The sequence below is a fragment of the Petaurus breviceps genome, unplaced genomic scaffold (assembly GCF_028583685.1).
Source record: "Petaurus breviceps papuanus isolate PSGF00001 unplaced genomic scaffold, PetGlider_PUasm1.0 140, whole genome shotgun sequence".
NCBI lineage: Eukaryota > Metazoa > Chordata > Mammalia > Diprotodontia > Petauridae > Petaurus > Petaurus breviceps.
This window is the reverse complement of record NW_027185698.1, coordinates 15,423,659-15,495,648: the sequence shown is the minus strand read 5'-3', so window position 1 is coordinate 15,495,648 and position 71,990 is coordinate 15,423,659. Positions and strand designations below refer to the sequence as shown.

Here is a 71,990-nt window from a genome sequence, read left to right as displayed (position 1 = left end):
GAGAGAATCTACATTGGGCTACCATAGGTCTGTTTTATTTCTATGCAAGGCTTACCACAGGGCTCTTACTGATATAATGTCCATCTTCCCCAAGGTTTGGAGAGGTGTTGGACTGTGGTATTGCTCTATCCATAAAGGCAAAAAAAAAAGGGGGGGGAGAAATCTTCACAAAATCATTATCAAGAGCCATCCTTAGAATTCCTGGTATTTGGAAGGAAGATCCTATTAGAAAACTCTGGGGACTCTCCTTCCCACTTAGCTCCCTCTCACCCCATAGCGCTAAGAAGTTAGCTCTGTCTCTGTAGTGTAAGCAGCAGGCATAACACCAACAGAAACCTTGCTGCCTCTGGGAAGACTCTGACACCTGCCAGCCTTTAGCCAACCACATTAGGAAGGGTTTCTAACACTGAGGCAACAGTGGTACTCTGTTTCTACTGTGATGTGGCACCCCACCACACTGCTCCCGCTCTCCTCCAAGGGTCTCTACCAGAGCGGCAGAGTCTGGCCCAGATTCTATTCTCTACCTGCTCCCATCTCTGACTGCAGACTGTGACTCTTCTCCTTATGCTGCCTCCCCTGTGCAGCTTATATCTCTGGGCACTAATCCAGGGAGCCCATCATACATCCCCTGTGCTTGCAAGCTTGGCTCAACACCCTCCAATTTGACCACAGCTTCATCTTCAGGACTCATCTGGAGTCACAAAGACCCCATCAGGTGGTTAAAGGAGATTTATATTGCCTTGGGGAAGGAGCTGTCTTAGGAGGAGGCTTACTTACTAGGCTTGCTTGCAGAAAGGCTTTCACACCTTTTGGCACTAGGACAATTAGGCACTGAGTCACGTGGGTTGTGATGCCTTCTGACTTGGAGCCTATTAGTTGAAAACTATATATATTGGGAGGCTGGTATTTTACTTTGGGGCTCACTCATGGGAAGAATGTTTCTTTGTGATTTCACCAGACAAGACTCTGGGTAGCCATTGTTAAGGAACCCACCCCCCACCACTACCTTTTAGAACCCAGATGTTGGCTCTCTCTGGTCGGCTGATTAGGTATCTATTACTTTGTTTAGACTGTTGGAGCCCTGTCTGTTGGATTTCTGTACTGATTTCTCTATGTTTCTCTGCTTGTATTTTCTCCACATTCAGGGTGCCCACCTTTCCCCTGAACTAGTGAATGACTTCTATATGTTTAATTAAAGTAGATTGTTGACCCCTTTGAAGCTGTCTTTCCCTTAGAAAAGCAGATCAAAGAACCTGTGCTAGCAGCCATTCTGGGTGTGCTGGGGTGCTTGCTAATACAGGTTACTATGAGCAAACCAGCAGGGAAAAGGGTTAATGTATATTGTAAATAAGTATTTAAAAATTAATTTCATTCAAAGTAACTTGAACACCATTAGCTAACCTTCTACAAGTGTTGGGATTCTGTGTGCAATGGACACAAGGACTAGCAAAGAAAATAGGGGTCCTGCCAATCCCATTCAAGCATAGATCATTGAACTGGCTAGTGCTTGACTCAAGGTTTCCAGATTCAGTCTCAACCCCCATCCCCATCCCCACCCCACCCCCAAAAGTGTGGTAACATTGCTGTGAAGTTTTCATCTCCTTCCAGCACCTCCCCCCCCAAGTCAATGCCTAATTAAAAGAGAAATACCTGCTGCCCCATCCATTAATCCCAAATTTGTAGAGTACACAGCTGACATCCAGCTCTGACTGATTTCTCTGGGAAATACCAGATGTGAGAGAGAGAGAGAAGAGAGGAGAGAAAGAAAGAAAACATACTCCATATAGCACTGCCTCTAGATCTGGTTTATTTCTATGCCAGGTATACCACAATGCCCTCAATCATATAATGTCCAGACAACAGAAGTTTGGGAGCAAATGTCAATTTGAACCTAAACGTGGATTCCTTGTTTTAGCTGTACTATTGCTACAGCCAAAAGGTTTAAAATGTTCTCAAGAACCATTTTGGGAATTACTGACTAAGGAAGGACATCTGTCCTTGGGAAACTGAGAGGCAAGGAGATTTTTCAGATTTGTTTTAAGTTTACTATGTGTACCACTCCTATCTTAATTTTTGTTGTCCAAAAAAATTTATTAATCCCACTAACTGAACATAGGTGCAGCAGGCTAAATATTTATCTGGTTCAGAGAGTTGGGAGACCACAGAGTGACTTCATGCTTGAAACCAAAGAACAGGAGTTCTCTCTTGAGTGAGCAGAGAAATAATTAAGCAATTCTGCTTGGATTGTTTCCCCTGCCTCCAAATATAAATGAATCAGATCCTTAAGGTTTCTTCCAAACCTAAGTTTCTGATCAGTTATGATTATTATGTGCTTTTCAAATAAATAGCTTGAACTGGTAAAGGGAATAAATCTACAAAGAAGTGTTCCTTGACTCTGTGTCCTACCGCTGTGTCAGGTGCTGTGAGAGAACAAAACATAAGAAATGGCCCCACATACACTGGGACTGATGTCAGGAAGACCTGAGCTCAAATCTGGCCTCATATACTTACTACCTGGGTGACCCTGGACACGTAGCTTTACCTCTGTTTGTCTCAGTTTCCTTAACTTTAAAATGGGGACAATAATAATAGTACCTACTAGTCTTAGAGTTGTGAGGATTGAACAAGCTATTTATGAAACACTTATCACAGGGCCTGGCACACTCTTCTCTTTATACATGCCCCTACTCCCCACCTCAGCCCCAAAGAGCTTGTCATTCAGCAGAGGAAAGGAAACAGACAGGTATAGTGGGAAGGTCACTGGACCAGGAGTCCCAGCCCCGCTACTTACTAGGTCTGTCACCTGGGGCAAGTCATCATACTTCCCTGCATCTCAGTTTCCCCACCAGGACTGTGGCAATATGAGTCAATTTAGAGAACAGCTAAATCCCAGAAAAGGGGAAGCAGAGGGGCAGGGGATGGAGAGCTGGACTTGGAGTAGAAAGACTTAGGTTCAAATGTTGACTTTGCCATTTACTGGCCCGCCCAGTGACCACAGGTTCTCTGAGCATCAGACGCCTCCTTAAGAGGCCACTCAATTAGACAAGTGCTGCATTCAGTGCTGGCGGAGGGAGTTCCCCCACCAAGGTAACTGCGCAACCTGGAGGTATAATCCTAGGTGGCCTCTGAATCAGGATTCTAAAGCAAGGGAGACTAGGAAGGCCTCGAATAGTCTGAGGAAGCCTTTAGCGCTGCAGACAGAGGGCAGGCCTTTTTTCCCTTCTCACTGGGTTTCCCAAATGAGCCAGCCCTGTGGTAGTCAGGAGATGCTGGTGCTTTCTGTCTGTGCTTTTACCTATGGTTTCCATAGTTCATCCAGTGGAAGAAGAAAACTGCTTCACAAAATCTGGATAACTGATTCACAAAACCTGGCTGTGTGGATTAACTCTTTTCCATTTTGTAATCTTGTGGCTACAAGGTCATTGGGATTTTTCTTGCTAGCTAACATCCAGTATTTGTTGAGTCTTCATAATGTGACCAGCTGTTATCTGTGCTCAGTATCATAGCATCAGTGTGAACCAGAGTGAGTCTGGAAGACTCTAGGAGAGGGGTCTAGCCTGGGGGTCTACAAACTGGACTTTTAAAAATATATTTTGATAACTTCATTTCAATATAATTAATTTTCTTTGTAATTTCATAAATACACATACATATATACACAATATGTACAGCATATAGACTATATATACATATGCATTATACATACACATATGTTATATGTATACATGTGTATATTTACACATAGATACATATGTATAACACATGTACACACATACAGATATATATGTGTGTGTGTGTGTGTGTGTATACTTGAAAACATTTTTCTGAGAAGGGGTCCATAGGCTTTACCAAATTGCAAAAGAGGTTCACAACACAAAAAATATCAAGGATCCCTGTGCTAGGAGCCTATTTCATTATTCTAATGGAGCTAGAAAAATTACCTTAAACTAAAGAACATGAAAATTCATGATCTTGAAACCAAAGAACAGGATGAACACTGGTTTTTCAGCTTGAACTTTATCCTCAAAGATGAAATCTTCTGGTATCTAACCATCTTGCCATGGACCCAAGTTCACCCCAAGCCACCTGTGTCATGTTACCTAGGGAGGAAGTGGAAGGGGTGGGCAGGAGATAAATAACTAACAGCAGTTTTATGCCAAGGTGTGAGAGAAAGAGAAAGTATCACTTAAAGAGAAAAGAGCATCTGCCCTTCTGTGGCCTGGGATCAACACAGCATAGTTACAGTCCAGTAGCTAGAGACGGGAATTTACCTCTCAGTGAATTACCAAATCCATACATTATACAGGAAAATGGTTGAAAGGTCAAGGAGAGCCACAGCAAGGTGGGTCAGGAAAACAGCTCATAGGAAAAAACGATAATTTGCTTCAGGCAAAGGACCAGCTCCAAGACGGTATCATTTTATGTTAGATTTGCTTCAATGAAGGAAAATTTGTTGTGCATTAAAGAACCCCTAATCTTTTACCTGATCCCTCCTTTCCTCATGGGCCAGTGATTGGCCTGGGTAAAGCTTATATAAAATTATACTCTTCCTTTAGTTGTGAGCAAGTAATGAGCTGCTATAACTTAAGACAATAAGGTGAGAATTCTCTGACATTTCCAAAATATTTGGAATTCTCCTTAAGTGAATTTTCCCTAGAATTAAAGCATGCTCTTTTAATTTCCAAAAACTTTCTAGGAAGGATTGTGTCCCTCTCTTACACAAATTATGTTGACCATGTTTTGTTTTATTTTTTATTTTAACTTTTTTTATGATTTGGAGTCATCATTATGAACCTCCATTGTTATACTAGGTGGTATAGTGGATAGAGACCCTGGGCTGGAGTCAGGAAGATTTGAGTTCAAATCCAGCCTCAGATACTTACTAGTTGTGTGGGCAAGTTACTTAACCTCTCTCAGCCTCAGTTTCCTCATTTGTAAAATGTGGATCATGATAAGAGTATGCATACCCTCTCCCAGACTGGTTGGATCAAAGGATCAAATGAGATAATTGTAAAGCACTTAGCCCAATTCTAGGGGCTACACAATGTTATTATTATTTTTATTAATATTGCTGTTACATTTAACATAGCAATGGACTTGGAGTCTTTTGAGGTTTGTAATTCTGTTGCTTCCTACCTAAAATGATCCTAGACTACTGGGCTTTTTGAATTTTTATATATCTCTTAGAATGTTTCTGCCTCTGCCCTTGCTGTTCCTGTCAATGTGCCTGCCTGTGCAACCTCTCCCTTTTAATTCACTGCTGATAGTCTGTTGTGGGTAGGGAAGTCAGACAAGTGCGTTAGAATTGTGTCCAAAGCAAGAACTAATAGAAGCTGAGTGAAAACCTGCGATTTCTTGGGGATTTTGTGACCCCTATTTTGACTGTTCAGAGTTTCTTTATTCCCTCTTACTTCCAGGTATTTTAGACGCATATTGAAGTTGCTAGATAGGGGACTACTGGATAATGACCACATATTTTTATATTTTTCACATCTTCCTCTCACGTTTTATCTCATTGTGGCCTCATCTCAATTCTGGAAGGCAGGCTAAGACAGGTAATACTATTTCCGCTTATGCTGGTGACAAGATGGGCTCTGGAAGGTTGTAACCTGTGCTAGATTACATAATCACTTAATGGATGCTGAACAGAAATGATCATGGAAGCCTCTTCTCCTGCTCCTGTTAGGTAAAGGCAAGGCTGGGGGACTGGAGGCTTTTCCATGTTTCCTCATCCACTGACTACATCAATGGTAAGGGAACCCTTCTCTTGCCTCTTCAGATGTGAACCATTCATCCTGTGACATACATTTTCCTCTTAGCTATTTAGTCTTGGTTGATACTTAACTTCAATCCCTATGTCACAGGATGCTAGATTTGGAACTGGAAGGGACCTTAGAGTTCACTGTCTGACTCATTTTGAAGTAGAGAGAGAGGGTCAGTGACTTGCCTAGGGTTACGCTGCTTTTGTGTCTAAGGTCAAATTTGAACTCAAGTCTTCCTGACTCCCAGTCTAATGCTCCAACCACTTGGGATTGTTTGCTCTACCTAGGCAGATCTGACTGCTTCCAGCCTTAGGAAATCAGAGTCTTCATGAGTTGTTAGGCTGAAAAAAGAAATTCATCACCTACCTAGCAGCCTTCTGCTACTGAGTCAGCCTCTGAGTGTGATGGATCCAAATGCTGTAACTAGCCTTTCCAGCTTGTGTAGGACATGCCAGAGCCTGCATTTCACTGGCCTCTGAGTACCCAAGTCCACCTCCATGAAGCAATCAGACATCAGAAGAGGATTTCCAATATGTTAGGAAATAATTACAGGCAATATTACAAAACAGAAGGTAGGTTTGAGAGAGATGTGTTGTATTTTGTCCTTGGGAGGCAGCTGGATGGAGTAGGCGGATTGAGTTTTGGATTTAGAGTCAGGAAGTCATGGATTCAAATCCCATCTGAGATCCTCACTGGCCACATGACCTGGAACAAGCCACATAACCTCTCTCTGCCTCAGTTTCCTCATCTGTAAGACAGGAATAATAATAGCACCAACCTCACATGGTTGTTGGGAGGATCCAGTAATGTCATAGCAAACCTTGAAACCCTATATAGATATTAGCACTCTAAAAATGTTCTTTTAAAGGTCTCTAACATATATTCCTACTTTTAGTAAAGAGGGCTACAGGCATGGGAAGTTGTATATGTTGTCAGGGGCAGTCATGGCATTTCTTTCAATTTTTAAAAATTTTACTTAATTGTTTTCTTTTGTTATAACTTGTGGTTCATTTCTAGGGTTGGAGGCAAAGTGAATATCTCTGCAAACAAAAGGGAAACATTGATATAGAATTTTTTTGTGGAAAAGTTCTATTGACCTCTCCTATACTACCTGCTTCACAGGGCAGTAAGGGCAGTAAGTGTCTTGTCAACCTGGAAGTGCTATAGAAATATGAGTGGTTATTGTTATTATTACAATACATTAATAGACCTCTAGTTACACAGATTTGAAATGTACTGTTTTTTATATACAGCATGTCCCAAAATCTTAGTGCAGTTGCTTGCTATTAAAGCTCAAAACCTTATTAAGACCTTTGGCACGTGCTTTGATAGAGTGTGGTCAGTGTTTTAACTCACACAAATATCAGTTTCAGGTTTATAGGGTATACCCAAAACTGATAAACCATACTAGGGTTCCAGAAGTGACATCAAGGTGATTTTCAAAGACAAACAGGCAGTTGCCATACTAGGACCTGAGGAAAGATTGAGAAGCAGTAGAAATAACCCTGGCCTCGAAGCTATAAGGTCAGGATTTGACTGAATGCTTACTGTGTGACTCTAGATAAGTCATTTCACTAGTCTGCAGCTTACCGTGTTTCCCCGATAATAAGACCTATCCCGAAAATAAGCCCTCCCCTTACTGTGTAAGATTCCTCGAAAATAAGCCCTCCCCCGAAAATAAGCCCTATTGAGATTGCTACTGTAGTGAAGGTGATCCCCTGCGCTACACGCTACATTACGGAACCCTCTGTATGGACCGTCCCCCCCCCCCTGCCGGTGAAACGCACGCCATGCTCCAAGCTGCATCCAATCAGAGCTGCAGCAGTGAGCGTGTCATCCTGTTCTTCCCCAGTGATTTGTTTGCTGGCGCCATTGAGAGCAGTGCCGCGGAGGAGAGCTGAGGCAGGACAACATAAGCCCTCCCCTGAAAATAAGCCCTCTGGTGTTTTTCTTTCCAAAAAAAATAATAAGACAGTGTCTTATTATCGGGGAAACACGGTATTACTTGTAGGGCACTGTGCTGCTGGGGGCTGGGGACATAAAGGCACCATGCTGCTGAGGGATAGGAACATAAAGTCAAAAACCTAACACCTGCCCTAAAGTCTGTGCTTCCAGCCTAGTAGAAAAACCACAGAATCTCAGAATTGGAAGGGACAGGGCATGGTGAAAAGACACTGGATTTGGTGTCCAAAGACCTCGCCCAGCCCTGCTATTTATTATCTATGTGAACTTGGACAAGTTAGTAAAGATTCCTGGGACTCCATCGCCCAATTTGTTAAAATCATGGGGATTCACTAAATGGTCTTTGAGGTCTTTTCAGTCTTTAGTTGTATATTCCTATTATCTAGTCCAATATATATCTGAGGAAATCCTCTCTATGACATACTCCAAAAGTGGCCATACTGTTTTTGTCTAAAAACCTCCAGTTCAGGAGCCCCCTGCCTCCTGAGGCAGCCCACTCCATTTTTTGCTAACCCTAGCTAGTAGGAGGTGGTTCCTGACATCAAGTCTACATGTACTTCTTTACTCCTGCTACTCATTGCTTCCCGTTCTGCCCTCTGTGGCCAAGGAGAAGTTGCCCCCTCTTTAAAAGTAGTTACTGTGACCACCAGAAGTCTTCTCTTGGCTAAAATTCCCCAATTCCTTCAACTCCTAGGTTAGGGATTCTCTTCTCTTTTCAGCTGATCAATGTCCTTTTAAGTTTTGCTGCCCAGACTGAACACACAGCTCTTGATGTGTCAGATCAAGGCAAGGCCTGTTACCCCCATATTTCTGGACAGTATGCTTCTCAATGTGATCCAAGATTGATTCAATGAGCTTATCTGGCTGCCAAGTGAAGTCAGCTTCAAAGACTTTCGAGAAGACAGGTCATATATATAAAAAGATAAAAGTACGATGTCACTTAACAATAATCAGCACTTATGTAGCCCTTAAAAACTTACTAATTGCCAAATAGCAGTAGAATAGACCAAAGTATTGCAGAATTTACAAAAAGGACTAGCAGCTGATCTGAGGAATAGAAGCGACTCAAATATTTCACCCACTGGGAACCTTTGGTCCTGAGATTAGAGAAGTTTGCTTTTATCTCCCTTCTCCCCACCTCCTCCCCTACCCACCCCTACCACTCCCTGTTCTTCAGGTCAGGACAGTGATTGGGCAGAGCCCTGGAGTTTTCCTTTTTGGGGACCCTTTTCAAAAGGTCAGAACTACTTTATATCCAGTGTTTTAGGAGAAAGGAAGTAGATGATTTTGCTACCCTCCTACATCTCTTTCTCTACACCTGTGCAGGCAGCTAGGCAATATGGCAGGTAGATTGTTGGCCTTGAAATCGAAAGACCAGAACTTAAAATCCTCAGACACTTATTAACTGTGGTTCTGGGCAAGTCACTGAGTTCCCTCACCTGTAAAATGGGGATAATAATAGCATCTACTTTACAGTGTTGTTGTGATACTCTAAGGAAATCACATGTGTAAAGTTTTTTGGCCAAACCTTGAAGTATTATATAAATGTTAGCTATCACTGCTATTATCATTGTTGTTATTTCCACCTCCCCTGCCGTTCCCTAGGTGTACAGAGATACTCTTCAAAGGAGATATGGGGGAGGAGGCTGTCCGTTGAAGTGGGTCCATCCAGCTGCTTGAGTTCCCTTGGACTGTGGAGATATGGGAATATTGGGATTATAACTTTAGAAATGAAAGGGATGTTCTAGGTCACCTAGGCTAACCCTTTCCTTTTACAGTTAGAGAAACTGAGGTTCAAAGAAGTTAGGTGTCTTGCTCAGGGTCATGCAGCTAGTAAGTGGGAGTCAGGATCTGAATCCATCTGAACTTAGCACTTTACAACATATTCCCCAAAGGATTGCCTTTTTCAGGCATCAGTCGGCCTGCCCCTTCAGGGACTGTCTGAACAACACCTCTCAGTGACAACACTAAAATTTTTCTTTGGTATCTTTTGTTTTTATATTACCTTTTCCCAATTTATCCCTCTCCTTCCTACACTTACAGAACCATTGCTTAGAACAAAGAATAAAAAAGAATGAGAAAAAAATTAGCTCAGCAAAATGAGCCAACTCCTCAGCTATGTCTGACAGTTTATGCAGCTCATTCTCTAACTTCCTAAATGTGTAGTATTTACCAGCGTACTATAGATGTGTGTGTGTGTGTGTATGTGTCTTATCCCCCAGGTGACTGCATACTTCTCGAGGGCATGTGCCATATCTTTTCCAAACTTGCTGTCTCTCTAGCCTAGCACAGTACTTTCTTCTTGGTACTATTAGGTGCTTAATACATATTTGCTTTATTGTTAGTATTGTGAGGAGGAGCCATTTCAGCATCCACCAAGGAAAAAATTTCTTGAATAATGTGTAGGTATGGAGGGATTTAAATTTGAAATTTAATCAAACTGAAAGGTGTGAGTGAAGACTTTCATAAGGCCTATTATTAACACAGTTATGGTGGTTTTTGTTCAAATCTTTATTTTTTCCCAATGAAGAGAATTATTAAGACCTGCTTAAGGTCCCTTTCCACCTATTTTTAGGGACTTAATTTTTCACATTACGAGGCATGATTTGGATTTGAGTTAAACTCTGAATCCTTCCATGTAAGTGCACTTTTAAATGTTGACCATTAGGGGGAAGCAAGTCTGAAGTTACTCTTTAAAAGAAGAGTGTCTTCAGTTCTGCTCATGGTAAACATCACCCTGCAGATGACAAATGATCCCCAAAGAAATTGAGGTAAAAATGTAAATTTTTCCCCCGATTTGTGATTTCATCAAACCAAAGAATTCTCTCATGAGGAAACTCATAACAATGTAGATAAACACCTACTCCATAACTTTATCGTGTTAGAAAGCTACCTGGGCTGCTGTGGGCAGCTAAGAGCTACAGTGGTAAGAATTGTAAACAGGCAGTCAGGAAGATCTGAGTCCAAGTGTGCCATCAGATGCTTCCTGGCTGGGTGACCCTGAGGGCAGACCCTCTCAGTCTGCCTCAGATTCCTCAGCTGTAAAATGGGGATAATAATAACACCTACCTCTCTAGGTTGTAGTAAGGATAAAATCATAATTTTTTTTTAATGCTATCATAGTGCCTGGCAGGCATTTAATAAAATGCTTGCTTGTTTCCTTTCTGTGAGGAAGAGTGATAGCCTGGGTCCAACAGCTAGTATATGTCAGATTCAGGATTTGAATCCAGTTCTTGGTTGACTCCAAGGTTTGACTTTTTTTTTTTAATTTTAAAAGCAATCGGGGTTAAGTAACTTGCTCAAGGTTACACGGCCAGTTGTTTCTGTGTGTGGTGCTAAGTATATGAGCCCAGATTTGATCCCCAGGTTATCGCGACACTGGAGCTGGTGTTCTTACTCGCTGAGCCACCTGGCTACCCCTAAGCAATTGGGGTTAAGTAACTTGCTCAAGGTTACATGGACAGGTGTTTCTGGGTGGGTGCTAAATGTCTGAGCCCGGATTCGATCCCCAGGTCATCCCGACACTGGAGCCGGTGCTCTTACTTGCTGTGCTACCTCGCCACCCCTCAAGGTTTGACTTTCTATTCACTATTCCACACAAATGAAAAATAGGACCTTCAACCCTCCAGAAAATAGAGTTTTCATAAAGCCCTTTATTTTACAACTGTAGTAGTTTGAGCTATAATAGGATAGAAATAATGTGCAATATATTGGAACAAAATTTCTTAATTTTTTCCCTAATAACTGTATTTCACTATTGTGTACAAACTCTTATAGTTTCTTTGACAACAAACAAACAAAAGCTAACTTCTAGCCACAAATGACAGTTTTAATTATGGAGGCAGGCAGTACAAAACATGCTCTCAAATAGAATTTTCAAAACAAATTGAACTTGGGAGGAAGAAAGAATTGGGGAAGAAAAGGTGGAAACAGATAATGGGATACAAGGCCTCTAAGGAAGAGACCTCAGGACCTCCTTGCTTTTGGGGGGGTAGGGGACCTAAAGACAGATGTCAGGATACTGGTCCCTTGTCTGTTTCAACTCTGTTCCCTTCCCGCCTACTGGTAGCAGTCTCCCCAAGAGTATCTGAAGATGTGACCAGTGGGAGGAGAAACTCATTGGAGGTGTGGTACCTAAGGACAGGAAGCTGATCATACTGTAGCCCCTTTTTTTTAAGGCAGCTTTGGTATAGTGTACAGAAAGCCAGCACCATAGCCTGTCCTGAGTTTAAGTCCTATCTCTGACATATACTGACTGTATAAGACAGTAAATTACAGAGGAGGGAATCTGTATCTGTGGAGAGAATTTGCTCATTAGGGGTTCTTTACATGGATGGAATTCAGATTGCAAGGGGTTAAGGAATGAGTGTATGGTGAGGAAGTATAGTTATCCCTTCCATATTACAGATGCAGTGCCTCTGCAATCTGGAAAATCTGTATAAAGTTTTTTGACCCTCCTTTCGTACCACAGAAGAAGTCTGAATTTTTTCTTTTATGGAGTGTTTACAGTACCTTATTGTAAAATGTAGGTTGATATTACACAAGACTATACATATATTTTATGCATTTCTGAGTTTCTAAACTTTTTCTGTGTCATCTGCTGGCCTTTGACTGTCAACAGAAGCTTCCAAAAAACTCCCCCAGAATTTCCATTTCATTTCTTATGCCGACCCACAATATACAGAAACCGCAACTGGGAAAATCAAGATGCAGAAGGGAGAATTGTAGAGTCAGTGTGTATAAACTACTCTTTAAAGAATTCTATAAGTGAGAGAGGACAGATGAAGGATAAAACCTTGAAGGGGTGGCAGGATTAATGGGAGGGTTGGTTTGTTATTTAAAGAATAGGTTTGGCCTGAGTGTATTTGTAGATGGAAGGGAAGGAGGCATTAGAGAGGGAGAGACTAAAATGAGGGGAAGAATGAGAATGATCTGTGAAGTAAGGGTGCTGGAGATGAGAATTGAAATAGACTAATATAGAAAAAGCAGAAAAAAAGGGAGACTGATCCCTACACATTCTTCATTTCCTTTTGCCTTTTTGTTAGGTTTGCTAGTCTGGCAGATGAAGGAAATGATCTAGACATCATAAATGTATCTTAATTAAAGCAAAGCATCTGATGTAATCTTTCAAAATACTGACATAGATAAGTTGGTGAAATGTGGGCTAGATAATAGCATGATTAGAAGGCTCTGGAAGCCAGTGATCCAATATGGACAAATAAGGCTGATTAATGGAATACTGATGCTCTGTTGTGGGGGAGGGATCTCGAAGGCCTCCCAATAGCTTGCCTGCTTCTCTACTCTTGGCCCTATTTTCCTCACTGATATAAATGAAGATGTAAAAGACCTGTTTATAAAATTTGCAGATAAGACAAGGCTGAGAAGTGTAGCTCATGCCATATATGACAGAGTCAATAATCCAAAGTTTCTTGACAGTCTCAAAGGCTTGACCGATTTCACACACACACACACACACACACACACAAAACCATCAGAGATAAATGTAAAGTTCTACTTTTATGGTTATTTTTTAAAGTCTTTTTCAAAAGTAAATAATGAGAAAGACCTAACTGGGTAGTGGTGTGTGTATGCAAACATTCTTAGGGCTGTAGTTGACCACAAGCTTACTATGAGGAAAAAAAAAGGCATCAATAGACATATAATGCTAAAGCCATGGGAAGAAATAGACCCAGGGTACTTTGTGCTGCATGCACATTCCAAATCTGGAATGTTGTGCTCATTTCTGTGGCCCCCACAGACTGCCTTAAGAAGAATCCCTACTATAGCACAGTCAACAAGGGGCCACCTAGCCTCTGTTTGAAAACCTGCAGAGGAGGCGAAAAAAGTACCTCCCAAGGCAGTCCAACACCACTTCAAATAGCCGTGTTAGGAAGTTTTTCCAAGTCTAAATCTGTCCATTATCATATTCTAGTCATTTCTTCTGGTTCTACACTCTGGGACCAAATGTTGTTTCAGTTGTGTCTGACTCACCATGATCCCATTTGGTGTTTTCTTGGTAAAGATTCTGGACTAGGTTGCTATTTCCTTCTCTAGCTTATTTTACAGATAGAGAAGCTGAGGCAAATGGGCTTAAGTGGCTAGCCCAGGATCATACTAATAAGTATCTGAGGCTGGATTTGAACTCAAGTCTTCATGACTCCAGACTTGGTGCTATATCCACTGTGCCACCAAGCTGCCCTTGGGGCCAGATAGAACAAGCCTAATTCAGAGGAAGCCAACTATGGAAAGGAAAGGCATAGGAGAGAGAAGGGAGTAAGGGAACAGAGAAAGGAGGGAGGGTAAGAAATGAAAAGGGAGTGAATAGAGCACTGGCCCTGGAGTCAGGAGGACCTGAGTTCAAATCTGGCTTCAGACACTTAACACAAAACTAGCCATGTGACCTTGGGCAAGTCACTTAACCCCAACTGCCCTGCCTTCCCCCCTCCAAAAAGCCAAAAAAAAAAAAATTAAAAGGAGATGGATAGCTGGAAGTGATAATACTTCCTAGGAAAAAGGAGGGGCAGAAAGGGTGAGAGCTAAAGAAAGAAATAGGAGAGAAAGGAGGAAGGGGAGAAAGAAAGGAAAGAGGATGAGAAATGGAAAGCCAAGGTATAATCGAAGGTGATACAATATACATTAACACATCTTTTAGACAAAACTTTCTTTTTAAACAAAGTAATGTGGGTACCTTTTAATGGCCACTTGTCAGAGGTCAGGTTGCCTGACCCTGGTTTTACTGAAGAACCATCTCCGGTTAGGTCCCCAACCCAGCATCTAGAAGCCTGGATCTCTGCCATTAACAACATGCGTTCTAAACAGGTGTTCTGGAGAAGCAGAAAATATGAATTATTCTTTTAGGATCCATTCTATCCACAGAATACCCTGCCCCCAGAAAGTCTTCTTCGGAAGGCTTGGGGCCCTTAAGCCAAAGCTTGCCTAACATTTAGTTATTGAAGGTTAAGGCTGACATTTTGTCCTGGATCATGTTGGCCTATGTTGTACCTTTGACATTATTTAAACATAGATTTTTATATTTAATAAACACAAGAGGCCTAAGAGACTTCTCTGGAGCCTGCTGCTAACATTAATCATCTTCTTGAACATACACATTCATTCAGACTGGGGAATTGGCCAAGCTTTGAGGGGGGAGGAAAAAGGAATCCTGAAATGCCCAGCTAAGGGGATGAGCTCTCCCTTCTTTGAAGAAATGTTTCCTGACAGTCACTCACTAAGGTCACATTTAATATAGGCAAGAGGTTAGGCAGCTTGATTCTCTCCAGGGATTCAGGAGGGGAAAGAAAAGAGGGTCCAGGGAGGAGCCAACATATCTGAATTCTAAATTCCATCAGACAAAAAGTCCTTCATGGGAGAGAAGGGTTGAAATACAAATATACCTAGCAGAGGTAAAACTTCATCTCACACTAAGGTGTAAATGACTGATATCAGATCTTTTCTTGAGAGCGAGGGTTAATTAGGAAAGGAGGTAGAAAAGAAAGCTGGAGCAAATGGTTAAAGCAAAGGAAAGGAAACTCAGGGTTTTGACAACAAATTTAACCTACTTTGTTTGCCTATAGATTGCTCTCAACTTTGCCATTTTTAGCCTCTGTCTTCATTCTAAAGCAGGAATTCTTTTTTTTTTTTCTTTTTGGAGGGGGAAAGGCAAGGCAATTGGGGTTGTGACTTGCCTAAGGTCACACAGCTAGTAAGTGTTAAGTGTCTGAAGCCAGATTTAAACTGAGGTCCTTCTGACTACAGGGCCGGTGCTCTATTCAGTGCACCACCTAGCCGCTCCTAAAGCAGGAATTCTTAACCTGGGATCTGGGATCTTTAGAAAAATTGCTAATTATACTTCAACATAATTAGTTTCCTTTGTACTTCTATGTATTTTATTTTATGCACTTAAAAACATTCTGAAAAGGGGTCCATGGGTTTCACAAGAGTGCCCAAAGAGTCCTTTACATACACACACACACACACACACACGAATTAGCAGCTTTTTCCTCTGAAACATAAGACAAAGAAAGGATAAATGATTATGGAAATGAAATTTATTTTTGTTAATTGTTTTCAAACAAAGAAAATCTACCTTCTCTCCCTCCCATCCCTTCCACCCTTATTGGGAAATCAAGAAAACAAAATCCCAGTTACAAATATATATAGTCAAAATAAAATTTTGAATTAACAATGTTCCAAAAAATATATATTGCACAAAAATCTGTTCACTAACTTCATTACCTCTCTATCAGGAGGTGCACAGCATGTTTTATCATGAGTCTTCCGGAATCATGGCTGGTCATTGCAGTCATGGCTGGTCAAAGGCCCTAAGTCTTTCAAAGTTATTTGCTTTTATAATATTGTTGTTACATAGATTACTTTTCTGGTTCTGTTTATCTAATTCTTCATCAGTTTATAGAAGTGTCCCCAGGTTTCTTCAAAATCATCCCCATTATAATTTTTTACAGCATAATAGTATTCTATCATATTCCTGTATCATAACTTGTCTAAACACTCCCCAATACATAGGCATCCTCTCAATTTCCAATTCTTTGCTATTGCAAAAAAGTGCTGCTATAAATATTTTTGTGCATATGTGCGTATGGGTACTTTTCCTCTTTCCTTATTCTTTTGGGGTATAGACCTAGTATTTGTATCACTGGATCAAAGAGTTTGAATAGTTTAATAGCTTTGGGGGCATAGATCCAAATTGCTTTGCAGAATGACTGTACAACTTCACAGCTCCATCAATATGCTATTAAAAATACCTGTTTATATCAGGTACACCAAACCCTCCATTATTTGTTTTTTTTTCCTTTTTTAGGTCAACTTTGCCAAACTGATAGATGTGAGGTAGAACCTGAGAGTTGTCTTGATTTGAATTTTTCTAATTATTTGAGCTTTAGGGCACTTTTTATGTGACCATTGATAGCTTAGATTTCTTCCTTTACTCTCATTCTTATAAATTTGAATCTGTTCCCAATGTATCTTAGAAATGAAGCTTTAGGCGGAAGACCCTTTCCCCCAATGGCACCGAAGGCGAAGAAGGAAGCTGTTGTCCCCCCCAAGACAGAAGCCAAGTCCAAAGCCTCGAAGGCCAAGAAGGCAGTGCTGAAGGGTGTCCATAGCCACAAAAAGAAGAAGATCCGAACATCCCCCACCTTCCGGCGACCCAAGACACTGAGACTTCAAAGGCAGCCCAAATACCCTTGGAAGAGCACCCCTCGCAGAAACAAGCTCGATCACTATGCCATCATTAAGTTTCCCTTGACCACCGAGTCTGCTATGAAGAAGATTGAGGACAACAACACCCTGGTCTTCATTGTGGACGTCAAGGCCAACAAGCATCAGATCAAGCAGGCCGTAAAGAAGCTGTATGACATCGATGTGGCCAAGGTCAACACACTGATCCGGCTGGATGGAGAGAAGAAGGCCTATGTCCGTCTTGCTCCAGACTATGATGCTTTAGATGTTGCCAACAAAATTGGAATCATCTAACTTGCTGTGTCCCCATTCCACCTACGATAAAAATAAAGTTTTCCAGAATAAAATAAAAAAAAAAAGAAATGAAGCTTTATTAAAGAAACTTGCTGCAAACATTCCCACTCCTGCTATTTGCATGATTCTCTTCTAATTTTAGCTGCATTGGTTTAATTCATACAAATACTTTAATTTCATGTCATCAAAATTGTCCCCTTTACCTTCTGTGAATCTCTCTATCTCATGTTTGGTTATGAACTCTTCCCCTGTCAATGACAATTGATCTCCTATCAATTACTCCTCTAATTTGTTTATGATGCCATCCTTTCACATTTCTTAGAGTTTTTTTCCTTAAAATTAATACCTCCTTTAAGCTACTCTCCCTCTTTTGTTTCCCATCCGTTTTTCCATTAAGTGAAATGCATTTCTTTTCACGTATATATGTGTGTACTGTTCCTTCTTTTGACCAATTCAGAAGAGAAGGAGGTTCAAAAGTCTCCCACTTTCCCTACCCCTTCTTCCTTGTTTGTACCCCAAATTATATGAAATCATTTCTGCTACACTTCCTTTACCTCCCTCTCCCACCCCACCTAGTATATTCCTTTTCCTTTCCCTTTCCCTACTCTTTTTCTATGATAATAAAAAAATAACAGAACTCCTTTTTTTTTGGGGGGGGGTCATGTTGTTCAGGTAGTACAATGATTTTTAGATTAACCCTCCTCAATCTGTTTTCCAGGTCAGTTGTTTTTCAATGAGATACCTAAAGTTTTCTTCTATTTTTTCAGTCTTTTGATTTTGTTTTAATATTTCATGTTGTCTCCTTAAGTCATTGTCTTCTGTTTAGTCCATTTGAATTTTTAGAGAGTTTGTTGCATATGTAAGATTTTGTACCTCTTGTACTAAGCTGTTAATTCCTTTTTCATTTTCCTTCCATAGCTTTCATTTTTCTCTACATATTTCTTTTCTTTTTTTGGAAGGGGGAAGTGAGGCAAGCAGGGTTAAGTGACTTGCCCAAGGTCACACAGCTAGTAAGTGTCAAGTGTCTGAGACTAGATTTGAGCTCAGGTCCTCCTGACTCCAGGGCTGGTACTCTATTCACTGTGCCACCTATCCACCCCACCTATGTATTTATTTTAAAATTCTCATTTCATTTATACAACATTTTAAAACTCTTTTTAAAAACTATTACTTCATCTATTCCAGAAATTATAATTGAACTTGTACACACATTGTCTTTTTCTTTGAGGCTTTGATTGTAGGTATTCTGGAGTCATTCTCTTTTTTGCGGTTAGTTTCTTGAACCTCCCTGTTACCACAGTAGCTTTTTATGATAGCATTCTTTTTTTGTTTGCTTATTCTTCTAGCCTACTTCCTGACTTTGGACTTGGTACTAGGCCAGGCTCTTTGAACTTCTGAAAGGAATGTTTGGTATGATCTTGCTGCTCTTTTCTTAGAGTATTGAGTGTTATATTATTCCATGATCTCAGGGATAGCTTCAGGCTGGGTCATGTAAGCACTTTCAATACTTCCAAAGTGGTCTGATCCAGGGCAAAATTTAATTGCTTCTTTCCTGTTCTGAGTTCTGCAAGTTCCTGACTTCAGTTTGAGACTGAACAACATACCTATAGACTTGTTCCATTTGGAGTTCAAGTAGATTGCTCCTGGACTCAACTAATTTATTTTTCTTTTTAAAATTAATTAATCAATTCATTCATTTGTTATTAATTTTTGAACATTCACTTTTATCAGATTTTGAGTTCTAAATTTTCCTCTCCCCCTCTCCCCAAGATGGCATGCAGTCCAATATAGGCTATACATATATGATCATAGTAAACATATTTCCACATTAGTTATGTTGTGAAATAAGAATAAAAACAAAAGGGAAAAACCATGAGAAAGGAAAAACAAAAAACAGCAATAAAGAGAAAATAGTATGCTTTGATTCCATAGTTATTTCTCTGGATGTGGATAGCATTTTCCATCATGGGTCTTTTGGAATTGTCTTAGATCATTGCATTGCTCAGAAGAGCTAAGTCTAACAAAGTCAGTCATTGCACAGTGTTGCTGTTACTATGTGCAAAGTGCTAGTTCTGCTCACTTCACTTAGCATCAATTCATGTAAATCTTTCCAGGTTTTTCCAAAATCCGCCTGCTGATCATTTCTTATAAAGCAATAGTATTACATTACATTCATATACCACAGCTTGTTCAGTCAATCTCCAATTGATGGACATCCTCTCAATTTCCACTTCTTGGCCACCACAAAAAGAGCTGCCATAAATATTTTTGTACATGTAGGTCTTTTCACCTTTTTTCATGATCTCTTTGAGATATAGACCTAGTAGTGGTATTACTGAATCAAAGGGTATGCACAGTTTTATAGCCCTTTTGGCATAGTTCCAAATTGCTCTCCAGAATGGTTGGATTGGTTTACAGCTCCACTAACAATGCATTAGTATTCCCATTTTTGCACATCTTTTCCAACATTTATCATTTTCCTATTTCGTCATGTTAGCCAATCTGATAGGTGTGATATGGTACCTCAGAGTTGTTTTAATTTGCATTCCTCTAATCAATGGTGATTTAGAGCATTTTTTCAAATGGCTATAGGTAGTTTTAATTTCATCTGAAAACTGCCTTTTTATATCCTTTGACCATTTATCAATTGGGGAATGACTTGTATTCTTATAAATTTGACTCAGTTCTCTATGTATTTTAGAAATGAGGCCTTTATCAGAGTCACTGGCTGTAAAAATTGTTTTCTGTCTTTCTGATTTCCTTCTGCTCTTGGTTGCATTGGCTTTCTTTGTGCAAAAACATTTTGATTTAATGTAATCAAAATTATCCATTTTGTATTTCATAGTATACTCTATCTCTTGTTTGGTTATAAATTCTTCTGTTCTTCATAGATCTGACAGGTAAACTATTCCTTGTTCTCCTAATTATGCTTTATGTCTAAATCACATGCCCATTTTGACTTTACATTGGTATATGGTATAAGATGTTGGTCTGTGCCTTCAACTACTTTCAACTCACTGGAAATCTCTACTGGTTCAGAGAGACAGAACTGCAGGCTCCCTTTTGGTTTGGGATTTCTGCCCTAATTGTTTCACTGCAGGCTTTAAACTAGGTTGGAGGCTGGAATTGAGACCCTGCTCTACTCCAAGGGTCAGAGCCACACAACAGATATTTGCTGCTACACTAGCTCCTTACTCTGGAATGCCACCCCAACGTGGAGATTCCTTCCCTAGTACACCCTGAATGTGTGACCTGGAACTGAGTAATGAATGCCAGAGCTGCCAATTGGCACCTGTTCTCAAACCCTCACAAGGTCAGACCTTTCTGTGCTGTATCTGGGACCTCTTCTCACCATATTGTACAGCATCTCCTCATATTCCTTGTTCTGCCATGGCCATTCCTGGATAGATCCAGTCCCTTGTGCCTGCTGACTTCTCTGTCTGTCTCCTTAACCTGATCTGGACTTGAAAAAGGATCTGCTATGATTTTTCTTGGATGTGCCAATAAGAATTTGGTCTGATGTATCTTGTAGAACTACATAAAGGAGTTGTTGGGGGGGAAGGAAGGTGGGGAGCTTGGCTGTACTTCTTCCTGTTTTTTGACAGAGATGTTTAGAGGAGTAGAGAAGACAGATAATACTTCCAGTCTCCCATGCCTCACCCCTGAATTTGAAGAACAGTTTCCATAAGCCTGTCTTAACTTGCTCAGCTGTCCAGCCTTCAGGATAGAACTGTAGTTTCTATCCACTATTGCCCTAAAGCTTTCCCCTCCTTCCCTGCCATGGCAGTTACCATTGGTCAAGTTTAAACTCTTTGGCTCTGGTTTAGAGACAGAGAGTTTCTCAGAAACTCTTCCCACAGCCTGTGTGCATTGATTTTACAAACTAAATCAGAGCTTTTGTTGGCAGTCTGTCTGGTCCAAACAATTAGAGCTCTCCATAGTGGAATGAGCTGCTTCTGGAGGTTGTATGTTGCCTGGGAGCCCTTTTGAGGAGGATGAGGTGGAGAAACAATGGAATGGAGAATGCTCCCTTTCCAGTAATCCAACCAACATTTATTAAATGCCTACTGTGTGTCAGTAAGTGCTATGTGCTGAAAGTCAGAAGGATAGTAACATTTATATAGTGTTTATTATGTGCCTGGCCGTATGCTAAGCTAAACACTTTACAATTATTATCTCATTTCATCTTCATAACAATCTTGGGACGCAGATGCTATTACTATCCCCATTTTACAGATGAAGATTAAGTGACTTGCCAGGGTCACACAGCTAGTCAGTATCTGAATCTGGATTTGAACTCAGGTCTTCCTGACCCCAGGCCTAATCCTCTATCCACTGTGCCATGCAAACAAAAAAACTAGTCCCTGTCCTCAAAGAGCTAGTCTTACTGGTTTGTGGATCATCCAAACATTTCTTGAACTCCTTTTGTGTGGGAAGTCACTTACCATATCAGATTTGTCCTTACTTCCTAAGAGTTAGGACACCTGAGTTCTGTTCCCATCCACTAACTGGCTCTAGGACCTTTGTCACTATGCTTCTCTCTTCAAATCCCTGATTCTGACTTTCCTTGCTCATTCCCAGTAAAAGACTGGGCCTCCCACTTGATTAGGAAGCTAGAGACCCTGTATGTGGACACAGAATAACAAGATAGTAATTTAAATGATGCCACAAAGCAGTTCATGACAATAGCTAAAGAAACAGAAGCCAATGCATGCTTGAGTCAATATGGGCAAGAAGGAGATATCACTGGGGACTGGGTTGGGAAGGCTTCAGAGACACCTCTCATCCCAAGAAACTAGTAGCCACCCCCAAAGAAGCTACTTCTCTAGCCCTGTCCTTTCTCTACCTCACCAGTCCTAAGTTTACAAAAGCCTGTCATATGCCTGAGCCTTGGTCCCAACCTGGAGCCTACCAGCAGATGCTGCTGCTCAGTTCCTGTCATATTACTGTTGGCGAGTTTATTGCAAAACAAGAATTCTGAGGCTTAGACAAAGGGCTGCACTTAGCTTGTGGCTTGTACCCCAGAAACTCTCGCCCAATATCTCTTACACCTTGGAAGCCTTGGGCCTTCAGAGGACTTCCAGGACAGGGCTTCTTGACTCAAGGTCTATAACCTTGTGGGGGTTTTTAATATACAATTTGATAAGTGTCTCAATATGATTGGTTTCCTTTGTAATGCTATATGCATTTTACTTTATGCATTAAAAACTGCTAGGCTGAGAAGATCCCACAGACTTTACCAGACTGTCCCAGTGGGTCCATGCCACAGAAAATATCCTTGTCTAGGATGAATGCCCTGGAATAAACTGGGGGTTGAATTCAGTTTCTCTTTGGAACTTCCCAGTTCCCCCTCCTGTGCCCGCTTTTCTTCAGGCTCCCCAGCATTGTCATTGTAATCCCTTTTCCAATCTCCTCCTGTTTAGGAAGAAATTGATCTGATAAATTCATCCACTGACAATGAGGTATCAGTGACTTGATGTGTTAGCCCTCCCAAGGATATACGCATTTTGAAAGAAGTAGAGATGTTTAACTCAAAGAAATGAATCTGCAATGGCGTTCTACTACCACAACAGGAGACCTTCTCTAGTGTCCTTCAAATTAAATCCAGCCTTTTTTGTGTTAAATCCTCATGACTTGTAGTCCTTCCCTGGCTTAGCTATTAGTTCTGTTGAGATGGGACTGGAAAAATCCCAAGAGGTGACTATTTCCTAGACAGTCCTTTGGCTAGCTCCTAGAAAGGGTGTCCTCAGAAAATGTTAAGTAGTTCAAGTACATGTTTGACTGCCTTCCTCCCTATTCTTTCCTTCTTAGTCCTTCTCCAATCTCCTGCCCTTCATCTTCATCTTCATCTCGACCTTCAAGCAACCATTCTCAGAGTATTCTCAGTTCTGCCCTCCCAGGAAACTGTCTTATAGTTTAAGATTCTCATTTTCCTCTTTATCTCATTTGTCAGGGGGATAAAGTAGCTGTTATATTCATTCAAACCAAGGTATGAATAACTTTCTAGCTGAACAAATATTAACTTCTCCAGGTAGTATTTCCATTTGAAAAGATCATCTTATTAACTCAAAGAAATTAATCTCTAGTGTAGCAGCAAGCACCCCAAGCGTCCTCTGGGTTTGCAGCTACCACAGGTTCTTGGATCTGCTTTGTTAAAGGAAAGCAACTCAAAATGGGTTAACAAGCTTACTTTAATCAGTCAGACATATATCGTTTACCTTGTTCAGGAGAAAAGGTCAGCACCCTGAACCTCAAAGTATACAGGCATAATTATCAAGATAGAAACATCAAGTAGACAGATTTCCAAACTGTCCAACCATTACATCCATACCCAGTCAACATCTGGGTTTCCACATTCTGGGTTTTTCAAAGCCAGGGGACTCTCAACAACAGCTTCCCAGAATTCAGATCAAATCACAGAACACTTCTCAAAGTGAGTCCCAAAACAAAGCTACACATCAGGGCTTATATAGCCTTCTCCTGGCTCAGAGAATGTAACAACCTTATTGACTCACTGGCCAATCAAGAAGTATCTACTGAAAAACAAGCCTCCCCCACCCCAGGCTTCAGGTGCACATTAGCCTAGGGGCAGGGAAGATCTTTAAAATTTACATTCTTATTACATCTAGTAGTATAATTTCAGGGGAAAAGAAACCCTGGAACCCATAAATCATGCCATTATACCATCTGTTACATTGCAAATTCCTCTGTTAGACTGACATTCTAGAACAGGGTCCATTTTGCTCATCTGTGAGTCTCTGCCAACGTGTGATATGGTATCAAGTACACAATAGATGCTCAATATGTATTTATTTAATATATACTAATAATTACTCATATTTACATAGGGGATAAATATTGGATGATCCTTGCTTTCCCAGTGAGACCAGTCTTGTTTCTGGGCTGAAATTATCCTGAGAAGAATCTTCCTCTGCTTTGTTCTAGGTCCTGGTTTAAGGGAACTTCATCACTGTTAATGAGAACAGCAATTAAGAACCTTCCAGAATGTTCGTGTGTTTGGGGTCTGGGGTTTGAGAATGTTTCTTACTGGTTGTAAGAATAACTTTACGCATCCTTTTATGGCTATGCAAAGTACTTGTTATATATGGTCCTATTTGTTCCTCACAAAAGCAGTTTTTCCTGGGTAGTATCAGTATCCAAGCAGGTCTTCCCACCTCAGGGACTGTTCTTTTCAGGATTCTCCACTGTCTGCCTGTTCTGCTTGGTTGTAACAACTTGCAACATTTCATGTGTCTTCTAAGACCATTACTGGTTTTTTCAGTCATTTAGAATTCCTTTTAGTGATCCTTTCTTTTACATTATTATAATCTTTATGTATAATCGTATTATTTTATTTATTTCAAGATGTATTGGCCCATACCAATCTTCCCATGTCTCTTTGAATTCCACATTTGTCATTTCTTACTGCATGATAATATTCCATTGTATTTGGGCAGCTAGGTAGCACAGTGGATAGTGCATTGGACCTGGAGTCAGGAAGACCTGAGTTCAAATCTAGCCTCAGACACTTACTAGCTGTATGACCCTGGGCAAATCATTTAATCCTGTTTGTCTCAGTTTCCTCATCTGTAAAATGAGCTGGAGAAGGAAATGGCAAACCACTCTTGTATCTTTGCCAAGAAAACCCCCAACAGGCCATGAAATGTCAGACATGACTGAAATGACTGAACAACAACAAATACTTAGTTTGTTCAGTTATTCTCCAATCTCTGGGTAATCAGTTATTTTTTACCAGCTCTTAGTTATCACCAAAAAAGTGTTGCTATGAATATTTTGTGTTTCTTGAATTTTTCTTTCTGACTTTCAACTCTTCTGCTAGTTGTTTCCGATGTGGACATCAGCCTTGCCTTCCTAAGCTCCAGGAGGGTAGGAGCTGTGTCAGGTTTTTTTTCCTTTGGTATCCACCCCCATAGCACCTAGCACAGTGTTGGGCATAGAGTAAGTGCTTAGTAAATATTTGTCAAGTAAACAAAACTCTTGCAGTTTGAGTTAGCCTAGAACCAACCTAACTGTAGCTAAGATAAAGAGAATTCTCCCTCAAAAAGGCCCTGTCCTCAGACACCCCTATGAAAATATCATCTTTGTCTTTCTTTCATCAAATAGAAAAGTTTTCTCAGGACCTTACCTTCTTTCACTTCAAAGTTTAGTGAAAATACTGTTTTTAACCAATGTCAGTTATATGCATCAGTCTCTAAGTCAACAAACGTTTATTAAAACACCTAGTATGTGTCAGAGTCTGTATTAGGTCGTAGAAGAGAAGGTAAAAAAGGAAAATTCTCACAGCATGTGCTTGTATACCTCTTAGGAACCCTTGTACCAAAGTGTTTGGAATATCCTCTTATATCCCCCCTCCCTAGGCTATACGTTCCTTCAGAGCAGAGATTCAGACCTAATAGATGGTGGGGAGGTAATTCATATGGGTCAACAACATCAGAAAAGCTCAGGAACACAATATATAATCAGGTGATACAAAAATACACATGTATACGCTTGTGTGTATAAAAATCTATGTGTGTATGTATGTATGTGTGCATGTGAATATGTATGCACGTATATGTAACACATATATAAATAGTTCTTTAGGCAGTCTAGTTTTATGAATAGATTGCTATACTTGGAGTCAGGAGGACCAGGGTTCAGTTTCTACTCCCAACATTTACTATCTGTGTGACCTGGGCAATTCATTTCACCTCTGTTTTGCCTCAGTTTCCTCATCTGTAAAAATGGGGATAATAATGTTGTGAGACTCAAATGTATGTAAAACATTTTGCATACCTCAAAGGGGATTGGGACTGGACCTGAGTTATTATTGGTATAGTGAACTCTCAGGTGAAGAAATGCCCTCTATCAATTCAGGTTACCACCTTCTCTGTCACTTAGACTATTAGAGATTTGCCCAGTCTGAGATGTTAGGTGACTTGCCCAAAGTCATACATATGTCAGAGGTGGACTTGACTTTTTGGCTAGCCCCTAGTGCCCCATGCTACCTCTCGATATAAAACACTCTGCAGACTTTAAAGCACTATGTAAATACAGGCTAGTAGTATGATCATAATGTATACAAGTCCTCCTTTGTACAATGGGAGTGAGAATGTTCCTGGACTAGATGATCTCTGAGGTCCCTGCCAGGTCTGAATCCTATAATTATAACTAATAAGGTGATTCAGAGGAATCAAGTAATTGGAACAGAGAGGGGTTAATCAGCTAAAATTTCTAAAGTCCTGGAGGAGGCCATCTCCAGTACCTAGAGGAGAACTTGAAAAGCTTAAATCTCACTTGTAGAGACCTCCTCTGTGTGACTGAGACCCCCCTGGCAACCTCAAGCAACCACTGCGGCCTTTGGGGGAGGCTCACACACAGTCCTTTTTGTCCCTTGCGAGCTCCCTCACCACATACCTCCAGACAGGGCTGTTCCTACAGAGTGGAGAGACTCAGGATGATGGTGAGGGACCAACACTCACTTTGTGCTCCCAGCAGAGGCTGGGCAGAAATGGAGTTAATGCACTTTGCAGGAACAAACCATAAATCAATACCTGCCCACAAATAACTACAACATAAATTAGAATGTGACAAGTGTAAAGGAGAAGGCCAAGCAGAGTGCCATGAGAAATTAGAGAACATAGAGAGAAAGAGCTGAGCATCAAAATGCACAGTTGTGTCATTAATTTACTCTGTGGCCATGGACAAAGCACTACACCCAACTGAACTTTAATTTCATCTTACTTAAAATGAGACCTCACATTTTTTGTGTGTGTCATGGACCCCTTTGATAGTCTGGTGACTTATTCTCAGAATAATGTTTTCAAATGCACGAAATAAAATACATAGTATTTCCAAGGAAAAAAAGTATGTTAAAATAGAGTTTACCAAAAAAATAACAAAAAACAAGTTCAAGGACATCCAACTGAGAAGCCCTGGGGATGATCCCTGAGGATTCTTGCAAATCTAAGTCTTTGAGATTCCTTCTGGGATCAGGACTGATACTCTATCCTTCCAGCCCAGGTGGACAGAACAAGGTAGTGTTGGAGGGGGAAGCAAAGAAGGCTTCATGGAAGAAGTGGCCCCTAAATTGGGCCTTGAAGAAGGAAATATTTCAATAGAAGGAGAGGTAGTCTGTCCCCTCCATATTCTGGGCATTGAGGACAGAAACAGAAGAGAGAAGGAGAACAAGGAAAAGTGAGTGGTCTAGTCTGGCTGGACTGTAGGGTGTGTTGAGTGGAGTACTGTGAGGTAGACAGATGAAGTCAAAGTTAAATGAACATTATGGGCAGCCTTGAAGGAGGACTGGAGGAGAGTGGGCAGGCCTGGGGAGGGGGACGGGAAGGAGGGGGAGTGCAGGTAGGGAAGGAGTGCAGTTCTACCTTTGTGACTGCCTCTACATACATAAGAGCTTCAGACAATTTAGCAAGAGCTGGTCAAAGGGTGGCTCTTTTCCTTATTGGCTGCATCCTGGAATCACTGCCTGGATGTGGAGGGAGGGGTGATCATTAGGTTTAGACCTGAAAAGCTCAAGACCATGCCATTCCATGGTATGGGACATCTTCTGTCTCCTGGTCACACAGTGCCCAGTGCCAATCGGGCTCTTTTTCACAGAGAATTTGAGCATGACTTGGGGGGAAGGGTGCCACCCTTTGGGGATATTCATTCCCCTACCTTGCCACAGCCCCTGGGGGCCCGAACTGTTAATGCTCTAGGTGACTAAGGTCACTTTTTCTCCTCCAGGTTACTTACAACCTAGCCTGGTGATAACTTATTCTAATGACAATCCTCCAGTTTTCCTCCTGTCCTGCTCCTCTCTAAAGCCAGTGATCGATAATAGCCTGTTCCCTTTGATTATGAGATCCTTATTTGGAGCCCTCCTTCCCTTAATTGGAGCTGAAGTTACCTTCTGAAGGGTAACAGACTGAGCCTTTGTGGGCAGCTATTGATTTATGGTTTGTTCTTACAAAATGCATTAACTGCATCTCTACACAGTCCCCTTTGGGTTTGGACTCAGAGTTCTTACATCCTTTCCCTCCTCCTCCCTGCTGCAGTATTTCCCCTGAGGCTATCTCCTCCTTTCCCTATCTAGTGCCATATTCTGACCTCATTACCCAACTGCTTTGGAGGAAGGCTTGGGGATTGTTGATAAATAGCCCTCTCTAGAAGCTCATTTGACCTTCCTGGGCCTTGTGCTGAGACCAGGATTTTCAGGAAGGGGCAAAGGAAACCTCCTTCACCTAAAAGCAAGGGTCTCACACATCCATGTATTGTTCTATGCAATATCACAAGTTGGCTTGATATGGAGGATTTAGCCCAAAGCAGTCACTTTGAGGTCACTGAGTGCATTCACCACATCCCTAGACTCTGGGAAAGCTTTGGAGAACCCTAACACCGGCTTGGGTTTTAGGTAGGAGAAGGAATCCACCCAGACTCCCACAGATTCCTCAGGGCAGGCACGTGAACTGGTCCTGAAAGTCTGTGTTCTCCAAATGTGGGAACAAACTTACTTTGAACAAATATTTATTAAGCAACTGTTATATACAGGACACTGTACTGAGTTCTCCCTTGGTCTTCCTTATGATGTATATAATCTTATAGGGGATACAATCTGTACCTAAGTATTTATGAAATGATACATGAACACTTACATATGTATCTCTTGAGACTTCCCTTTTCCCATTCCATACTGCTTCCTTTTGCTTTAACTGAAAAACCACTTCTATTTTGAGAATTGGAAGCCCCAACTTCCTCTCTCTTGCAGTGGTTCTGTTTACTGTGGGGTAGGAGGTTTACCATGACTTCATCCAGGAAGACTCACAATTCCAGCAGGAAGCAAAAGAAGTAGAAAGAGCCCCCATCTTCAGAGGGTCCCTAACTGGGGGACTTCAAGCCTCATGGAATTTTCACTATATCTAGGCCAGCTCCAGCCATGCTTTATTCTTTTATCTCCAGCATTTTCAAGGGAGCTGCCATTCTGCATTCATAATCAAATCAATACTGCCATCACTATTGGAAAGGATGTGCCAGCCTCTGTGGCTCCAATCATGTTTCCTGAGACTTTGCGAATGAAAATACACCTCCTTGGTCACTACTTCCCTTTTTGTGTTTTCTCCTCCTATTAGAATATGAGTTCCTTGGGACAGGGACTATCTTTACTTTTATGCTTGTGTCCCCAGTACTTAGCATAAAGCTTGACACATAATAAACTTTCAATAAATGTTTTTTTTTTCCTTTCATGATTCCTCTTGAGGAATTCCTGAGTCTATCCCCAACTAACCTTTGGGAAAAAACCTTGGAGACAGGATATAAGCTGTGACGTTTCCAATAGATACTTCTAGGCACAATGTGTGCCAGTTGGTAATCCTCAACACTTCCCTGGAAAGGAACCCAACAGAGGTGGAGATGCCTTAACCAGTGCTGTTTGTCACCAGTGAGAAAACGATCCCTTTGCTTTGAGCTAATAATAAATCTCAGAGGCCACCAATTAGCAGTGAATTGTTTGGTTCAGAATTAAAGATCTGTGTTTGGACCAGTTTGCATGTGATTGACAAAAACCCGTATCACTTAACTTCTCTCCCCTTGAAAGGAGGCAGCAGAGGTATGGAGCAAAAAGGCATTAAATGTGTTTATACCCTTAAATTTTATGGAGATAATTATGGTTAACTCCTTGATCCCTTCTCCATCCAGCCCCAGGACTTAGGGAAACCTAATCAACACTGATCTCACCCTGTCTTCCTGCTACACTCATAGGACGCATGGTTTTGTGTATACGTATGTATACGTACATATATATGTATTTGACATTTAATTTACATATAACATTTAGTTGTATTCCTTTTAGTCCTTGATTGCATAGTCAATTATTTAGAGTTGCTTCGTGCCATCATTTCGTGCTTTGTCTCTACAAAAATATGGAAAATTCTTGAATGCCAGTATTTCTCATTTTTGAGTAGAAACTTGGTTCAGTGGAAAGAGGATTGGACTTGAACCCAGATCACCTGGGTTCATATTTTGGCTCTACCATTTACTAACCATGACTGTTAGGAAGTCACTCAAATTCCCTGAGTCAGAGTTTTCTCATCTATAAAATGGCAACAGTAATAATTGTACTACTTCATTAGAACATTTGTGAGGAAAGCACTTTGCTACCTTTAAACTGGTATTTAAATACCCAAGATTTTTTGCTGTTTATTCCTCCATGCCCAGATACTCCATGAATACTTGTTGAATGGATTTGTTCCCAAAAGTCAGCTGAGCTTTCTCCTTGAAGACTTTTTCAACCTTGACTGATCAAGCACATATTCTGGTCCCTCAACGCCCTCATTTGCCACCAGCCAGGCCAACTCTGCATTCCGCCTTGGATAGCTGAGTTATTTCCCTTGTAACTGAAAACATTCCCTTGGATGTTTTCTTCTTGCAGCTGTTGCCTCTGTACTTGAGTGATCTGGCTAAAATCAGAGTCTGAGAAGGGAGTAAGAAAGAGAAGTCCTCAAGAGTGCACCTGGGCTGGTGCCATCTAAGGAGGAAGGTCACTCTTCAATTCAGTAGTTTACTGCCCATATGTCCTTGGATTAGCTTCATCTATAAAATAAGAGAGAGGGCCTAGATTGTCTCTGGGTTCCCTTCTAGTTCTTTATCGATGCCTCTAGGGCCTACTTTGTGCCAGACACTCTTCTAGGTACTGGGGATACAATAACAATAACAGCAACACTGAGAGTAGCTAACATTTATTCAAGCACCTTACATTTACCATTTCATTTGAGCCTTACTAATACCTCTAGGACAGCTAGGTGGCTCAGTGGATAGAGGCTGGTCCTGGAGTCAGGAGGACCTGAGTTCAGATCTGGCTCTCAGACCCTTCCTAGCTATGTGACCCCAGGCAAGTCACTTAACCCTGTTTGTCTCTGTTTCTTCATCGATTAAGTGGACTGGAGAAGGAAATGGCAAACCACTCCAATATCTTTGCCAAGAAAATCCCAAATGGGGTCACAAAGAGTTGGACATAGCTGAACAACATTACTCCTATTTTACAGATAGAAAAACTGAGGCTAAGTGAGGTTAAGTGACTTGCCCAGGATTGCACAGCTATTAAGTGTCTGAGGCAGGATTCAATAACTCTGTCTATTATGCTACCTAGCTGCTCTGGACAAAAATGAAGACAGTCTCTGCCCTCAAGGAACTTAAATTTTACTGGGTGGCTACAGGTACACAGATGAATGTGGAGCACACAGCATACAAATGAGTAAATATAAAATAAATAAGAAAGTAATTTCAGACTAAGGGAGTTTGTTCACAACAAATGGGGAAATTAGGAAATACCTCTTTAATAAGGTAATACTTGAACTAGGCCTTGAAGTGAGTCAGAGGTGAGAAGGGAGAGCATTGGGGGTCAGGGTAGAGGACCCCAGAAGTAGAAGGTGAAATACCATATATAGGGAACAGCAAATAGGTTGGTTAGACTGAAAGTAGAATGTGTAATGGAGAGCCTGAAAAGTTAGGTTGGGTCCAGAATGTGAAGGGCTTTAAATGTAAACAGAAGCAATAGGGAAACCATGATGTCTGAGATGGACGTGCAATCCTGAGAGGACCGTAGGAAGGGCTCGTTCTAGCTGGGGCTGGTCCTTTAGGATTGAGGGACCCAGAGGGAGAATGTGGCCCTGAATCCCTGGACTCCAACAGTGTGGAGAGGTAGTCCTGGACTGTTTATCTACCACCCCTCTTGGACCACACACAGAATTTGACCAGTGAATTATCCATAGTCCCTTGGCTACTGGCAAAGCCAGACTTTGATCCCACATCTTCTGACGCCAAATTCAAGCCTCTCTCCACTTTGCCATATACTGCTTTTCTAAAGTAGTAAGAGTGACAGTTAATCACTAGCTTCTGCTAGACCAATATGGGGTATTTGGGATTCACACCTAACAAATGGGTCAGGAAAGAATCTTCCAAAGAGCAGTGAGATTCCCCACTGAAATCTTCCTTCCTTGGAAGTCTGAGGAATGGCCAGCTTTGGCTGTATCTGGGAAAGCTAAAGTCGTTCCAAAGCTCCTGCCTCAAGTGGTTTGCTATAGGCCCTACCTCTCTGGTGCCAAATCACCAGGGGGCTCTGGGAGGAGACATTGGGCCTCTGACAAAAACTATTAAATCCCCTGCTGGATCTATTACATTCTGAACTAGAGAAATACAAGTTCTGTCAGGGCTGACTAGGCTCAGTGGGGCCTTTGGCAAGGATGGTTCCTAATGAAGCTCCCCATGGTGACTACATGGTCTAAGGTCAGTCCAGACTTCCCTAAATTCAGTACAAACTGGAGAGATGAGATGGCCCAACCCGACCCTGGTGGTGGTGGGGACCTTCTTCTGTTTAATGAGAATTTCTTCTCCCACCTTATCTGTTCCTTAACCATTTACCATGAAAGCACTTGGATCAGCTGTTCTCTGGGTAAGAAACCTCTGAGAGAGGCCTTTATAGAAGTCAGGAATAAGCATGAATGATGCATGAAGATGCTTGATCCAAAGCCTAATGGGGAAGCTGTCTGTGTCCCCAGGCTCCAGAAAAATCCAGGCTGCCACTAGCCCGGAGATCAAATTCCTTTCAGACTACTAGACTCTCTCCAGAGAGGCAGAAGGCCATTAGCTAATTCTCCAATGAAGTTGTGGTATTGTGGTTGTCTTTCACAGGACTTAGATATAGAATTTTTAGGGGCTGGAGATCATCTAATCCATCTCATATCTTTTTATAGATAAAGAAACTCAGAACTTGAGAGGCAAAGTGATTTCCCTAAAGTTAAACGATGAATGGCACTAGTGGGCTTGAATCCGGTCCCAGGAGGCAAGGTGGCCTAGTGAATGAGTGAGGGACTTCCCTGGGCAAGCTATTCTATAGCTTTCAATGTCCATATCTGTACTATGGCACAGGGCCATTAGAAGGCTCAATTGTTATCACATATGTAAATGACTTTATGAACCTTAAGGCATTTTATAAAGGAGAATTGTTATTCCCAGATGAACATTCTTTCTATAATACTGGGATGCTTCCTTGCATACTGATTGTCCTTGTAATACACCTAAATAATAAGTCTTGGCCTTGCCAGAGTAGATTTCAACTATGAGACGCAACATGGTATAGAAGAAAGAGGACAAGACTTGGAATCATGGGGTTTGAGTTCGAATCCCAGATATATTTCTTGATGTCTATGTGACTTTGGGAAAGACCCATCACTTCTGAGGGCTTCAGTTTATGAGCAAATTGAAGGGATGACCTCTAATGATCCTAGTTAGTGTATGAAAGATTGTGAAAAGTTGGCATTGGAATTCCCCCTCATCCTCTCACCCTCCCTCTAGAAATCATTTTCAGCCTAGAAAGCAGGATATCAGGGAAGAAAATGAAGGAATGAAGTAGGAAGGCATGTCATAATGACTAGAAGAGGCAGCTGAGAGAGAACCAGTAAAGTAAAATTCAAAATTCATTCTGGTTTATCAAATTACCATAAGGAACAAGGGCTGGCAGGATGGTGAGGGGAAATCATGTCTGAGAAGCGGGAGGGACCTTGGAGACAGTGGTGAACTGGCAAATGTTTAACAACTGGCTCCCTATTTTTAAAAAAATTTATGTAAGATCCACTTTTTAAGTTTAAACTGCATTATTGACATTCTTCAGCCCTTTCTTAAATCTAGACAATCCACAAAGCAATTAATCAAGCCCCCATGCCTAGCATCTACCAATTTCTGGGGTATAAAGGCTTACAATAAAAATTTAACAACCGGCTCTTGAGAGTCAGTTTGAACTGGATCCAGCACACCTCTGCTTAGAGATCATTTGATCTAGGGGCTCTAAAAGCTGCTTTTTGTATTATGGACCTCTTTAGCAGTCTAGGGACACCTACAAATCTCTTCTCAGAAAAATGCTCATTGCCTATGTTCATAATTGAAGGAAATGTTAAAATTCAGATAAAGATTAGCAGAAAATAAAAATGGAACCAACCAAGTTCCTGGATCCTCTGAAATCTATTCAGAGACCCTAATTAAGAATCCTTGACTTAATTTGAGCTCTTCATTTTACAGAGCACAGAAGGCAATTAAAGCTCAGAGGGGTGGAGTTATTTGTCCAATGTTTTACATCTAAGAAGTATGAGAGTTGGGAAGTAGTCAGATAATGCAGGAGGTGGAGTGTTGGAATTAGAATTAGGAATATCTGGTTTTGAATTCTGCCTCAGAATTCTGCCTTACTAGCTGTGTGACCTGGAAAAGTCACTAACCTTTTTCACTTCAGTTTCTTTATCTGTAAAAATGGGGATAATAATAGCACTCACCTGGGGGAGGAGGAGGTTAAGAACAAAATGGGATAGTATGCAAACCTTAAGGTTCTCTCTGTCTCTTGTCTCTCCTATTATTATCATTATTCGTTGGTATTTGAACCCAGGTCCTTTGACTTCAAAACCACTGTCTTTCCATTATACAATCTTTACTTACAAAAACCAGACAAATAGGAAAAAAAGCCAGTGATGGTTATTTATTTTGAAATATTTATTTTTATTCTGAACTTAAACATCAAAAAACAGTGAGCATTTGCACATAAAAGAAGATAAAAGAACATAAGAAACCATAAATCTTCATTTCACACAGCTTGCTTTAAAAAAAAAACAGTAAACACAAATATATTTTATGTTACTTTCACAACTTTTTGGCTTGTTTGTGATTCCTTCTGAACTTCCTTCTGCTTCCTCCTGTACATTTTTGAGTGTTACAATACTTTTCTTGGGGTGGGGCATCACTTTTACTAATCCTTCCCCTTACCTTTTGATCCTTCCTTCTCCCCATTAACAAACAGAAAGAAAAAAAAAAACAGAAGAAAAAAATAAAAACAGAAAGAAAAAAAAACCCTAAACTTTGTAATAAATAAGTGTAGTCTAGTAAAATCCTTACAGTGTCCAGATAATGGTTATTTTTTTCAGAGGAAGACTGGGAAAAAAAATAAATTGAAAGAATTAAAAATGTGAGGAGAGGAAATAATGCAGCTATTCCACAGTAACAAAAAAGCACATTGGGGGCGGCCAGGTAGCACAGTGAGTAAGAGCACCGGCTCCAGTGTCGGGATGACCTGAGGATCTAATCCGGGCTCAGACACTTAACACCCACCCAGAAACACCTGGCCAAGTAACCTTGAGCAAGTTACTTAACCCCGATTGCTTAAAAAAAAAAAAAAAAACACATTAAATAATATTCTTCAAATGGCTCTGGGGAGAGACTCTTTAAAAAGAGGCAAGAGCTGAGAAAACTGAAAATGTGCATTGCAGGAAGATAGATAAATGAACTTCAAATGGCTACTATTTGTCTCTTGTGAGTCCAAGAAATAACTCTACCTTAATGATGCTTATAACTAACCCCTTTCTCCCATAGAGATAAAAGCTTCTTTTTTCGACTTTATCTCTCTTTGTCCCCTGCTTCTCTGTGAGGTGAAAAAAGCAGAATTGTCTTGCTTCTAAAAAAAACACTTTTTTAGGAAAAAAAAAAAACCAAACCGAAAACCTCAGGCAATCACAAAGAAGTGCAGAAACGTAGGCAATGCTTTCAAGTCCCCCACACCAGGAGAGCCCAGAAGTAGCTGTAACAAGTGGGAAGGAGTGGAGCTCTCAGAGGCAGTGTCACCCTCAGGAAGAAAATCTTACAGTTCCAATTTAGCACAGGAAATGGGACCAGCAAAAGATCACAGCAAAAAAGAATGAGGGTTTGATCATTCACACTTATGGGGGCGGGCAGGGGGCAGAAGAGAGCCAAGAAGTGGGCAATGCAAAATTGTGAATACCCCCCACCCCGACTCCCCCAACCCCTGCCGCCCCCGTTTTTCGTTCCATGATGTGTTTCAGGTTGTGTGTACCGGGGCTTCTAGGAATTCACTTCAAACAGATGACTCTGGGAAAGTCTTTCTCAGGACAAGCTGCTAATCTGCATGTATACTTTCCCTATTTTGGCCCCAGCTCAATTCGTCACTGCTGGGAATACGCAGACTACTTTCAGGTAAAGTTTGCTTTTGTGTGTAAGATTTCCCTGAAGGTGGTAAGGTCTTTGGGTTTCCGGAAAAAAAACTTCCTAGCATGCAAAATAAATAGGTAAGATGTCCACAAAACTGTAATTAAAACAGATTTAGGTGACAAGTCAACAGTAAGAGTCTGAAACGTCAAGAAGCAAATATTTAACTAGAATAGATGTCTATTGCCAGTAAGCTTCAAGGCAGCTTTAAAGGCAGTGGAGAGATGAGACTTGATTGTAAGTTTTTCTAACCTGTACTAGCAGGAGAGAGGCCTCACACCAATAGTATGCTCTCTTGCCAAGAGCTGGAAGAGACCTTAGATTTCATTTACTACACCCCTTTCATTTTACTGTCAGGAAAGCAGAGAGATGAGGAAACTTGCTCAGTTTTTGAGTGCACATCCATAAGTTACTATTGTCACTATTTTCAGAAGAAAAGTTATTTGGATATCACCTATGGTTATGGCATTAAAAGGCTCTCTGGGAATCTGCAATAATTCTGATAGGAATTTTAGGTACTTAAATATGAATTAATTTTGTTGATGCCTTTTTTTTTTTTTTCAAAAAAGAATTTGTTTAAAAATGAGTATTCATTTGAAAGGAGATCATGGGCTGAAACTGGAAGATGCCATCATTGTAACCAAGAGTTAGCCATTGTTAGTGGGCAGAGGTGAGAGCCCACAAAATCAAAGAAAACCACATCCACAAACTTGGGAGAGCTTTCGATTTGATGGAAGTTGGGGAAATGTGAAACTTGTAAAAAAAAAAAAAAAGCATAATCAGATTATAAAAGATTACCTTAGATCAGGACTCTTAACCTGGAATCTGTGAACTTAAAAAAATGTTTTTTCAAAACTGTATTTTACTAAAATCTATTTCCTTTGTAAATTCTGTGTATTTTATTTTGTGCACTTAAAATCATTATTCTGAGAAGGGGTCTGCAGGCTTCATCAGCCTGCCAAAAGGATCCAGGTCACAAAAAAAGGTTGAAAACTCCTGGTTTAGGAGGACAGAGAAAAGATAATTTAGTAGGAGTTAATACAGCTCAATGAAAGCAACTGGATACTTACTTCAAACTCTGGCATTATCAGATGATGATGGTAGATCATATTAGGAAAATGACAGAAACTTGACAGTAAATAAGCCAGTGTCTAGAGAGTCCATCAGGATTCAAGTGCCTGCTATGCAAACCTGAGTAAGTGACTTAGTTTCTCAGTATCTCAGGCCACTCTAAAACTATGAATTACATGCTGATGTGCATTGAGAAAGGAAGATTCCTCATTGGGAAATCCCTACACAGATCTACATATAGAAATCACAGTTCTATGCTTTCCTACCACCTCCCCTCCCACCAAAAGAAAATCACTAATTTTTCAGATAAAAAAATTAAAATTGATATGCCATATTTGCTTCTCTCTTAGTATAAAATAAGAACTTGCTTTTTGGGGACTTTAAAATGACTTTATGGTTTTTGTTGTTTTTATTTTCAGTCATGTATGACTCTTTGTGACCCCATTTGGGGTTTTCTTAGCAAAGATACTGGAGTGGTTTGCTATTTTCTTCTCCAGTTCATTTTACAGATGAGAAAACTGAAGCAAATAAGGTTAAGTGACTTGCCCAGGGTCAGAGAGCCAGTAAGTGTCTGTGGCCAGATTTGAATTCAGGGAGATGTCTTCTTGACTCCAGGCCAGCATTCTATCCACTGCACCACCTAGCTGCCCAACCTTATGCAAAATAAGTATGTTTTCCATTCCCATAGGTGGGGCACAAACTGCCTTCCCCTTACCCCAATCATACACTGAGGAAGGCCCCCTGCCTTTAAAAAAAAATTCTATTCTGTAAATGGCTTCTTATAAACTTAGAGAAAGGAGCCTCCAAAGCATTTTACTGATCTGCATCTGGAACCTCTTGGTTATATTCATCTCCATTGTCAAATGGTTTTAAATTGAACACCTTTGAACAATTCCAGCAGCTGAAAATTACATGATAGTCAATTTATCTTCATTCACATACTTACACCATCACAAGGAAGTTCTTATCCTTCAGTTAGGCCTGATGCTTATTTTGTGTGACTTACCAAAGCAGGCCCAAATCTATAACCTGCTTTTTCTCATCTTGCTTACTCCTCCCTCCTGCCCTACTCTCACACCCCAAAGATACAGAGCAAGGCTGGAGCCAGTTGCTGGAAAGAACCAATTGTTAAATTCAGTGTGAGCATTGTTAGAAAAATGTTCAACTAAATGTGACTCACCATCTCAAGCAAAGTGGCAGCTATACCAAAAATTCTCTTAGGATAGCATTTATTCCTTGCTAAAAAAATTTTATTGATACCTTTCACTTTTACATTACTGACATTTCCCAATATATTCCTCCTCTCCTCCTCAGAGAGCCATTTTGTGACAAAGAATAAAAAACAGGAAAAGAAACCACTTTAGAAAAATCAACCCACACATCAGCTAAGTCTCATACCATATTCAGTGTTCTACATGTATAGCTCCTTACCTCTACAAAGAAGGGAAGAAGGTGCATTCTCAGATCTCTTCTTTGTAGGCAAGCTTCATCATTATAATTTCACAGGATTCAGTTTCAACTGTTTACATGTTGCTATTCTTTCCATTTATTATGCATAATGTTTTCCTAGTTCTCTTTACCTCGCTTTGCAACAGTTCATATAAATCTTCCTATGCTTCTTTGTATTCAAGATATTCATTGCACAGTACATTCTAATTATTCATGTATCACGTGTTGAGTAATTTGTAAATTTATGGGCACCTACTTTTTCCCCCAATTCTTTGCTACCACAAAAAGTGTTGCTATTAATATTTCTGTGTATATGGAGCTATCCTTTTTGTTATTGACCTTCTTGGGGTATAAGGCCAGCAGTGGAACCGATGGGTCAAAAGGTGACGCAAAGGCATTTTAGTCATTTTTTATATTTAATTGTTTTCCAGAATATATATACATATATATGTATACACACAAACATACACACACACACATATATATATACCACCTTTCCTTCTATACCCCCTCCACATAGACAATTCCTAGCTTTTGTCACCTTTGCAAATTTTCTCTTGAGATGAAAAACCTCAGAATTGTTTTGATTTGCATTTCTTTTATTAGTAATTTGGAAGAATGTTTCATGTGGTTAATGGTTTACAATTCTGAGAACTGTTTGTTCATTTCCTTTGATCACATATCTATAAAGGAATGACTTTTTGGTGTTATATAATTGAGTTAGTTCCCTATACATCTTGAATATCAGAACTTTATTAGAGATATTTGATGCAAACTTGTTTTGGGGGGTTTTGTTTTTGTTGTGCTTTTTGGAGGTCAATTGGGATTAAGTGACTTGCCCAAGGTCACAGGGCTAGTTTTTGTGTTAAGTGTCTGAGGCCACATTTGAACTCAAGTCCTCCTGACTCCAGGGCTGGTGCTCTATTTTTTTTTCTAATTGCTTCCTTTCTTCCCCTTAGGCATATTAACTTTGTTTATACTAAAGTTTTTCAGTTTCATGCAATTGAAATTACCTATTTTATTTCTGATCTTTGCCTCTATCCCTTGTTGATTTTTAGCTCTCCCCTTTACCATAGCTGCGTAAAGTATCTAACCAGGTTCTTTAATAATTTTGTAAGGAATGGGGTATGACCTTTAGTATGTATGTTTGTGTGTACATGATCCTGGAGAACAATTCCATAGTGTTCTCAGCAGACTGTCATTAATCAATGTTGAAGCCTTAGACTGTTTCCCTCAGGTTGAAGTCAATTCCTCTTTAGGCAAATTTCCAACTGAAGAAGAGGTTTTGAATATCATTAGGCTTCTCTCCTGTGGCAAAGTACCTGATGCTGATTCTATTCCAACTGAGATTTATAAAGTAGTGGGTCCATTGCTCATACAAAAGCTGCCTGAAATTTTCCCTGTTATATGGCAAGAGAAGGTTATTCCCCAGGAGTTCAAGGATGCCTCCATTGCCCATCTCTATAAAGGTAAAGGAAGTAGATTGTCCTGCATCAATCACAGAGGGGTCTCTCTCTTAGTCATTGCTGGCAAGATTCTTGCCAGAGTCCTCCTACAGGCTGATCCTTCAGCTAGAAGATGGAGCCGGCGTGTCTCCAGAAAGGGCAGAGAAATAGTTAATGTGGTGTTTGCTGCCCGACAGCTCCAGGAAAAATGCTAGGAGAAGAACAAAGGTCTGTACACAGTTGTCAACGTGACCGAGTGATGTAGACATATATGTATATATGAAGAATATGTATGTATATGTGTGTATACATAAATTATATACATATATGTACGTGTACACACTGTATGTATACTTACATGTGTGCACGCACATATTGCCAACAAGTATTTCAGTCAGGTATATTTGCATTTGGATATTCTGAAAGTCTAAAAAAAAAACCCTCTGATTTTTTAGGTGGAAATTTTTTTCAGATAAAGTTCATGTACAATAGGTTACCTTTATTCCTCCTGACTGGCATACCTCTCCACCCTCTCCATCCCCACCAAACCTTGTCTTTTTTTCTGGAATCTTCCATGTCAGAAATTTCTATCCCCTTGTTGCACTCCACCAGGCCCCTCTAGCCAAAGTGTGGTAGCTCCTTTCCCATGATGTTAGGGAGTAGAAAATTAATAAGATGTGCCTGAGCAAAACCTGCCCCTCCCTTCAAAACCTCCAACTCCCTGTTTTACCTAGTTACCTTGTTTCCTGAATGAATCCTTGAAAGACCGAGGTGCCTTATTCAAGGAACCAGAGGGAGTAAAGACAACTTGTTGAAATGTGAATGTGCCAAGCCCAGGGAACCATTATAGGACCTTATAGTACCATTGTTGATCCCTCATTCCATATCCTAAAGATCATTATATCAAAGTTCCTAAGATATGTGCAATTTTTAATTGATCTTCCTTCTCCCAAAGACTCTTCCCTCCGCCCCCCCTTACCTCCTAGTATCCTTGACTAACCTGGCCCCTCACTTTACTTCCTTTGCACGGGATTGACCCTCCCTTCCCTCTGGGGTCTCTGGTTAAGCCTGATGCCTTACCTTTTGTAAGTTCATGAGTCAGTAATAAAGACCTACAGCTTTGAGTATCCCTGGCTCATTTGCCTTTTCTGTGCCTTTAAGTCCCAAAGCAACTACAGCAGAGAAGGGTAGATAACCTTCCTCAAGTCAGCTGTTTTCTGACATTTAAAAGTGGATCGCATTGCACAGGATATCAAAACTGATCTATATCCTGCAAACTCTTTTGTAATACTCAGTCTTCCTCAAAAAAAAAAAATCCTTACAGTTAGCACCAGAGCTTAGATCTGTAATATTCAGCAACTTATTTTCAATTAAATTTTGTAAATTGGATGGGGGGAGGAATTTCGATTTTCACCATTGACTTTTCAAAGAAAAGAAATACCCTGGAGAGAGACCTCCAACTGTTCTTGGGAAGAATTACAATAAAATTACACTCTAGGAAACTCTAATAGTCATTAATAATCCTTTATTTAACCATAATGAAGAGAAGAACAAAGGATATACATAGTGTGTTACTTTTGTAAATTCTATTTACCCATACACAGAGAATTAACAAATACACAAAACACATGTTAACAGCACAGATACAAAGTTGTTTCTATCTTGGGCTCTGATATGCTTGGAGCCACTTTTGGTTATTCAATATATTTTGGACCCCCTTTTGTCATGGAATTTCTTCAGGAAAAGATAGGAGGTCCCTATGATGGTAGAAAGGTAAAGGAAAGCAAAGGAACATGTGAATCTCCCATCCCCTACGCAGGGACCATGGAGTAACAGAGTAGCCTATGACACAAAAGTATTGTAAACTAATTATTTCAGCATATATAGTCCTTGCAACTTGTGGCATTTCACAGTCCCAGTATTATGGTGACAAAGGAATACATTCAAAACATTACTTCTCTCTCTCTCTCTCTCTCTCTCTCTCTCTCTCTCTCTCTCTCTCTCTCTCTCTCTGTCTCTCTGTCTCTCTCTCTGTCTCTCTGTCTCTCTTTCTCTCTGTCTCTCTCTCTCTGTCTCTCGTTTTTCAGTAAGTTATAGAATCCTGTTTCATAGACAGTGTTCCTTAGGCCTTCAAAATAGCACAGACATGGAACAGAAACCATAGAGGACAGGAAATGACACAAAGAACTTCCTCTTTGAGCTCCCTTCAATGGTTATCAATACTTGTTCACAATAAGCTGGGGGCAAGGGAGCATAGTATATTAAATGACCTTAGCATATATTTCCAGGGACTTTGTAACTTTACATTAGAATAAAGAGATAAAGCACAAGATACAAAGACAAGACATACTGCATGGAGACTTTGACAAATAAAGAGAACCCTCCAAAGGACAAGTGGGTTCCATGTCTCCTTTCTATATTTGGACTTAGCAGCAGTAAACATTCCAACCATGTTCAAGTCTGATTTCTCCTCAATACATTTTCTTCCTTTTTCATCGGTAGTTTTAGTTGAGGCAATCCTCTGCCTTCAAACTGTCTTCAAAAGTGAGTAACATAGCAAACCAAGTAGTATTTCCTGTATGGATCCTTGCTTGGTAAGATGAGCTGACTGGTGGGTTCCACTGCCAATACAACCCTCTTTTCTTTCTCTTTCTTTGGTGGGAACATGGGAATAGCTCATGTGGGAGGGACAGAGACGCTCATGTGGCTGTATGAATACCTGGTAAGAGATGCCCCTGTGGTTCTTCCATCTTCCTCTTCACCTGCTTCTCCTCTCACTCCTGGAGGGTTTGGACGAGGGCAACAGGAGAAGGTAGATAGGAAGCCGAGACGGAAGCGTTTGTTCATGAAGCAATAGATGATGGGGTTCACACAGGCAGAGGTGTAGGAGAGCAGGAGGATGAAGGAAATGGGAGCTCCAGAGAGGAGCAGCTCAGCAGAGGGAGTGTCATAGGCCTTCCAGGCATTGGCACTGTAGATGGGCATCCAGCAGAGGAAGAAGAGGATCACAATAACAATCAGCATTCGTATCACTCGCTTCTTGGCCATCAGGTTAGCAGCTGAGCTACTGCTCCGTGCTCGGTCAATCTTGACACTGCTGCTGCTGGACAGCTGGTGTAACTCCAGCTTCTTCCTCTTCTTGGATTTCTGCAGGTAGCAGCCATCACCATCTTCATATTTGCTGCTGCTGCCCGTGCTAGATTTCCTTTCTGGGTGTAGAAGTAGGTGCATGTGACTTTCAGGTCTAAACATGCCATGGTTGAGAGAAAGCTTAGAAAGAGTCTCAGGCATAGTACAAGTGGCAGAGGCCAAATTCACACCAAAGGACTGGACATGGAGCTTTGGGCATGCACTTATATGAGTAAGCATGTAGCCCTATGAAGCCTTCAAATTTAAAGCTATGATTTAAATTTGATCGATGAGTATAATGATATCTGATATTATATAACACTTTCTTTCCCCAGATATTTTCACATGTGCTATTTCAGTTGATCCTCACAATACCCAAGGTCAAATGGCTTGTCCAAATCCCTCTGAAAACCCATAATGTATAGTATACAGAACATATTGAGTTTATTCAAATTTTCCCATTTCTGTTGACAGCATCACCATCCTTCCTGTCACCCAGATTTACTACCTTGAAATCAACCTTAACTCTCCCTTTTCCCTGAATCCTCATATCAACTCACACCAGCTCATATCAACAAAAAGTCTTGTCTCTCCTGTCTCCATAGCATCTCTCATCTTTTCCTTTCTCTGATCTCATATAGCATCTAACCTGGTTCAGAATATCTTCACTTCTTGCCTAAACCAATTCAAAAGCTGACTGGTTCCCCTGCCTGTATGTAGTCTCTCCCCTCCAATCCATCCTTCACCCAGCTGCTGAATTGGTATTTCTGAGTTACAAATCAAACCATGTTATCCCTGTACCAAAAATCTTCAATAGTTTTTTATTACCTCTGGGATAAAATTCAAACTCTTCAGTGTAGCATTTAAAACTCTTCTCAGTCTAGCTCCCACCCACCACTTGAGTCTTATTGAATATTTTTGTCCTATGTTCTATGTAAAATTATTTTTAAATTATTTTAATTATTTATTATTTTTTTAATAATAAAATTAATTTAATAATTTAAAATTAATTTAAACAATAAAATTAATTTTATTAATTTATTTAATTATTTGTTATAATTATTTATTTAAATATTTTAATTATTAAAATTATTTTACTCCAGTAAAACTGACCCACTAGGTGTCCCCATTTTATGACATAGCATCTACTGCCTCTATGACTTTGCACAAGCAATATCTATAATACACCGTTTTCTCACCTCTGCCACACAGAATCCCTAGCTTCTGTGATGTGTACTTGAGGTATTACCTTCCATGTAAGGCCTTTCTAAATCCCCCATTCTTAATATTTTCTCACTTGGAATTATTTTGTGTTACTTTGTCTTTAATTGGTACATGTATCTTCCAGTAGGATGTGAACTCTGAGGGCAGGAATCATTTTCTGTTTTTCTTTGTGTCTCCATCTTGCATGGTGCTTTGCATATAGCAAGTTCTTAAAAAAATATTTAGTAAATTGAATTGAATGTGTGGATTAGAATTTAATCCAATAAGCAAAGCATCTCTCTATGCAAAAAACACCAGGTGTTCTGGACTAAGAGATGAATAAGATACAGTTTCCAATCTCAAAGAGCTTATAATCTAGAAGTGAAGGAAAGTCAAAGGCAAAACTGTCCATAATGATTATAAAGATGTGGTGAGTGCATAGAAGAGGCATAAAGTGAGACATCAGCCTAGTGATGGATTGGAGGCGGGGAGGGGCTTCATGAAAGAAGTGCCACCAGAGCTAGGTTTAGAAGGATGGGCATGATGTCAACAGGTGGCCATGCTGGGGGTGAGAGAGAAGGCAGGATATAGCCATTTGCAGGGAAAGGCATAAACTTAAAGGTAGGAAAAGGTGGTCCAAGTTATAGGAATCAAGGGGTTAGTGTATATATGTATTTGCTTAAGTTAGAGAAAACTCAGAGAAATTTGTCATTTTTCAAAGTACACATGTGATTAATAGTTACCTCTGGAAGATTTCCTCTGGCTGGCATCAAACTTTATTCCTCGATATAGTTCCAAAGAGATTAATCCATATGCTACCGTCATCACAATTCCAGGAATAAGAAAGAGGATGAGAAGCAGGAATGTGTGCCTAGTGAAGCCATAAAGAAGTTCATGAGACATCAAATAGCAGCCATTCCTAATGGTTCCTATTGGCTTTTTTCTCTCCACAGTGACCCAGATTGACATTTATGGGGGCAGCTGATGGCAAAGTAGATAGAGCCCTGGAGTTGGAGTTAGGAAGATCAGAGTTCAAGTTTAGCCTTAGATGCTTACTAGCTGTGTGACCATAGACTAGGCACTTTCTGTCTCAATTTCCTCTTCTGTAAAAATAGGGATCTACCTCCCAAGAACAATCTTCCTCCTGGGGTCATTGTGAAGATGAAATGAGATATTTGCAAAGTGCTTGACCTAGTGCCTGGCACATAGTAGGGGCTTAATAAATGCTTGTTAAAAAAATTTTCTTAATTAGGAGTCCAAACACATTTTGTTTCCCCTACTATAAATGGGACCCTCCTAATTTTACTTGCTGTACTTTATACCTATGGCTATTTCCTGGTAATGCCTTGAATAACCAGCATGCTTGGAATGGGGTGTTTTATTTCATAGAACTTTTTTGGTTAATTAAAGGTTAAGCAAAACCATCCTCCATACTTTTTTTTGTAGCATATGATACAATGTATGAATACAATTTCTTGCCTCGGTAAATGTAGGATAATTGATATAAATGAGCCTTTTATTGATAATTAAGGACCTTTCCGGGGATCAGGATTATAATTCTGAACACTAGTGCTCAGTGTACAAGACTGTCAATGTAGGTAAAGAAGATATATGTATTAGGGATGAAGCTATACTGATCCCTCTTTTTTTTTTTTTTTGCTTTTTTTGGGGGGGAAGGGCAATTGGGCTTAAGTGACTTGCCCAAGGTCACACAGATTGATCCCCTCTTTTTAAAAAACCCTTCATTTCTTTTTGTGCCTCTTTCTCTTAAAAATTAAATGCTTCCTATTTCCCCCCTTCAAACCACCCCCCAACACTCCTATTCTGTTTGAGTGCTTTGGTTGGTGATATTCCAGTTAATTGAGTTTGATTCTACTTGATTTAAGTATTATAGCTTTAGCAGTACAGCTGATGGTCATCATGGTATGTGTTCTGTGTCTTTATGAATCCAAGTTCCTGTTTAAGAATGGGAGAGAAATAAACACTGAAGAGTCTGACCAAGGCTGAATGGAATGGAAGTTATCTCTAATTCTGTAGGAACAAAAGAACCTTGCTATTGCTGTACTTTGAAATTTATGTTTATAGAAATGTAAAATATTTTTGTATGTTTATGGAAATATAAAATGTTTACTTGAAGAAAGAATGGAACAGTTCAATCAAGTTAACTTCAGGTTTCAGAACAGCCAGTGTTGATTATAATAATAGGAAAAATGAACAGGAACATCTCTTGCTTTAATGATGCTGAAGAAATAAACACATCTCATTACTGGCTCATAACATTTTTGTTAATTCCTTGTCCAGGATAGCAAGCATGCATTTCTTCTTCAGATAGAGTCTTTCAAAGAGCCTTCCCCTAGGATTCTCTGGTTTTCTTGAAATAGTTCTGTGGCTATAATATTATGCTCAAAATTTGTCTAATTACAAAAGCAATAGTCATTTGTCCCAAATAAGACGGAGGAATCAAATGCCTCATTAGGGAAGTCAGAGTGCCTCAGTAGCAATATAATAGTGAAATTGACTACAGATTTAGATTGAGGGTTTTAACATAGCTCTTACCTTGCCACAAACCACACACACAGCCCCTTTGATCTTGGTTTTCTCAGGCATAGGATGGCATACTTGTCAAAGTGATGCTGCCTGAACAAAGCTATGCATTCTCTAAACAAATTGGAATCCTGAAGAACAGCAGGTCTCTCCTTTACAAGTCTGGTCCTTTAAATCACTTGCCATTTTGTATGGTACGGGTGAAAGATGAGGACATAAAATTGTCAAGGGCATATGATGGCTTAGCCATCTCTCTTCAACTGGACAATCACATTTTGCTAAGATTCCCCACCAACCCTTGGAAACATCCCTGATGTTTGTAACATAATTTTTTTCCCCAGTGATGTTTAGTTGAGAAGAGAAGAACTTTGGAGGACTAGGGGTAAGGGAAGCAGAAGAGGAGGTGCTAAACCAAGCTTTACATAATATCTGAATCTCTAGGGCACTGATTCTGAAACGATCTTTGGGAAAGATGGTCCCTGCTTGATTTTTAACTTTGGTTAGAGAATCTTAGGGTCCTAGGGAAGCCATTCAGTTCATCTTCCTGACTCTCAGCATAGCCACATTTAAACCAGCCCAGAAAGAAACTTGTCTATCCTTTCTCAAAAAACAAAAACACATTTCAGAGGAAGGCAGGCACCCAAACTCACTTGGGTTCTGCCCTCCCTCCAGTGTTTACCAAGTACATGTTTTCAACAGTACGATATGATATGATATCAAACTGTAAAACAACTTACCAGGACTGTTGCATAACATCACTTGGCAACAGAAAGCGACACATATTAGCTGTCTGGTTGTTGTATTTGGTAAAGGGAACCAAGTTGCTGTAAATCGGATATGGCGACATGATGGTAAAGGAGAGACACCAAGTAGCAGTAATCACCTTCAATGCATGGGACTTTGTCTGCCAGACCCTTGACTGCAAGGGCTTGCAAATTGCACTGTATCTCTCTAGAGATATGGCAACGAGATTGAAAGTGGAAACACTGACGGAGATGCCTAGGTGTGGAACAAAGAAGTAGGTTAACTTGGTCCTGAACTTTAGTATCCCCTATATGCTTAGACAAAGAATCCAGGGATGGGTATCACAGAAAGTAAAGGAATTTACCTGCAAACACAGAGATCATATTTAAAAGTGGAATGGGCCCCTCTCATTTTATAGGTGAGGAAAATGATGAGTAGAAAGATTAAGTGTCACATGATCAGAGCCATACAAGGTAAATATCAAGCAAAGATTCAAATCTGGGCCGTATACCAGCTTTGAACTACACCGCAGGGCTTTCTTATATCTCTTCTAAAAGGAAAAATGCCTGCTGAACATTTATTGTTCTTTATTTAACTTATTCTAACTTCCAGTGGGCATGAAGGTAGCCATTGATTAACTACTACAGGGATAAAATACCTACCCACAAAGCAAAAGTGACTTTTAAGCAACAGGAGGAAATGTTTGTGTGTTTGTTCACTTGGAAATTCTAGGTAGATCAAATTTCAAATAATTCTTCCTTTAATTTTAAGTATTAACTATTGAGTCTACAATGGATTATAAAAGCAAAAACATGTAGAGAGTCTAAAAACTTTGGAATTCTGGGTTCAATTTGTGGCTTGAGTTTGACATGCTTAAAGGCTCTTAGGTAAGATTAGGTAATGATTCCAAAGTACTGAATATGAATCTATGTTTTTCAAAATGTTGTTGGGCATAATAAAAAAAACTTAAAGAATCATGGTTTTACATGATTCAACTTTTACTTTAATTCATTTTTTTTTCCCCTGAAAAGCTCTTACTAATTTAAAATTTGCTGATTTAAAAAATTTAGCCTAGGGCAATGGAGCTCCTTTAAGATATTTGTTTTGGGAATTGAGCTGATACTCACCTTATGAAACCCATTGTGATCTAACAGTATTCTATTTTAGAAAGATGATACAGTTGAGGAAATGCGGTCTAGTTTACAATATAATCACCTCTTTGTTTCCCAGGTATCTGCTGTCACTCTAGGGACAGCCCACAGGTATGTGCCTCATTTTAATATTTTTTGTCTGCTATAGTTAGGTTTACTTGAGCAAAGCTATAATAATAATAATCTCTTATCTTAACATCACACTTGAAAATATCCATGATTTAATTGCAATTGTTTTTTTCCTGCCTTGCAAGACAGTCATTTATCATCATTTTGTTAGTGCAGACTTCAGCTCTGTTGATTATGGCAGAATTAAGGCTTTTAAGATTCCTGGTGTCCCCGAACTCTCTTGGCATGATACAGCACAGCAAAGTTTACAGATTTGATGGCGCAGTCCCTACCTTTTTAACTGAAGAGACTAGTTGAGGGAGAGATGGATTGAGAAGTGAACACTAGACCAAGTCTCTTAAATGTGTTTATTCCAGTTTGAGAGAATCCTAGCAGTGAGCAAAATCAGGGCTGCTTATTAGAACCTCTCACACAATTCTTTTCTGATGGACGTGGGCAGGCTCAGACAGCCCACCTTATTATGAGTGTCCTCCCTACACTCAGAAGTATATATTTGACTTTCCAACTAGGCTTGGACAGCTTCCCTTCTCACTTCTTTCTTGGAATGGTCCTGGAGGACTTAGAAGAATCTGGAAAATGAACTCTGAGAAAGGAACCTACAAATATACACATACACACACATAAAATGTTTTATTCTAATGCCCCCACTCAAAAAACCACCAAACAAATCTATTATTTAAGTTTTGAATAGATAGACATGCAGTCAAGAAGGCACTTCCCTTGAAAGGTATGGAGCAACGAGGAGCTATAGGAAGCCTTTGGGTGCCGTTATTGTTGTTTTAAGAAAATAGAAAAAAGAATAAAATGAGTGTTTTCCACTTTTATTTGTTTAATTATTTCTATTTTCAGTGAATAGGATGGACATACTGCAAGGTCTTAAAAGTCCTTCCTTCCCCTGTACTCATACATTCCCAGGCAGCTAACATTCAAACAGCTGCCTTGACTCCTATCCCATTTAATCACTTTCTCCCCCTTGGGCAACCAGCTTTTCTCCAGAACTGGCCAAGTGCAATGTGATGATGTTTAGGGTGAGCTAATGAAATGTTGACATAAAGCCACTTACCCATGAAATAAGAGGTGGTTTTACAGACAGCACTCCCAAAAATAAAATCCTTGAGCAGGTGAGGAATTAGGTTGAATGGCATACAGAAGAGACAGAGCATGAGATCGCTGACAGCCAGGGAGAGCAAAAATATGTTAGTGACTGTCCTCATCCTCTTGTTTCGGATCAGTACGGTGATCACCAGGGTGTTCCCCAGGATACTGAGCAGGAATATCAGGGAATATAAGAGAATCTGCACCGCTGGCTGCCAGTTTACTGTGTCACAATAAAGAAGCAGAGCCATCAAAGACTGTAAGAACAGGACATTAAAGCTTTGTACCCCAAGTGAGCCCAGACTTTCTATTTCCTACTTGGCTTTTTTTTTGGTAGGGGTATTAATTCCATAAATCACTGAACCAATGCATTTATCCTTGTACTTCTAATACTTTTTTTGAAAACTAAACAGAGAAAGCTTAGGGATGAGCTTGGATCCAAAAGGTTCTTTTGGGAAAGAATCATTTTGGGAAGCACTTCTCAGGAATGAGCCATCTCAAATGAACAGTGGTGGCATTTTGTTTCCAGCTTCCTGAGCATTATTTATCACAAATCATTTCTTCACCTCATGCTTGGGTAAAGAAAGTCAGACTGTTAATGCGGAACAGAATAATTTCTTTAAGCTTGTAACTTTAAGCATTTACATATTCTCAGTCCTGCCAGTTTTTAACATTCTTTCTATGGCCCCCACCCCATTTTCTCTCCCTGAAATTATTAACATTAATTTGCAATTCTTTAATCTAGAAAAGCAAGGAAATATGGATATTTATTTGGCTTTTCTGTTTCTCTTCCAAACTTCTAACAAAAAATAACAATTTGAAAAGACTTCATCTAGCCTAGTCTTAAAGTATCCTTTTATTCCTGGGCTGATAATTTCTCCCTTCAAATTAATACTCCTGAAAAACAGATCTTTGGTACTTACCTTTGGAAGGACGAGGTGGATCCAAGCAGAAAAATGTCTCATTTTCAAGTCCAAGTTCACAGGGAGGAGTAATATTACTGCCATTCATAAATAGACTATCAACTATATCCATTCTTTTCTCTCTCCAGCTTACCTGTCTTCTAAAAGGAATTAAGAATGTGTGTAGAATTACTCTCTATTCATTCCTATAATGATTAAAAATTCTTCCCAAATAAAATCTGCCTGGGAAAGGCAGAGATGAATTAATTTCCAGGTAAGTGCCTTCTCAGCCATTCCTAACGGTTATTCAGTTCAGGCTGAAAAACATTTGTACTAGTGTCAGAGGAGGCAGACATATGAAAGCACAGCTTGTACACTCTACCTTCTCAATACTCCTCCTCCCTATTCCAGGGGCTAGTCTTAGGGTTATAAGCATACTAGCAACTGATTGCAAAGTTAACCCTTTCTGGGGTGGTGGTGGTTTTTAAAAATATGCACCCATGCACACACATACACACACACACTCATACACACACATCAATACAGTTAAGTACCTCTGTGTGTATGCGAACCTGCTTTTGTCCCAGGCAATAAACAGAATCAAGCCCAACTAGGATATTTCAGACAGGAACAATTAACAAGGTAATAGATACTATAATGCAGACCATCAGAAACAAAGAACATTGGGCAGCTACATTTCTAGCTCCTCATACAGAAGCAATTAGTGCCTTTTAGCTTTGGAATTCTGCCCAGTTGTGTTCGGATACAACTGTATGGCTGGTTAAATTGCTGGAACCCACAGTGTTAGTCCTCAGGGACTACGCCCTTGTTAACCTGAAAGTTCTCTCTGGGAGACCAGAGTCTACATTTCCCTATGTACACAGGGTCTCTTGCTGCAACAAGCTGTCAGGTGCAAGAAAATTCCTACTTTGTAGCCTCTTTGTGAAATATGGTTTTGTTTTAATATAGTACTACATTGTGATATAAGGACAAGCAGAAGTCATTTAACAGATTATTTCTTCAGCGTGGAAAAGCAAATCAGTGCAACAGAGGCTTAAATAAAAACCCCGGCTAAACCCCCTACGTCCCCAATACGAAACAATGACTGCAGTCTACAATTTGTTTGCCCAGAGACCTCTTTGGTGATTTGACCAAACATAAAATCGTTTCATTTCCTTTTTTGGTTCATTTTACGTTGAGCAAGTTGTTATTCTTTGTTTTGACCATGTCATACATACAAGAAAGAGTTGTGATTTAAAGGAATTCAGGGACTTAGTACCTAAGTTCTAGAGAATTGCTTGGGACCCATAAAGGTTAAATGACTTGTCCAGAGCTACACAGATGGGAGGAGTCTAAGGCATGAAGTTGGCTTTGGTCTTCTTGACTTCAAGTTCATCACTCTTTTCAGTAAGTCACACAGTCTCCATCAATATTCTTGAACTTTACGATCAATATACTTATTATATTTATAATCAATATTCTTGAACAATATGCTTTAAAAAAAATAAACAACCCAGCCCTGTGATTTCATTGAATTTTGGATAAGGAAACTCCTACCAGCACAGATCATCAGCTATTATATAATTGATTGTATTAGAGACTTGCCTGGAGGCCCTGAGACATTGGGTGATTTGTCTAGGATGAAATGCTAGTGTATTTCAGAATATGACTCCAATCCATAGCACTTACTCTGTATCTACCCTACCATACCGCTTCATACATACTATTGAGGAAATCAGGGAGGTGCTTTGGGATCACCAATCCAGCTAGCACCTTTATTAGGAAGGCAAAACAGGAAGAATAAGATGAATGCATCCTCATCCAGCAAAGGGGAAGATGGAGTAGCTACCTTTTCTTTGAAATCCGGAAACTTCGTGTTGGAAAGCTTAGTTTCAGTTTCTGTAGCACAGAACCATTCTGATGCAGGGACTGGTTAACCTGTTTAGGAATACGCTTGTGGTTGCTGTTTCTCCTCCCTCCTGCTGAGCTTATTGTCACTTCTGCATGTTACCCTTACAAGTCAACTGCAACGTATAAATCAATTGACTACGGCATTCAAATTTGGATTTTGATTTATACTTTTGGGGTATTCAAATTTAGATTTTGTTTTACTATTGGGGGACATGAGGGTTTGGATTTTAGTGTATATTTGTCATTCAGTTAGACCCTCCTAGTGCCGTTGTGACCAGCAGATATAGCCAAAGGCTATGCACAAGGTATTCATTGACCAACTTAGATTTTTTTCAGAGCCATGTACAGAAGATAGAAGCAAGATAGAAGAAGAGAAGCAAGGTAAGGTCATTGAGGATGAATACAGAAGAGCAACATGGTCCTGTGATAAAGGCATCAGCAATACTAAAGTCCAAAACAAGCTAAGGCTTGTGTTGAATACTAAGGACAACAAAAAGAGATTTTGAAAAAGTAGATTTTAGTTTTTTACATCAGCTACATTCACTGTATATTCCTCCTCTTCCATCCCTTCCAGAGGCTCATCCCTTACAACTATAATTTTTTTAAAAGAGGAAAAAACCCAATTTCATAAAACCAAACAATTCACTGAAAAAAAATCTGATGTTATAGGCAATGTTTTAGAACTGTGGGCTCCCCATTTCTGTAAATACAGATGCAGCATTCCTTCACTAGCAAATGATTTCTATGGCAATTACTGAAGTGAGCAGCAAACTAATCAAGGCACGTAATACATGTCTCTTCTCCATTTTTAACTAATTCATCACATATGAACTATGCTTTTAATAAATATGGTACCAGTTTTTCCTATTTGTTGCAAATATGATAATGTTAAAAGATAATTCCATATTGCTCACTCAGTCAGAATGGTCTTAGTAACTCCTTTAGAGCAGGGGGAGATGTCTTCTCATATCTCTTCCTTGGGGCTGACCTTGATCTTTATAAATTCCATAACATTCTATGTCAATTGTTTTGTGGTTGTGGTTCTTTCAATTTACATTATTGTAGTCAATAATATTATTAGAGGCAGCTAGGTGGCCCAGTGGATAGAGTGCTGGGCCTGGACTCAGAAAGATCTAGTTTAAATCTGGCCTCAGATACTTACTAACCATGTGACCCTGGACAAGTCACTTAACCACTGTCTGTCTCAGTTTCTTCAACTGTAAAATGAAGATAATAGCACCTGCCTCACTCAGTTGTTGTAAGGATCTCATTGATTTCTGCCACGGTTGGTTCTTAGCAGATTCATGAAGAGGTAAAGCTTGTCTGTGGCACCTTCTCATGTCTTCCTTCACATTCTGGTGTCCTTGTCTCTTCCTGGCAACAGGGCCTTGTTCTTTGTTAGGTTTCAAGTATTCCTTGATAAAATGAAGGCTGGCACCAGCCCTGAAATCACAACATGTAGGTAACCACTTTGACCTTTGAAAGGCCAGTCCTGATCCCTGCTTTGATAAGAGCTGGGATTCTGCAGGAAAGAAGGTTTCTAGGGGACTAGATGAGGCTGGATTGGCAAACGCCTCTAGGTCACTAAAATCATGAGGTGTGACTGAATTATTGCTTTTGGAAGTGAGGAAACTCATATCTTATCACAACCCTTTTAGAAGTGCCTGGCCAGCATCTGTGGACATCCAATGTTTCCATTTGCTATTTTGGGATTACAAGAGCAACTTAATCCATTAAGCAGTCTAAAAGTGAAAGCTATTGGGAAATACAAGTGCCCTAAAATTTTTAAGCACCATAATACTGATTTGGCCTAATTAATGAGAAGAGTGGGGCTAATACTTCACTCTTAATCTCAAGCTCTTCTGGCTCTCCCTATATCTCTATAAATTAAAGAGATAACCTCAGATTAGATTTTGTTAATGTTTATGATTTCCACATCTGTCACTAACACAAAGTTAAGGTTTGCCATCAGATGATCTTAACCTATCAGTGAACAGATATTTTTTAAGTACCTGATTTGTACCAGGAACTGATCTGTTCTGGAGATAGAAAAACTGTAAGAGAAGTATTAATTCCTGTCCTGTAGGAGCTAACATTCCAAGTAAATAACGACATGCACATATAAAGGTATATGCAAAACAGATATGAGGAAACCTGGTGGAGAATATGGGAGTTGGGACAGGGAGGAAGCACTGGCACCTGGGGGAACAGGAAAAGGCCGGTGCAGAATATGGCGTTTCAGACTAATCTAGAAGGAAAACTAGAGATTCCAGGAAGCAGGGGGAGAAGGGAGTACATTCTAGGCATGAGGGATGATGGAGCTATCCCTTGTGACAAACAGCAAGAAGGCCGGTTTGACTGGCCCATAGAATGCATATAGGAGAATAATCCATCAAAAAACATTTATTAAGACCCTGTGCTATTGGCTGGGTGTTATACACTAAGCCTAGAAAGATAGGATGAGGCCAAGTTAGGAAAATCTTTAAATGTCAATACAATGAAATTTGTATTTGAGTCCAGGGAACCATTGGAGTTTACAGAGTGTAAGAGTGACATGGTCAGACTTGCATTTTAAGAAAAACATTTTGGATGGATAGGAGTTGAGAGGCACCTGAGGAAAGGAGACCAAGAAATTGATCAACCAGTTAAGAAGTTATTGCAATAATACAGGTGAGAGGTGTGAATGAAGAGGAGGCATACATAGAAGAAGATTTGGAAACTAGTGGAAGATGTGGAAAGAATGAGAATTCTGAGTGAGGAATCAAAGATGACACCCAACTTGTAAAACCTAGGTGACTGGAAGAGTGGTGATGCCCTCAATGGAAAAAGGGGACACTTGGAAGAAGGATGAGCTTAGGTGAATGATGCTGTTTTGTCACATTGAAACATCAAGTTTGAAGTATCTAATGGGCAATTGAAGATGCAGGATGGGAGCTTAGGAGGGAGAGTGGGGTAAGGGGAAGGGAATGAGTATTTATAAAGTGCCTATTACGTGTCAAGCCCTGTGCTATGTGCTTTAAGATTGTTATTGGGGGAGGCTAGGTGGCACAGTCAATAGAGCACCAGCCCTGGAGCCAGGAGGACCTGAGTTCAAATCTTGTCTCTGACATTTTACACAAAAGCTAGCCATGTGGCCTTGGGCAAGTCACTTAACCCCAACTGCCCTCCAAAAAAAAAAGGTTGTTATCACATTTGATCCTCCCAGCTCTGGGAGGCATATGCTAATATTATCCTCATCCTACAGATGAGGAAAGTGATGCAGGCAGAGGCTAAATGACTTGGTCTGAGTCACCCAGCTAGAAAGTGTCTGAGGTCAAATTTGAACTCAGGTCTTCCAAATTCCAGGTCCAGCAGTCTATAGAAAGAATTATTAAGCCCATGTTTGCTAATGAAGTCACCAAGTGAGAAAGAGAAAAAGGAGAAGAGAAGAGAACCTTGGGAGTTACATAAATGATGACCTGGGGAAGGAGTCTGAGAAGGAGTGGTTAGACAGGTAAAAGAAGAATGAAAAGAAAGGTGACCATAGACAAAAGAGGATATCCAGGAGAAGGTGGGCAGCTTCAAGTGCCCACCAAAAGATGGAGAAGGACAATGATTGAGAAAAGGACATAAAATTGGCAAACAGTCTTTGGTAACTGTGGAGAGAGTAGCTTCAGTTGAGTGATGCAATCAGAAACCAGGCTTCAATGGGTTGAATAGTGAATGAGAGAAGAGACAATGAGTAGAGACAGCTTTTTCAAGGAGTTGGACTGAAAAAAGGATGAGAGAGATAAGACTCTAGCTTGAGGGGAATGATAGGATTTAAGTGAGGTTGTTTTTTTTTCTTTTTTAGTCTTTATTAATTTGTTTGTTAACTTTTAGTTTATAAGATTCAATTCCACAATTCCTTGAGTTTCTAATTTTCTCTCCCTCCCTCCCCTCCCCCCCCACATGACGGCATACAACCAAGTATAGGATCTGCAAATACTTTCACATTAGACATTAGTCAGGTTATAAAGAGGGTTGTATCAGATGGAATGAAAAATGGTAAAGAGGAAACAAAACCAAACAAGAAAAAGAAAAAGATCAGGTAGTTTGCTTCACTCTGGATTCAAACTCAGTCCTTTCTAGTTCTTTCTCTGGATGTAGACATCTCTCTCCATCATGAGTCTTTTGGGATTGACTTACATCACTGCATTGCTGAGAAGAGTCCAGTCTATCAAAGTTGGTCATCACACATACGTTGTGTCTGTAATTGTGTACAAATTTCTCCTGGCTCTACTCTTCTCACTCAGCATCAGTTCATATAAGCCTCTCCAGGTAAATATGAAGTCCATCTGCTCCTCATTTCTTATAGCACAATAGTATTCCATTACATGCATATACCACAACTTGTTCAGCCATTCCCCAATTGATGAGCATCGCCTTAATTTCCAATTCTTTGCCACCACAAAAAGAGCTGCTATAAATATTTTTGTACATATGGGTCTTCCTCCCACTTCTATGATCTCTTTGGGATGTAACCCTAGAAGTGGTATTGCTACGTAAAGGGTATGAAATTATTTATAGCCCTTTGGGCATAATTCCAGATTGCTCTCCAGAAAGGTTGGATCAGTTCACAACTCTACCAGCAATGCATTAGTGTTCCAATTTGCCCACATCCTCTCCAGCATTTGTCATTTTCCTGTTTTGTCATCTTAGCCAATCTGCCTGGTGAGATGTGGTACCTCAGAGTTGTTTTGATTTGCATTTCTCTAATCAATAGTGATTTAGAGCATTTCTTCATATGCTTATAGATATCTTTAATTTCTTCCTCTGAAAACTACCTGTTCATATCCTTTGACCATTTATCAATTGGGGAATGACTTGTATTTTTATAGATTTGACTCAATTCTCTGTATATTTTAGAAATTAGTCATTTATCAGAGACATAGGTTGTAAAATTCTTTCCTAATTTCCCACCTCCCTTTTAATCTTGGTTACATTGGCTTTGTTTGTACAGAAGCTTTTCAATTTAATGTAATCAAAATTATCCATTTTGCATTTTATAATGCTCTGTAATTCTTGTTTAGTCATAAAGTCTTCCCCTCTCTACAAATCTGACAGGCAAACTATTCCTTGCTTTCCGAGATTGCTTACAGTATCAATGAGGTTGGTTTTTTTAAGAATGTGGGAAAACTTTAGTGTATTGGTAGCCATCAGGAAAGAGCAAAATTCAAGATGAGAAAGACACAGACAAGAGATACAAAGAGACAGACAGACAGAGGATGAACATGGGGACGATCTTTTGGATTGGGATGGGAGAGGATAGGACCAAAGGTACATCTAGAGAGTAGGTCTTCATGAGAAGGGCCACTTTTTCATCTGAGGTTAGAGTATAGGGTCGGGGTGGGGTGGGGGGGATAGAGTAAAAGAATATATCTTAGGAGGCAAGTTACACATAGAATAATAAGATTTAGTTTTGGAAGGATGACTACATGTCACCAAGCTCCTCAATAGAATGTAAGGTCATCTAGAACAGAGACTTTTTTCTTTGTCTTCTCTGTAGCTACCATAGTGCCTAAGACAGCATCCTTGATAAATGCTTGTTGGGTTGAATAGATTTGAATTTCATGGATGAGGAAAATGAGATCTAGAGAGACTGTGTCTTGCCTTAAGTAACACAGTGAGTTAGTTTCAGAGCTTGCAGTAGAACCCAGGTCTGTTGTTTCAATTCACTTGTCATGACTGTCCAGTGATCCTTCCTGCCCAACGAAAGAATCCCTTTTATGACATCTCTGCTAACATCTCCATTCTGCTTCTGCGCATACACTTACAATGATGGGGAGCTCATTACTTTATAAGGCAGTCCATTTCATTGTTGATGAACTCCATTAGTACACTTCTCCTTAAGCTGAGAAAAAAGTCTGTTTATAATTCACAACCACTCATCTTAGTTCTGCCCTCTAGAACTATATAAAACAAATCTATTCTCTGTCTTTTACAACATCACCCTTACAATAGGAAATAGAAAAAAAAAAACATTTCTGATTTTAGTTTATTTTTTAAAAACCAGATCTAGTCAGTGTTTCGAAAATGAAATTGTTATCCCAGCAGGGAGATATTTCAATGGAAACTAAATCTGTTTTCATTACAAGTTTTTTTAAAGAAATTTATAAAAATTTTTTTAACAGAGTCTCAACTTAGACCCTACCCATCTTGTTTTCTTGCCTTTTCCCTGTAACATTACAAACAAAAAGTTTCTTAACAAAACAAAAAGTTTCTTAACAAAAAAAAAATGCCATTCAAGGACTATTGATAGAATTCAATAAGCTTTCTTTTCTTCCTTCCTTTCATATTCTCTCTCACAAATCTTACCTACCATTTGCCACTCCAATCCAAATACATGGCTTTGCCTCTTCTTTGATCATGTGTCATGTTATCATAATGAGCTTCCCTCCTTCTTTACTCTTCCAAATGCTTGTAATCTTCTTTACCTGAAGCTCAATTCATCAGTCATTTCTTAGGTGCCAGCTATATTGAATACACTGGGCAAACAAAGCCCTCACTTGGTATTGTGGAAGGAGTGATGGATGTGTAGTAGGAGAAACAGGTTCACATCCCAGCGCTGCTGCTAGCTTTTTCTGTTACCTTCAGCAAGTCACTTTAGCACTCTAGACTTCTTTCCTCATTTTTTGATGATGGATTAGATATTTTTGTGTCCTTTGGCAATCTGGGGTAGACTTTGGCTTCTCAGAATGATGTTTTTAAATACATAAAATAAAACATATAGGATTATAAAGGTGGCCCCAGCTTCTCTGATGGCAGTTTCATTATTGATAATTATAGTAAGTCCCTGGTATATGAAGCCTGGACCTCCCAGAGTTGATAGGTGCCTGAGGCCAAGGGAGTAGCCAAATTCTTGATGCCTTACTGACCAAACACATCTCCAGATGCAGGGGGGAGAGCCAAGTTCTACTCTGTCCTTGTTGCATATCCTTATTTTATTAGGGCAAAGTAAACATCTTTTGTAAAATGTTCAGTGACTTGCAAGTGCCTCATTTTGTCCCAATATCGAACCTGAACTAGGAGGATGCTGGAATTAAGAGTTATGCCTACAGTAAACTGAAACCAATTATATTGAAGTACAGTCATCAAGATACTCAACAACAACACAAGTTCATAAACTCCAGGTTAATTGATCACTAGATAAACTCTAAGGTTTCTTTTAGCTCCAAATCTATGATCCTATGAAATATTCCCTGCCATCAAGGAACTTACAATATATGGTTTAACTTATTGTAGGGTCGGATAGGTAGCCATTTTACTAATGTGATTTCTTAGGCTTGGAAGAAGGCTCTTCTATGCTCCAAAAAATTTTGTCATGGTCACATTCTGCTCTGTAGCATGTATTCAATTGGAAGCTCCTTGAGGGCAAGAACTTCGTCTTTTTCCATCATTATATTCCAAGCACCTAGCATGACACCTTACACCTATGTTTAAAGTTTGTTGAACTGGATGATCTGTGGGCTCATTGAAACACCTTTGTTGGTGTTTTTCTTTGACCCAAGCCCTTCCCCAGTCCCTTAATCACTTTATCTTCCTTGCTTCATTAAAACTATCTTTTTTCTTACTCTCTTCTACTGCTTGATAGCACTTGATGAGTGAAGATAACCAAATCTAAAGTGTTCTATAAATGTTAGTCATTAGCTATGATTAGCTATTATTCATCAAGAGGTTTGCATCACGATTGTGCAGTAGGTGAAAGGCTTTGGACTTGAAGTCTGGGCCAATCTCTTCTCTGTGGTTACTATATGACTTTAGGCAAATCACTTAACCTTGTGCAGTCCCAATTCGCTGTGGCCAAGAAAGAAAGGGACTAGAAGGTGTCTATTCTTCTGGTTTTAAGGGAAGAAGGACACAAGCATCTATTTTTTAAGTACTTTCTATGAACCTAGCATTGTGCTAAGCTCAGAGATGATAAATATAAGCAAAAAGTAAGACAGTTCCTGCCCTCAAGGTTTTGATTCAATTAATCAACATATATTAAGTGCGACAGTATACCAGGTACTCATTATTCGGTTGTAGCTGACTCTTCATGGCCCTATGGACCATAATGTCTGTGGGGTTTTCTTGGCAAAGATACTGGAGTGGTTTGCCATTTCCTCCTCCAGGGATTAAGGCAAACAGAGGTTAAGTGACTTGCCCAGAGTCATACAGCTAGTATGCATCTGCGGCTAGATTTTTGGACTCAGGTCTTCCTGACTCTAGTTCTAGCACTATGTCCGCTGAGACTTCTAGCTGCCCCAACAAAAAGAGACAAATGACAGTCCCTGACCTCAAGAAGTTTAAAATTTCCTTAGGTCTCTTGGAGGAGCAGGGGTGGGAAAAGAAAGGTATTCAGTGTATACTCTAGATGTGGAAAAGGGCTGCTACTTATTTCCTTCACACAAAAGAAAGCTAAATATAAAAGGCTCTAACAAGTGCACATGAACTGCTTGCTTAAAGGAGCAGCTGTAGCCACATAACTAATGCTTTCGTTTGATGATATTGAAATTAAAAGATTAAAACGTGAGGTGATTTGCAGGACTACTGCACAGGCACTTTACATTTCACCTTGGCTTGGCATGGTCCAAACAATCTGAAGTCCACGTCTTCTGACAAGCCAGACCAGGCACTGAGCTCTGCTCCTGCATTCTCTCTGAAGCAGAAGCTACTCCTTCCAAAAGTCAGCTCCAGATAAGCTCCTGATTTCCAGCCCTCTCAGGCTCAGAAGATTGCCTCTAAGACTGGTCCACCTCAGGAGCTCTATTCAGTCACCTTTGCTGAAGGAAGGAAACACAAAGCATGAAAAGCAGTTTGGGCCTTGCATCTCAGGCTCAACTAAACTAATACAGGTGCTTTTTAGCCTCTAGAAAGGCCTTCATTTTTGTTAGATGGGGGGGATCAATTATCCTCTTACTCCCTCCCGCATTACTGTAAGCCCAGGGAGAGAGAACTACTTGCCAAGTGTTCCAGAGATAGAAAAGAAAAAAAAAAAAGAGCAGGAAACTATCTTTCTTTTTAAACTGATTTGGCCCCTCCTTCCCCCTTCCTCCCCTCCTCACTATATGATTCTAAGGGACCAATAAAGGGATCACTTTATCATCCTAATGCAGCTGAGTCATTAAGGGCTGAGCCAGCTCACTTGGCCATCCAGAAGCAAGGAAGGAGATTATGCATAAGTTCCATGAGATGACCCCCTGTAGGCCTATTCTTCCCCATGCTCCATGGCTTACAGTCCCTGTCACAAAATTGTGCAGATAAAAAAAAAAGTGAAACATTTTGTAATCATGGAATGCTGTATGAGAGGCAATACTGTGTAGAGTGAAGATCTGGTCCCCATTCTGCCTCTATACTAGCCATGGGCAAGTCACTTAAACTATCAACTCCCCCCAGGAAACTCTCCCAAGCTACCACTTCCAATCAAGTTGCCAACATGCATTAATGAAATCACAAAAAGTGCTGTTTAAATGTCAACTGTGATGATGATGATATTCATACATGAATATCTTACTAGATTTGTTTCTTCTTTGATGAATTTAAAAATAAAATGAATAAGTGAGAAGAGGCATTATTTTGTATCTCAAAGAAATCTTAGAACAATGCTGATCCAGATATTCTTCCTGTTACTTTTGTGGTCCTTGTTCTGCAGCTTTTAATGAAAGCCCATGGTATAGTTTGACACAACACTGTGGATGGGAATGAAGTGTAGAAAATACACCGATGGTATATGCCCATTGAAAACTGTTCCTTCAGACAATCCTGGCCTGGCCAATGACTCTGCCGCCTCTGTTCTTTCCCCCCTCCAATTCTGCCCCTCAGGAGTGAACTCGCTGCTGTGATGGTCTACAGGGGTTTTTCATTTCTGGGTCCAAATTGCCTATTAGTTTCACATATCTGAAGCTCTCTCATATTGCTGCTTATTCTGGAGTTAACAGCTTTAGTTAAATTGGACGTCTCTTTCTTTCTACAGTATAAGCCTAACTTCTACTCTCTTAAGTTAATGGCAAAGCCATTAACACAATAAGCGTGTTTTGTGTGTGTGTGTGTGTGTGTGTGTGTGTGTGTGTGTCAAATGAACCATATGGAGTACTCTATATAAAATTTTGTGGGGAAGAGATCAGAATTATGGTAGTCATCTCTAACTATGTTGAATTCAACTCCAGAGCTGAGAACAGAGGTCATAAGATTTAGCGAGAGGAATGGTCTTAGAAAATGTCCAGTCCAATGCCCTCACTTGGCAGAGGTAGCACCAGGGCCCCCAGAAATGTTTACTAAGTTCAAGGCACTTTATGGGTCAATATCCACTCAAAATCGTAGCTCTTGGAGACTGACCAGTGTGTTTACTTTTTACAAGGCTGGAGGACACATTAGTTCTAAGCAAATAACATTAATCAAACAGCTTAGCAAATTAAGTGACAAGAAAACATCCTTTATATGCACACATGGGGTAGGGAGGGCACATATGCATGACAAAGGGCATATGTGTAGAAAACATGTTTTTCCAGGGAACATGTATAAAGGGGTGTATATGCCAGGAACTACACCCTGGGGCAAACTGAAGAAAGGGCAGCCTCGATAAGGGTAGCCTCATCCTGAAGCTGCTGTTGGAGAAGTCGCTGTGAGTGTCTGGCAGGCGTGATAGGGCAGGAGGGAAGCTCATCTCTGTCTGCCATCTCACAACTTCCAATTATAACTAATTATTTCCAGTAAGGAGGTGCTAAACCCTGTTGTTTCCAAGTGGCCAAGACCTTCTACCTTCTGGCACCCAGGGGCAAAGGTCTTGGGCAACCTACCCTGGTAATAACTCAGGTAAAAAAGCTTAGTGTCTAAAATTTTCAGGCTTTGCAATCCAAGAAGAGATCTGAAAGTCATTTCTTTTCAGTGTGTGCATGAATAGCTAATTAGCAGCAGCCTGACAGTGCCAGAGGAAATGAGTGACTTGAGATTTGATAATGAATGCTATATTTTCTATGTACATTAAAATGACTTCTGAAGTTAAATATTGTGTTAGTTATTAAGGGGAGATCCATCACCATGTTGGAGGTCTCTAGCACTTTTCTGATTAACACCATAGGCATGGTGCAGTTTCTCTCTCAAATATTGACTGTCCTTTCCGTTTTGTTCACTTCCAGCTCAAGTCATACAGGCAACTGCCCTCTCTTGGGGATAACCTGTGAAAGTCACAATAAATTAGGTCTGAACGTTCCATTCTTCTGCTTGGGTTTCAGGGCTTCAGTAAGAAAAAAAAAAGACTTTTTTTGTGTCTCTCACATTTTCCTACACTGGGTTCTAAGCCCTTAGATATTTTTCTTCTTTGTTTAATTAAAGTAAGCACTGTGTGTAGAGACTCATAAACTGATTTTTTTTTAAATTATCTTAAGATATTGTATCTCCTGTGAAAGGAAATTAAGAAACAATGTCCTAAACCATCCACTTGTGGCTAGGAAAAGAGGGTTTCTTTTTCATTCTCTCAAGGAGCATTGTATCTCAGGGGGTTATGGAACAAAATGGAAATCTGGATCCTGCCCAGAATGGTCCTACACCCCCGACCTCTTGGAGGTATAGGACCTTCCTCATTTATAAGGAGAAAAGACATATTAACCTCCCTAATCAAAGCTGTGGGGTTTAACTAATAATCATGTTTGTTGAGCACGTAAGTTCAATATTATACAAATGTTTACTCTTCCAAAATCTGATCGGGATGCTTTTCTAAGACTGTGCTTCTCCAAAGAGCTTAGCATTAAGAGTTGGGTGCCTCCAATAGCAGGCTCTCTCTATGGGCCCTTGCCTGGAGCTGAAGAGAACAGCCCAATCTTTGCCTCCTCAGGAATAATGTAGAATAATCCAAACCCTTTAATCACACTGGGGGAAAAATGGCAGATAATTTTTGTTTCAGATTTAACTTGTTACTGTCTTTTACAGCTACATGTTTAAAAAGTTCAAGAAGGCATAGTTTTGGGGTAATTAGTCATTTTATTAATAATGTTTGCATTTTATTAATAAAAGAGGTCGTTGGCACTCCTGAATGCCAAAGATGAATCATAGTAGTAGACTAACAGTTTATATACCCTTGGAAGAGTGGATGTTCCTTGATTGGTTAACAATGAGAGGAATGAACATTACAATGAGATGTGGGCTCATTTTAATGAGGGTCTTGGGGGTACATGACTTGGATCACCCAAGACTCCATTATCACTTTCCACGTCACCTATCTGACAAATGGGAGTATCCACATTTTCCCAGACCTGAGTAAACACAATGATCAGGAACCCACCCTTTCACCTAAACTTAGAATTTCTTTTACTGTCTTTGATTAGATCTTAGCCTGGGTAAGTCTTTGCCCAAGATTTTCCACACTGGTTGATTTCTAGATGAGGGGAAAAACCTTGGTCCTATTTTAATAATTAGTTATTAAATACAAGAGAGAAGTAATAATTTCTCTCTGCTGCTTCTTGCTCATATTTACGTGCTTAGCACAGTGCCTCTCACATAGTAGGCACTTATTTATTTATTGATTGTTGTTGTCTTTAAGTTCTGAACATCTTAGAGATTCTTTCCACTTGAAGCATATCCCCAAATCTTAGCTTCACCAGGTCTACCCCATTCCTTTCCAGTCTTGCTCCCAAGCTGATTTGCATGGCAACTAGGGGTATTGTGTGGGTTGAAAAGAATCTTCTTTCAACACACTACTCCTTTAAAGTTTGGCTAAATCAAATATCAGGGGATGATTTGAAGGAGATCCAAGCTAGGAACCCTGGGCTATGATAGGAGTTAAAAGGGAATTTCAAATTATAATTTAGGAAAGAATTTAAGCTGAGATACCTTGAACAACAGCTCCGAAGACACAACACACCTCAGAGTGCTTAAAGTCTTCTCTAACTCACTGGCAGATTTACACCATGAAAAGATAATTTTAAAAACCAAGGTCTCCCCTAGAAAGGCAGCTCCAGCAGATATCACAAATGACGACCAGCTGGTGGCAGCAGAGAGCAACAACCGAGCCTGGAGAAACCCAGGAGAGGGCAGCATTATGACATCCCCAGAGGGCATCGGTGTGCGATGTGTGGCGAGACAGAAATGCGTTGCCTTACACTTACCTGCTCTCTGGCCAGGTGTTTCTTCTAGACAGTCATCTGGCCGTTTGTATTGTCCAAGCACATTTCGCCCCTTCATGTGTTTGCTGCTCACAGTAGTCTCTGTGTATATTTCTAGAGAAATGGAAACCTCCCCCCAGGAGGAATTAAATTGCAAGAATTAAAAAGGAACATTCAAAGTTTTTTTTTTTTTAACATTCTGATGGCATTTCTCTGTCAACCCCTTTTGTCTTTTATTTCAAGAGAGTAAGAGAAGGGTGGGTTTTGCTTGTTATTTCTATTGTGGTTTTCCCAAGTCAGCCCCTGAATGGTTCTGCTATTTGTTAGTATTCTTTGGTGGCAATGCCTTGGTTCATTCATCCTGACACGCCCAAATGCTTTCTAGGTCTCCTCTTAGCATTAGCCAACGGAACATTTTATTGCCTTTTTTTTCTTATAAAGAATTTGATTTCTCAGAGGTAGGGAGGTGAACAGAGTGCTGGACTGGTGGGAGGGAAATGAGTTCAAACTTGACCTTAGACCCTTCTCAGCTACGTGACCCTGAAGCAAGTCACTTAACCTCCATTTCCACTGTAAAATGATGCTAATAACAGTGTCTACCTCTCAGGGTTGTTGTTGGGAAGATCAAATGAGATAATATTTGTTAAAAAAAAAAAAGTGCTTAGTGCACACAGTTCCTGGAATATCTTCTTTTTTTCCCCCTTCCCATTTCTTGTGTTTAGAGAACTTTAGAAAAATATGTCTGTGACTTGTTTTCCTCTTGTTTTTTCCATCCTCCATTGTAGCCTTCTTATCAGATCGTAGGATTTAAAGTTGGAAAGAACTTTAGAAGTCATTGGTCCTTCCCTTTCATTTTATACATGACAGGGTTACATATAATATATATACACACATATGTATATATGTATACACACATATATGTATATATACAGATGTATACAACATATATTATATATCTTACATATCTATGAACATGTATATGATTGGACTGAACATGTACTATGGTCACTTTTGGTGATACGTAGGCCCTGTCCTCTTGCTAAAAGCTAGGCATGACTATAGACTGCTAGTTGGTCTCTATCAATGGGAGATCAAGTGATCTCATACAGGTAGAGTCTCATGCAACAGAATCAGGATTTGAGCATAGGCCCCCTGATGCTGAATCCAGTTCTCTTTCCACAGAGTAATATAATTCTGAAGTTCGGGATTTATTTTCCTGATTAATACTTCTTTTATAGTAGGCAGCAGCGTTATAGTAGAAAGTGAACTAGATTTTGGAGTGTAATGGGTAATCAGAATTTGAAGATCTTCCCTTCCCCTTAATAGGCCTAAGGGAATTTGAAGATCTTTCCTACTTTTAAGATCTTTGCTTCCCCCTAATAGGTTAATGTAATCACATGGAGCCTGTGGTGGGAGGAGTTTGCTGAATGGGTGGAGCAGAGCCAAGAGGAAGCTGGGAATCAGAGCAGTTAGAGCTGGAGGGAGGAGAGGACGCAGCCAAGGAGACAGAAAGGCTTGTGAGTGTTTGTTTGTGGGAAGGCTAAAGGATGGTGTGACTCTGCTGTGCTATGGTGCATTAACTTCTTTGTTGCTATGATGGATTTGGCTTTCTGGTTTGGGGATTTGGTTTTCTGGTATCTGAATAAATGTTTTGCTTCTGTCTTCTATATGGAGAGTTTGTTATATTTTGCAATTCAGAATTGTGCTGGCATGTTCATAGTCGCTCTCAGTGCTGTAAATATTATGTTGGTGCTACATGGAGTTAGTTGGATAACAAGCATTCAACATATATGATATTCTAGGCACTGTGGTAAACACCGAAACAAAAAGAAAGTTTAAAAAAAAGAGTTGGTCAAGGAGCAAAGATAGGGGAGTGAGGGGAGTATAGCCAGTATAGGAGTCAGAAGACTGTCTCTGCCACTACCTGGGTAAGTTTGGGCAGGCATTTTCACTTTCTGGGTCTCGTATATGAAAAAAAGTTGGGCTAGATGACTTGTAAAGTATTCCAGCTCTAAACTTATGGCCTTGGACTCCTGGCCCACAGATTCTATAAAGGGATAGCAAATCTGTGGAGTGTCCATTCTTATTCTATAACATAAAATCAGGTGTTTGACTTTCTTGTGCATTTGTCATGAGTAACCCCCAGACAAAGAGAGGAAAGAATAAAACATTTTACCTAATTATCTGATATAGAGAATTCTGTGTTCATAAGATACACAAAAGACTATTAGTTTGGGCCCCCAGCCAAGGATTAGAAATATTTTCATTATGGTGAATTTTTTATGATGCTCATTAAAATTAGACTTGACCCACATAAACCTTTCAAATAGAATATTTTACTTTCTGTTTGTCCTTCAGTACCACTTTAGCTTCACTAAAATATCTCAGCAACTCTGCCCTGAGTTTCCAGATTCCTTCTAAATCAAAATATATTTTGCTTATTTTGGGACTTCCACTGAGGCATCCCTAGTGAACAATATTTAAAACCCTCCTCATTAGATTGTTGTTGTTCAGTTGTTTTTCATCCATGTCTGACTCTTTGTGACTCTGCTTGAGGTTTTCTTGGCAAAGATACTAGAGCGGGTTGCCATTTCCTTCTCCAGCTTATTTTACAGATGAGGAAACAGAGGCAAACAGGCTAAAGTGACTTGCCCAGGGTCACATAGCTAGTAAGTGCCTGAGGTCAGATTTGAGCTCAGGTTCTTCTGACTCCAGGCTCAGCACTCTATCCACTGCATCCCTAGCTGATTAGATTAGCCATTAGATTAGCACTCTTTAGATTAGCCAAAAGACAATGCTTTTTTTCATCTGAGATCATGGGATCAGAAATTTTGAACTGGAAGGTACCTCAGAAGTTATTTAATCTAATTTACTTATTTTTATGAGAAACCCAAGGTGCAGGGGAGATTGAGCAACTTTGCCCAACATTGCACAGGTCAGGTAAAATGTGTCAGAGTAGGGATTTTAACCCCGGGTTTCTGACACCAGAGCTGGTGTTCTTTCCATTGTACCTGATGGTTCTATTTTTATCCCAAGATGTGTTTTCATTTTGGAAGATCATATCACTGTCAAGAAAACCACAATGCCATCTTCAGGGCTGCTTGTGAAGTGAGATATTTATGATAAACCAAAACTCCAACTTCACTTCCATTTCCTCTAAGTAAAATAATAATTGGATGGAAAGGGATGAATTTAAGTTATAATGTTGTGATGAACAACCTTCCTGTTCTAATCTAGGATAGATTTCAAGGAATAGAAGCAGATGCAATGTCTCAGACAACTATAAGGTTTGTTGATAGTATCTCCACAGTTGGAACAATTGCTCACTAAAAAGAATACAATGATATATGTGCTTCTACACGACCACTACCCTTGAGTCTCGATCTTCATCTGGTTCTGGAAATTGAAGATACACACAAAAATATAAACCAGGAAGCCATCTTTATCCAGACCAGTGGATCTCATATCATGGTTTGTGAACCAACAATGACCCAAAAACTTCTTTAAGGGAACTTTAAGCAGTAAATAATGACCAAATTATAAACATATTTTCCTTCAGTGATAAGCACATATTTAAAACATCACAGGTTTATTTCTAAAGTGATTCAAAATCATCGTGATCATATGTGCAATGATTTTGGTGTTCATGCAAGCAATGACATCAAACTAAGCACTTCTGACTAAGCACAATGTGTTCTTGAAGTTTCCCAACCTGTTATCAAATTGTTTCTAAACCACCACAAGGCTTCAACATTTGAGCAGAAATGATTTTCAATGGAGACATTTGAATTCATTTGAATTCTGAACATTGCACCAGAGGAGCTCCCTCACTTATCTCTGTTACCATGTAATTATACCTTATCAGCTGTGTAATCATGTGATCAAGAAATTATAAACATTAGTGTTCTTGCAGAGTAAACACCAGACTGTTTGAAAATCATTACTGCTGGGGAGGTGCGTTGTAAGTCATGATAGGATGAATTGGCTGACAACACTGGTCAATTATTGAGTAGGGTTTCTGTGAGAGAAGAGATAGTATGCCAGTAGAGAAGAAAGTCATGTCTGATGAGATTTTTTTCCTTACAAAGATTAATTTATACACAAACATTGTTAAAAACAAAGCAATATATGCAATTAATCTTTATGTACATTTATTATCTAATGTAGCACTTGCCATTAGCCAGCAGAAAAGTAAATATTTTACATGATAACTAGTTATTCATTTTCATTGATTGTTTAGGTGACTAAAATTTTTAAAAAGGAATTTTCATTTCTTATCAAAAGAGCCTATAAAATCCTCTTATGATTTCCACCACATACTTGTGTGAGCAAGCATTTTTACTTTATTCTTGTTTTAAATCAAAATAAAGAAATAAACTTGAAGCAGGATCAAATTTAAGACAATGGCTATCTGGTATTGAAACAAATGTTACTAATCATTTTTCAAATAAAAAGTTCAACATCAAAATTCACTTTAAATATGATCGTTAGGTTATATTAAACATCTTCCAAGTTGTAACTTATTTAAGTAAAATATTATTTATATTCAACAAAGTTTGTAAAATAAATTTAATGTGAATCCTTATAGATAATAGTAATCACATGAGATCTAGTTGAGTTACTTCTTTTAATTATTACAGAATGCCACAAATAAAAAATTGTAATCATTTTATAATTAGAGTTTTGTAATTTTGAATTTAGTTTTAATAATTATAAGTGGAATAAAATATTAAACTTTATAATTATAATTATATAATGTAAAACTTTAATTTGGAGCTTTCTTGGGCAGTAGTTATTGCAGTTGTAAACACTTGATAAAGAAGTCTAAAAGACTGTATAAAATAATATTGATTTAATAATAATAAATTACCCTAGGGATTCACAACACATTGTTGTTATTGTTATAGTTGTTGTTGTTGAAAGGGATTCATGGAACAAAACATGTTGGGAACTGCTAAGCCAGACTATAAAATGATTCAGAGTGGCTTCTGGAGGTTAAGGGAAATGCAGTATTATATGTAAGTAGACAAAGTGGCTCACAGCCACAACTCTTTAATCTAAGGTAAAGACATGAATGAGTTTGCTAATTACATTCAAGCCATGTTGGTATGAGTGCTGAGTGGTTATCCCCACTTTGTGAACCCAGCAGTCATGGTTTGCTGCTAGAGTGGGAGAAGGATCAAATATAATAATCAATCAATGTGACCAGGATACTGAAAAAATTTGTCACTCTAAATTCTGAACCACTGGCACTGATCCCTGTGTACAAAATGAAGATATGTGGGCTAGAAAAATACAGTTAGGTGGCTTTAGAACAGATATTTCTAGACATCATTGGGATTGTCAGTATTAGTTTGGAGGGAAATCCCCACTAGAGTGCTCCAGGCAACTGTCTTTGGCTATGTGCAATTTGACATTTTTATAACTGATTTAAATAAAGTAATAGATTGCAGGCTTATCAGATCTGTAGATGACACAAAACTGAATGGGAGAGCTAGCATGTTGAATGACAGAATCACATTTACCTTGATCACATTTCATCCTATGGGATTAGCCCTATTGTTTTAGCCTGTCAAATTCTTGGATCTAGAGTTGGAAGGAACTTCAGAGGCTTCAGTGCTGCTTTTTCCTCTCTTTCCCCAACTGCTTCCAGCTGAAATGATCTCACCCTCCTCCAATTTTCCTCGAGGACTTTGAATAAGTGACCTTTGACTTCCCTCCTAGCTCTAAATCAAGGATCCTATGACCCTTTGTTCTTGTATCTTTGTCCCTATCCTTCTCTACCTTGTAGTAAGCATACTTTTGTACACATACTTATATACAGGTAGTTCCTCTTGAGAGAATAGAGATCTTGGTTTTCTGTCTTCCAGATTGA

At 39.8% G+C, this 71,990-nt stretch overlaps 1 protein-coding gene across 1 annotated transcript; it reads right to left on the bottom strand.

Moving 5' to 3' along the window:
• Positions 1-42,886: 42,886 nt before the first annotated feature.
• Positions 42,887-51,504, bottom strand: CCKAR (cholecystokinin A receptor). Its single transcript, XM_069073768.1, has 5 exons — positions 51,129-51,504; positions 50,174-50,428; positions 47,824-48,085; positions 45,286-45,413; positions 42,887-43,419 (listed from the first exon to the last, which is right to left on the bottom strand). The coding sequence occupies exons 1-5, from the start codon at positions 51,238-51,240 to the stop codon at positions 42,887-42,889; spliced, it is 1,290 nt and encodes a 429-aa protein (XP_068929869.1). The 5' UTR covers positions 51,241-51,504.
• Positions 51,505-71,990: the final 20,486 nt, after the last annotated feature.

Coding starts and splice junctions, on each gene's coding strand:
- CCKAR (XM_069073768.1), bottom strand. CDS start 51,240: ATGGATATAGTTGATAGTCTATTTATGAATGGCAGTAATATTACTCCT. Junction 50,429..51,128: donor TCCACCTCGTCCTTCCAAAG/GTAAGTACCAAA, acceptor ATTGTGACACAG/TAAACTGGCAGCCAGCGGTG. Junction 48,086..50,173: donor AACCACCTCTTATTTCATGG/GTAAGTGGCTTT, acceptor TTCCACACCTAG/GCATCTCCGTCAGTGTTTCC.